The sequence below is a fragment of the Parambassis ranga genome, chromosome 6 (assembly GCF_900634625.1).
Source record: "Parambassis ranga chromosome 6, fParRan2.1, whole genome shotgun sequence".
Classification (NCBI taxonomy): domain Eukaryota; kingdom Metazoa; phylum Chordata; class Actinopteri; family Ambassidae; genus Parambassis; species Parambassis ranga.
This window is the reverse complement of record NC_041027.1, coordinates 10868172-10933169: the sequence shown is the minus strand read 5'-3', so window position 1 is coordinate 10933169 and position 64998 is coordinate 10868172. Positions and strand designations below refer to the sequence as shown.

The 64998-nt window shown below is 42.4% G+C and overlaps 5 protein-coding genes across 5 annotated transcripts; all 5 read left to right on the top strand.

Moving 5' to 3' along the window:
• The first annotated feature begins 22194 nt into the window (after positions 1-22194).
• gdf10b (growth differentiation factor 10b) lies at positions 22195-25761 on the top strand. The gene is made up of 3 exons (XM_028407950.1): positions 22195-22627; positions 23671-24572; positions 24661-25761. The coding sequence occupies exons 1-3, from the start codon at positions 22339-22341 to the stop codon at positions 24850-24852; spliced, it is 1383 nt and encodes a 460-aa protein (XP_028263751.1). The 5' UTR covers positions 22195-22338; the 3' UTR covers positions 24853-25761.
• A 966-nt stretch (positions 25762-26727) lies between these two features.
• gdf2 (growth differentiation factor 2) lies at positions 26728-28528 on the top strand. The gene is made up of 2 exons (XM_028407951.1): positions 26728-27217; positions 27609-28528. Exons 1-2 carry the CDS (start codon positions 26854-26856, stop codon positions 28526-28528), a joined length of 1284 nt encoding a protein of 427 aa, XP_028263752.1. The 5' UTR covers positions 26728-26853.
• Positions 28529-30199: 1671 nt separating this feature from the next.
• Positions 30200-32965, top strand: irbpl (interphotoreceptor retinoid-binding protein like). The gene has a single exon (XM_028408773.1). The coding sequence runs from the start codon at positions 30200-30202 to the stop codon at positions 32963-32965; it is 2766 nt and encodes a 921-aa protein (XP_028264574.1).
• A 1074-nt stretch (positions 32966-34039) lies between these two features.
• rbp3 (retinol binding protein 3) lies at positions 34040-36486 on the top strand. Its single transcript, XM_028408772.1, has 4 exons — positions 34040-35233; positions 35335-35525; positions 35830-35972; positions 36158-36486. The coding sequence occupies exons 1-4, from the start codon at positions 34040-34042 to the stop codon at positions 36484-36486; spliced, it is 1857 nt and encodes a 618-aa protein (XP_028264573.1).
• A 2043-nt stretch (positions 36487-38529) lies between these two features.
• Positions 38530-64661, top strand: antxr1c (ANTXR cell adhesion molecule 1c). The gene is made up of 18 exons (XM_028408035.1): positions 38530-39150; positions 47402-47473; positions 49085-49156; positions 49277-49358; positions 49859-49889; positions 49979-50052; positions 50711-50779; positions 51087-51167; positions 51543-51603; positions 52149-52247; positions 52333-52402; positions 54713-54791; positions 56040-56135; positions 56256-56294; positions 56795-56893; positions 56993-57160; positions 58117-58197; positions 62643-64661. Exons 1-18 carry the CDS (start codon positions 38993-38995, stop codon positions 62904-62906), a joined length of 1695 nt encoding a protein of 564 aa, XP_028263836.1. The 5' UTR covers positions 38530-38992; the 3' UTR covers positions 62907-64661.
• The last annotated feature ends 337 nt before the right edge of the window (positions 64662-64998 follow it).

Genomic DNA, 64998 nt, shown 5'->3' with positions numbered 1-64998 from the left:
AGGGATCTACCGAATGTAATCGAGGCATTTGACGTCCGTGCAAATCACTGGATGAACATACCAAACCTTCCTGAGTGTCCATGCGTGTTTCATGGTGCAGCCTACCTTGGTGGGTATGTCTACTGCGTTGGTGGCTTTGACCAGGTGTTCATAGCCACCAGTAATGTGCACAGGTTTGACCTGATCACACGGACATGGCAAGAGGTGGCACCGATGCACTATCGCCGCGGTTGTGTGAGCGTGACTGTGCTGAACGGGTGCATCTACGCCACGGGAGGCTCTGATGGGAGCACACGTCTCAGCAGTGCTGAGTTCTACCAGCCAGAAACCAACCAGTGGCTTGAAATTGCACCCATGCATGAGCAGAGGAGCAACGCCAGCTGCACAGCACTCAACGGCAAGGTGGGTGGAACACAATGGAACATACCAGAGAACAGAAAGATTTGTTTACAAAACACTACTGCCAGTTTGAGCCAACAAAAATGACAATTCCTTATTGTCCCCCCACCCCCCCTTTTTGTATTCAGATCTACATATGTGGTGGATACGATGGGAGTGAGGAACTGCAAACAGCAGAGTGCTACAACCCAGAGACCAACCAGTGGACCCTGATCTCTCCCATGAGCAGCCAGCGCAGTGATGTAGGAGTCATTGCATTCGACAACCATGTTTATGCAGTAAGTGCATGAAAGAAATGTGTGACCAGCTTTCATCAGCGGTTTAAAGCGGCTAGTTTTTTATGTGACAATTGAATTGATAAGTGATGCATCTTCTTCTCATCTTTGACTCCAAAGGTTGGTGGTTTCGATGGAACAGCCTTCCTGCAGACCGCTGAGGTCTACAACCCCCACACCAACACCTGGCGCAACGTGTCCTCCATGATGACCCCCCGCAGCAGCTTTGGCATCGAAGTAGTTGAGGACCGGCTCTTTGTTGTCGGGGGCTTCAATGGCATTACCACCAACATCTCTATGGAGTACTACGACAGTGAGACGAATGAGTGGTCTCAGGCCTGCGACATGGACGTCGGCCGCTTCGCTCTGAGCTGCTGTGTGCTTTCTGGTCTTCCCAACATGGCCGACTACACCATCCCTCGTGATTCGTGATTTCTGTAAATCTTGTATAAATATGAATGAATGAATAAATGTATAAAGTGATGTAACAATACTGTCACAGTACCTGGCTCTAAATGTATATCATCTGTTTATTCCAGTCTTATGCAATCTGCATGTATGTTTTAGGCTCGCAGTTATGCTGTACACATCTGGATTACTAGACCTGTCCCATCCACCACCTGACTTTGTTCTCGGGTCGGGTGTCATTGTGTGTGTGTGTGTCTGTGTGTGTGTGTCTGTCTGTCTGTTTGTGTCTGTCTGTGTGTCTTTCTGTCTTCTGCATCTGTGTAGCTGTTTTCTTTAGGTGTTCTATATGTGTTAGTACAATGTTATCATGCTCCATTTTAAAGCTTGAAAAAAGCTTCAAAAATCTATTTTAATGTTACAAATGAAATAAAGCACTGTCGAATCACTTTGAAGTAACAGGTCGTGATTGCTCCTGAATCACACATAAGGCATGTGTGTGTGTATAGGCCTGCTAAGATGCACAGGTCGGAAAAAAGTTCATCTTACCTCAGTTAAACGTCAGTGTCAAAATAATACAATAAATCAAATTAGCATATGAGTGTCACTGCTTTGTTAACTCAGTTAATTGTTAACTTCGTGTTTGTGGCCTGATTGACCCTGTTGTGCAATTGGCCTACACTGACAAAATCAAACGCAACAGCTCAGCCATGGATTACTAATAATGTTATGAACGAGGAAGGCTATAGGGATGTATTGGAGCACCTGATAAAGGTGTAGTTGTTGTCATAGTAGTATGTCTCCATGGTGATGTGGAGTGCTTTGATGACAAGAGTTCCATTCGCAAGTGTGTCTTTGAACTTTTGTTATATACTGGGAGGAGACAGGCATCAAACAGAGGAAATATAAAGTCTGCACAGTCAACATGAACATGTTCACAGATCTCCGTGAGGAGGGGATGCTCTGCGATGCCGTCATCAGAGTGGAGGATGATGACTTTCCCATCCACAGAGTCATCTTGGCGAAGTACACTTACTTCAGGTGAACTGATTATCTCAATTTTAAATTAATGTGTTAGTAACCAAGGACATGATGGGTCAACTTTTAGTTGTTTTCAGCTATCTATAGTTTTTAAATTTTTAAGCATAATATTTAAATCTAAATTTAACATTAAAGTCTATGAGAGAGCCCTTCAGAGTCTTCAACATAAAAGTTTTCAGCGCCTGCATACTTTCAGCTACAGAAACTGTTCATATATCAAAATGTTCAGCTTCTTCTGGTCTTTTTAGCTCTTAATTTTCAGAGTTCTGCTATTCATAGTTTTCAAATGGTTAACAGTTTTATACCAAGTGGTTTTTGAGGTCTCCTCTCAGTTTAACATTAGTGTGTATTGCATGGAATCTTCAAAGGAAGAGTGTGGGAGGGAAAAAAATCAAACCAGTTTCTGCATTTCTATCCTGCTGTCATGTCTGCACCTTTTATCTAACAGGGATAATTCAGTTCGAAGGAAAAATTCTTAGCTTTCTGACGGTGTCACTCTTAAAACTGAGAACCAAACCGTTTTGCCTGTAGAGCCAGCTGTTCGGGGAGAGTGCCGTTCTTTTCCTCATTAACAGCCCATATAAACGGTGAAGTGACTGGACCAGAGCAAACCTATTTTCTAACTCGCTGCCATTTCCACATCGTTTACAGGATCAACATGAAATTGCACACATTTGTAGCGCAATCCCTTGTGATGCTCACGGTTTTTAAATTTTTTGTCTGAGCACTTCGGTTTGGACACACCAAGCAGTTGTTCAGAGGGTGCAATCCCCATTAAAATACATTGGATCTGCCCAGAGAGGAGTAACAGGAGACTGACACACCTCTCTCTCCAACATTGTTACCATGGTGACAGGCTGTCACACAAGAAGCATACAAAACAGCCATATTTGTAGTCTTTATCAGAATTTAAGCATTATATCTGTCATATTGATCATCCTTCAGCTGTATAGTATTCAGCTACTTCTTTATCAATCATTACACATGATATCTGCCATATTCATTGCTATGGAGCTGTTTGCTACATGTCCACATCAAAATCATTTAGTCTCCCTAAGCCTGGGCTATTATTCCAAGATAAGACAATTCACGTGCTATTCAAAGCAATTATCCAGCTCCTGTTCAGGTTAATTCAGCTGCTTTTATGACTGATTCAGCTACTGTTCAGATTAATTTAGCTGTATTTATGACTAATTCAGCTTATTAGTATAGCTTAATAATTGCTATTTTTGCTATATTGCTATATAATTGTGTGTGTGTCTGTGTGTCTCTGTGTCTCTGTCTGTGTGTGTGTCTCTGTGTGTCTGTGTGTGTGAATGTAAAACCAGCATGGGTTGCTGCCTGCCTGCATGAGTAGATACTTATAAAATACCACAAATTTACAGGATTGCCTACTTGCATAGCAGACATTTAACCGAAACCATAAAAAATGTTTGTCATCCACGAAGAGGGAGTCACTCATTTGAAGTATGTTAATTACTGTGATTTAGTATACTTTGCTGAGATAATAGAAGTGTTGCTTGTAGAATTTGAATTATATTTTGGGCAACAATAATCTTATTGTTGGCACTTTTTCCGTTTTAGATTCAAGAATTTGTGATATTATGCTAGCAGTTAGCGCAAGCCTGTACCGACAGGTAATACAATATTGTACCACAAGGTGGAGTAAAGACTCAGTGTAGTCCTACAATCTAGTCTGAGAAGGAAAAGTATTTTTTGCACAGCGGTGAATCAAAAATAGCGCCAGACAGGAAGCAGCCAGGAGCACCTTCTCCATTATTAAAGACCGCATTTTGTATATTTTAATACTTTACTACCACAGCCCACTTTCCAAAAAATACTACAGTGTTGGTGTTGGAGTCTAGACTGTAGCCTTATGACTGTATTAGTGGAGCTTTGAGGGGTCCAGTAGTTCTTTGGCGTACTTCGAACTTAAATCCTTGTGAGGCCAATGTTCCTTCTCGTTCACTTGTGCGCTGTGGAAAGGGTTGCAGGTTTCAGGTGCTGTAGCGTTACGTTGGACTGAATTGCTCTGGCTTACACACTACGCTGGTTGCAACTCACCTCTGCAACTGTTTTCTCAACTGGACCTCAGTATAGGAGGCTCAGCACTAAAGCGCTATCCCAGATGTACGTTATGCATCAAGGTTTTTGATTGCTGTCCATAGGAGACGGCGCCCAAATGGCCGTGGATCCGATGGCTTTCCAGTGGCTTTATGACTTGAGATCTTAATAAAGTGTCTGAATGACTTTCCAGTGCATTCATTCAGCCTAATTCTCTTTACTGGAGGAAAGAGAGAGCTCTCTGTGAGGATCTGCCTTGAAGAGCTTTGCAGGTTTTTGCCTTTGAAGGATCCATACAGCAGGGATTTTCCCAGTACAATTCATCACTGTCTGTCTTTTCTGGGTGTGTGTGTGTGTGTGTGTGTAAGTGAGTAAGTGTGTAGGTCTGCAACGGGCCTTTACAGCTATTAGTGGGGATTTTGCCCTGTCTTTGAGGTGGTGATCTGTTTCATTTTAATAGGTGAGAACTTGGATTAGTCTTGAATCTCCTCAGCACGTTGTAGGACTCGCATTCCCATAGGGTGCTGCAGCTCATCACGCAGTTGGACCACCATCACCCTGGTTTTGTGGTGGGTCTGTGCGCTTTTAAAGAACAACCGAGATGAGATCACACAGGGAACACGAGTAGCACTGAGACGGAGAAGTTACACAGGCTGTCATGTAAACTGAAGGACCAGACTTTGATTAGCTGCTGGTGAACATAGTGGAAGATTTGGCTACCAAATTACCACATATTTGACAAAAACAGAGCTACAGAGCTGACACAAAGAGTAAAATGAATGAAAAGGTATCAGCAGATAAACATATTTGTTTATCTGCTGAATAAATAAATGAATAGGTATTCGCTGATATTAACAAACTCACAATATTAACTTTTTCTTCTCTTTATAGTTGTTTAATGTCTCTGTTGTTGTTGTTTTTGTTTATGCCTATGATTGTTTTGATGTCACTGAGGTCACTTGTGCCTCTTTGTAGTTATATCCTATTTGTTTGTGGACTTTTTGTAGCCATTTTCTATCATGTTAATTTTGTGCCTTTCAAACCCTCAACATCGATTTTTTTCTCCTATTTTTTACATTTTCTTCTTTAAAATTAACACAAATATCATATCTCCTCTAATGGAGAAGATTAATGCATTTCTGCATCAAAAAAGCTTAACAAATATTAGCTTTCCACCTGAGCCTACTGGACACAAACTCCTTTGCCTGTGATTGATGTGCACAAAAACTCAAGAAAAGAAAAGAGGTTTGAAAAAATAAATAAATAAACAATGTCTGAGTATATCAGGAAAGTTTGACTGTGGGTGAAAACTTTCCTCTAGACATCGCTGACAGTTTACAACCTCAGGGTGTGTTTCAGGACCTGTCTATTTTAAAATGCACATAGTTCTGTGGAGTATACCTCTCAACTCAAGTATTTTGCCAGGGAACCTCAGACACTTTCATGTGCTTGAATCATATCTATCACATTAACCTTAATTGGCTGTGTGAGCTGAAGAAACAACAAACACAGCCTGAGTGCTGCAGAGACAGCTCAGGCCTGAGGGAGAAGCAAACACTCATCGAGAGACTGACAGGCGGAGCAGCAAGTGGGTGCTTCAGGATTAACTCATAATCTGGTTTTGCAATCTGCAAACCAGTGTGATGTATGGTTATCGTCACACAGGCAGTGACAGTAAGGTGCAACAAAAACTCTCTTTCCGTTGTAGAATGAGATCTTCTTTGTTAAAGTGTTTAGACCCCAATGAAGCTATAATTACGTGCTGATGTTCGATCTTTGAAACAACGTCACAAGTCACCGCAGTGTATATCAAACAGGCAAACACCAATCAGGCCCAGCGAGGGCGGTTCAAGGTTGCAAACAAACAAAAAAGGGCAGAATGAGCACTGTTTTTTCCTCTTTTCACAGAAAATGACAGAACCTTTTGACAACTCAAAGAGCTGCAGGCTATATAAATGCTCACAACCACGGCCACCAGATGAAATGCTTACAAAACACCTATGGCTAGCTAGTAATTAGGTGCCTATATGTCAAAGGATTTCTTTTAGCACCTCGTTAGCTACTTGTTAGCAAAGCACTTACAAATACAATAACATAGCATAGAGACAACTTAGCTGAGTATATTATTGCAGAAATCATGTGCATACACAGTATACATGAAGGATTATGGCAGCTTAATGTGTTTGTATAAGTCTTGGGAACTAGCATAGTTAAGTGTTTGATTCACACCTTCAAACACACACACACACATCATCATTCCTGGCATGAGTTGAAGTACTACGTGTGAGACACCCCTCATTAAGTTTGTGTGTGTATGTGAATTTCGACTGGCCCCTCTCCCTGCTTATTAAACATTCATTGGAGGGCCGCTACTCTGATGTATAAGTTCTCCTAGTCTGTGTGTGTGTGTGTGTGTTTTCTGTGCGGCCAGCGTCCTGCAGCGATCACACAGTGAGAATGTTTCTGTCTGCTAACAAAGAACCTCTGTTCAACACGGTACCATAGTAAACTACAGTTTCTGCATACTGCAGAACATGCACACCTCAGACATTTGTCCTGAAAATGTTACGTTCTGACAGTTCAACAGACTCTGATACACACGATTATGGTGCCATTATTTGGATTTTCCAGGTGTACCACTCATCACCCGATGAGTCCTCATTGATAAACAACAGAATCTGCTTGACAGTGACGCCAATACCGAAGATGTAGGCTATGCCCTGGTCTTAGTCACTATTTTTTTTTTAGATGGATGCACCAACAGACTTGGTTAGGTTTATCAAACGGTCATGGTTTGCGTTAATTGCTCATCTGCAACAAGTTTTGCTGCCATTTTCTTGGCTACCATGGTGACATATTCTACCCCAAACAACTTATTTACATAACTGCAAAGACAAAATTGGTCAGTGGCGGCAGCTTGACCACTGCTGTTGTCTGGACTACATGGCCCCCACTGAGGGTCAAAGAAAGTAGGGTGATGCAGAGTTAATCTACTGCAGTGACCAGGTTTAGAGCCTCAGAACCTTACCTTAAGCAATGGTCCTAAAACATTTGCAGCATTTGGAAGCAGAGAATCCAGAAAGGATGGCAGAAGACCAAAGGAAGCAGACAGCAGAGAAACTGGAGATCTTGGGCAGCCGTCCTGGATGAAAGACAGACAAGTACAACTGTTCATGAGACTGACCAGAAGGCATAAAACAGGACCTCCTCAGATAAACATATGTGATGTCAATCTCAAACAAAGCATCATTATTGAAAATGAGACTAAAAATAAATAAATCAAGCACATGAAAGTTGGATATAAAGAACATGTGATTGGAGAGATACAGTAAAGCCTCATCCAAATAAGCTAAGTGCAAACTGGACCCGGTCCAATTCAGGTTCCCTGTGAAGACCACATCTGCAGCCACCAGCTGTATTTTACATACATGTCTGAAATTTGCACCCACGTATATTTCAATTATACACAATCACAACTGGCCAGAACTCCATCTCACCATCCCGGCCTGCAGAAACCACTAAAGACCTGTGAAGCACTATAAAGAGGTGGGAAACTCTTAAAACTGTTGGTGCACACACATGATGCTTGTTTACCTTTTCTCTGTAATTTATTCATCCATCCAAAAAAAAAAAAAGAACTCTGGAGAAAGGGTCTTTTCTTACATCTTGTCAGCCTCAGCAGTCGTCTTCAAGCCAGCAGTGCTGGAGAGGTTGGATCTTTTAAACCCTTTCTCTGGGGAGCTAATCTTCCATTCCATGCTTTCAGCCAAAAAAACATGTAATTATTCAGCTTTCACAATGCATGCATCCTCGCCTGCCTGCGTGTACCTGGCTGGCTCCCTGTACGGGGTTATTTGCACAGCTACCAATTGCTTGTAAAAATAAAAAAAAATGAAAAAAAAGCAGCTTCTGAAACAGAACTCATTACTTCACATAATCAGCTTCAGATCTGGTTTATCCAGCAACAGCTTTATGAAAACCAGGTCTCATTTTTGCTCTGATTCAGATACTGTGGTACTGAAATATTAACAGTGTGATGTAATAGTGCAGGGACACGCTTATTTAATAACAGACAATAAAATATAGCAGCAGCACACTAGAAATCAGTGACATAACATAATGTCAGATGTTCATAAAAAGCATAAACTACAATAGCAATGATACTATTAAAACAACGAAACCTGGTTTTAATAGAATAAATCTCCACATTTTCCTGTAAAAACAGGTTGGAGGTTCAAACGTTCATAATGTTTTAAAGAACAATGGTGGCAGTCAAGTCAGTTTGAGCTAGAATTGATCACAAAACTTCTGAATTTCTCTCTCTTCTAAAGCCAAACATTTACAAGTTAATATGGTACTCAAGCACAATAACACCAAGCTGGATGCAACTTAAAAACTGATCTCCAATCCTATGACGACCACAGACCTCACCCACACATTGTGTGTCTACACCTACATGTTATCGCCATCAGAATGGGACGGAGATCTTCCAATTTGCCACTATAATTCAAACCTACATTAATCTATACTATCTGCCATCAGCCTGTGCAGTCAGGCCTGCACCCAGCAGACCACACACCAAATATATGGACAACTCATATATGAGTAATATATAATATAGCGCAGTAAATGTCTGTTTACATGTACAGTTAAATGTTTACAGTTTACCGGGTGCAATCAGGCAGTTTAACCTCAGATCTATCGTAATTATTCGACTATAATATAAATAACTTGTGCGTAACTTGTGTTCTTCTAGTTTTCTGCTTTTGTGAATTGAACCCCCTGTGGATTATCTTCCAACATCCATCTAACAGTTCTCCTCCCAGATCGAAAGCCTGAGAATTCATCTGTTCAGCCTAAAAAGTTTGATTTGAGCCCAGTTTTTGTGTGAAAAATGGATTTAAGCATTCTAAGACGATCAACACAAATCAATCTGGTGTGTAAACATTTCAAAAAGAACATGACGCGAGGGTTTGGAAAAGTCTGGAATTGTACTATATAGTCCTGGTTTTCTCTTTAACGTCTCCTGTTCCCCCCACCATGTCATTTTTCTCCCCCCGCTCTCCTTGCACACATACAGTTTTGTTATCAGTTCAAAGCACAAAGAGAGGTCAGAGAAGGAGCGTGTCAGTCAGACAAGTTGTCACCCAAATGATGACAAATTGACCGCCTCTCCGCTCGCCTCCGAATCAAGTCCAGACCTGGCTTTGGTGCGTGCATAGTTCCTGTAAATGGAGATCGATGGCTCTCAGGTGAGACTCACATTTGCTTAGCTTAAAGTCTGTCACTGCCATGTACATGAACCTATCTGTGGTTTGTTTTACTGTCATGTAATGATATAAACGCTGTTGCTTTGTCACCAAGGACATTTGTTTTGGACCAGAAAATGTGTCCGTATTGAACACAATTCTCATTGGCGTCAAGCTTCCTCTGACCTTATATGGTACGAGGTGCAGAAACAGTGTGACCAACAGAGAGCCTTCACCTGTTTCTGATCTCAGCCGGCTCTCCAATGGGCTTGTTTCCAGGGAGACAAACATCATGTAACCCAGCACTGTGAGCCTTGCAATAACATTGTCTTTATCGTCGGCAATGGATGGAATTTTCTCATTTCACGTCTTGAAGCTGAGAGAATATGCAGGAATGCTTTTCCTCTTGAACATAGAGCGGAGCAAGGGGCAAAAAATATTTACTTTCTTTCATTCTATTTTTTACTCACTTCTCTTGTCTCCTTATCTTTTTCTCTATCTTTGGACACTTCGTTCACATACAGGCTGTGTTTGGATAGCAACTCCGCATGGAGCTATAACTGTTTATGTTTCATACTATGTCCATATTCAGCGATATTATCCATGGAGCTCAGCCTATGTCTATGTACAAGCTAGCAAACGACTTTATCTCTGGCACTGATATGAGAACTTGATCTCTTCATTCTGCCACCAAACACAGACAGCTGTCTATAGCTATATTAATAAACATGTTCGTTTTGTCCGTGGTGAAGTTGGATATTTTAAAATGTCTACAGGGATTGATTGACCTTTGGAGCCAGCCTCAAGTGGACATTTGAGGAACTGCAGGTTTGGTACTTGTAAAAACATATCTTGTTTTGGACAGAACCTAAGCCAGTAGCTTAAAATGCAAGTTAATGCAAGTGAAACAGCTTCTAAATAATGCTTGAATAGCTTAAAATGCAGAGTTATTAAAGTCACATTGCCCTGCCACAATAGGAAGTCTGAAGCCAGGCACCTTTCAGATTGCATGTAAAGTGTTAGCATCTTAGCACTTCTGGTTTCTACATCCTGAAGTAAAAGGGGTTTTTGAATAGGTTTTTGGCCAAGAAGCCCAAATATGGTGTGTGGTTGGCACAAACTTAATGAGATTTCATATAAATGTTCCACCAAAACTGAACTTAAAACCGTTTTTTTGGTTCATTTAGATGTATTTGATCTGTGCTGCACTCATACATGATTTCATAAATTTACTTCTTACTTCATTTATTTGGTACTAATCAATGGATCCTTTCCTCTCCAACCAAAACAGCATTAATGCTCCCTCGCTGTTCTGAATGGCTTGTGACAGACGGAGACAAGACAAGAAAAGCATGGAAAAGTTATTTTGCATGTTCCATATTCACCTTCATCACTTTAGTTTTCCTCTTCTTTATTATTGCTGCTGCCGTGAAGCCAGCTGAGATCCATAAAGCTTAATGTTCTGTCACTGTACAAATCCTCTCTTTTACTATACTTTGCACTTGAGAGACACAAGAGTTTAAAATTAGCTGACTCTGTTCTGTGTTCCGGCTTTAAAAAACAAATTATCTAGAGGACAAATTCAGGACAAAAGTTTCTACAAGAAGGGAAGTCCCTGGGTAACACTTTTTGCTCTGATTCATTGCCATCACTGCGTTCATTCTGGTTTGGTCAGAAAGTCATTGGGTTTGGGAGGGGTGCGGGTGTTAGTGGGGGCAGAGGTGAAATGCAAAACTTTAAAGTGAAACCACAAGGTTTGCATAAAAAACAACCCTGCACCTCAGATGGCAAATGTGAACAAAATAACCCCACTCATTTTCCTTTCTTCACCACAAGCTTCCTCCAGGCGGGGGTCCGCCAAGTTAAAAATTAACGTTGATTTAGAAACAACAGAAGCCTTTTGTCTCGCAGGGCTCTGATTTTTTTTCTTTCTTTTCTTTCAACCATCGAGCCACTTGGCTCAGCGTCTTGTTATTTTTCCACGCATAAAACTTTCATGATGAAATAAAGCAGAGGGACGGCAGCGGGGACGGGCTGTTCACTAGGCCTTTGGCTGCTATCACTCATGAACCTGTCCGACTGATGAGATGAGGTTTAGTAGGACGTTTTCTTTTTCTGTCTTTGGTTTAGTTGCACTTTGTGTCCTTCTGTCCCCTCTCTATTATATTCTCTGTCCCCTTTTCCCCTCTTTAATTTAAACTCAATTACCAAACCTTTTCACTGGCATGCAAACCTGAAAATCAATCTTGCTGACGAATCAGAAACACTCCTGTTATCTGCATCATCCTCTCCCTCTTTCACACACACACACACACACACACACACACTCATGTTCCTTCAGATGTCGGGTGCGTCTGGGTCATTTCCACACGGATGTTGGTTTTTGCCCGTCGATATCTGATATTCATATTCTGTCATCTCTGATGTTTTTCTAAGCCCCCTCTACCTGTCCTCAAAAATAAGGCTAAACTGTGTATTTGGAAGTGCAGCGGCAGACAGTCATGATTGCTGGTGTGCTTGACACCACATTTATTTCACATATTTCGAGCCTTTTGACTCACATGTCTCGCATTTTACGAGGAGGGAGCTGAACTCGTGTCCCCGGAGATACAGAAATATGCCTCTTTAAAACCGAGTATTACTGCAGGAACTGATTTAGAGGACACCACAATATTACAATATGACACAATCTGTCAGACTGTAACAAGTTCCTCCTAAATCCTTAATAATGTTATTTCTGCTCCTTTGGGCATGTGGAGAACCGCTCAACTTAAGAGTGATCATTTTATGGTGGTGAGTGACAGCAAATAACCGAACACCTGATGATTCACTCAAATCACTTTCTTTATGAGCACATACAGTGAGTGCACGCTCAAACCAAACTGAGTGCACAGATGATGGACACCTCCTACTTTCAATAGTCGCCATTTAGGCTTCAGTTGAAATGTTAGCACATTAGTATGGTTCACTGGAAAAGGGAGGTTGTATGTAGGTATGTCCCAATCAGGTTTTTTTGCCCTCAAGTCCGATACCGAGTCCTGATCCGATACTTTTAGGGTTCTCTAAAAAAGCCACATAAGGCACCTACCATACAAGCCAAAGAGGCATGCCGCACGGGAGGTATTATGATTGGGAGGTAACGTCCGATTCCGATCAAGTCTGAAATGAGGTAATCGGGCCTAATTTCAGTCACAGAAGCCGTCTTCGCTTAGCTAGCATCTAGTGGCCTTTAGAGGAACTGCACTTTAATGCACAGATTCAGTGTTCAGCACCTTAACATCAAAACAAAACTACATTTCATTCATTTTAACAAGGAACATTTTGCATATAAGCAGGTTGAATTTTAGCCCCTAGAAGTTTTAATCATGTAGTGCCATTTTTCTAGGGAACCATAATTATATGAGTGTTTCAACATTGTTTCTCAATTTTGCACTAAACCACAGTAGTTTTGAATTCCTCTGATGTCATTCCTCATTCCTGGTGAAGTGGTAGTATCAAATGTCTTAATTAGAGGTGTTTGGCAGAAAGCAGAAGGGTGACCTCAGATTTAAACACACACCTGACACTCAGCAAACCTGAGGATGTGCGAAAAAAAAGAGAACGACGGGAGAGGAAATGGACAAAAGGTAAGTTCACATCTTTGATGACTGTAACCGTCACCGTTTTTACAGTACGCATTACTACACTCAGAGTTGTTGTCAAAGGTTCAGGACAAGGTCACGTGGTCATTAACAGTAACATGAGAGAAAGTGTAGCAGCAGAGGAAGGCTGTGATTACAGACATAATTCAGGTGGAACCAGAAATTAGCTCAGCGCAGGTCAGTGCTGGCTTAATGACAAGATGTGTGTGTTCATACTCTTTCACACACAATTGAGTCTGCAACAATAGAAATACAGGATAATTAGTGTCAGGGAAAGTGGAGATGTGTGGCGTTCCACATGACAGAGGCAGAGCAGAGGTCAACACAACAGTATTACAGCAATAAAACTTATATAACTATAAAGAACTCATCTAAATGATAGTAGCTGAAGACATTGCCTTATTAAACCAGACATTAATAACAGGAAGAAAACTTTGCAAACAAGACAGAAAGTTCAAGTAACATAATATTGCCTCTGACTTTTTTTTACAAACCCTTAAAAAGCTGGTTATCTTCCCATTAAATGACCGTAATATAACATCATTTTAGATGATGTCTGCATGGAGGGTTTCAGTTCCATGAGAACGGACGTTTTCAGTTTAAGCAGTCCCAGCAGGACTCTGACCATTAAAAGTATTAAGTTAGTTCTTCCCAGAGGAAAATCTGCAGCCAGTGGTGAAAGTTTGGAGACAGCGTGTACAGAAAGAACTAAAACTACACCAACGTGCAGTGTTGGTTTGGAAGACATGTGCAATTTGCAATAAGCAATTTCTCCTCAAAGGACAGGAGGAGATCTACACTTGCTCTCATGCCTGTTTTACACCCAGCAGCTGCTTAGCTTAGCATAAAAACTGGATATGCTTTGTTGACTCTTTGTCAACTTTGACTCTTGACTTCTGACTTGACTACTGGGGCCAGCTGGTCAGCTGGAGCGGTTCCTCATTTGATATATATTTTGAGCTTTTATTGTACAATTTTTCAAAACAACTGAAACTGAACTAGGTCCTTTAAGAACTTCTATAGTTTTTGGAGATATGTTGTCTCATGTGTAGAACAATATGATTCAACTGTAGAACATGTGAGGCTGCTGCCCCGCTGCTTTGCTTCATTTCCCTGCTATTTGCTGCCTCCTTCTCTCTTTCACTCATCAGCTCTCAGAGACAGGAAGCAATTCACTAACCCCTCTCATCACCACTCCAGTTGTTCCTGTCTGCAGCACTTTGGCAAGCCATTTTGATAAACACCATGACAATTCATATACAGCGGGCTCGCCATACCATATTAGCCTCAATATGATGGAGTGTGCGAATTTGGAGCACAAATCTGAGGGCCCCTGACTGAGTACGGCACAGTATCCTCTTAAACCCCTTCAAAAAGCAAGCATTCCCTCATGGATTCATGAAAAGAGCCCATTTATAGACATGAAAAAAAAGCCTGTTTCAACAGACTTTAAGTACAGCAGCCAAAGAAAACAATGTGCCTGGCCAGAAAAACTGAAGTCTGTAATGCACCGACTTAATTCCATTCTCTTGCATGAAAAGAGAATAAAATGTTCAGAGCTGGCTGGAAACTCGCTGTGTCCGAATTGTGTGCGACTGACAGAGGCACTGACATACAAAGTTTCACTCTGCACGAAAATCAACTGGAAGCTAAATCACACCACAGGCGGCATGAGTGGAAGCCAGAGTGATATGACAAGTGATTTATGGACAGCAGACTTGAAATGCTGAAAACAGAAAGAGGGGCAGAGAGGCATCCAAGCAGACCGGGAAAGAAAAAAAAATGAAAGTATACAAAGATAAAGTAATAAAGTGAGGGGAGGAAGGAAAGATGGAGAGCGTTCGGTGCCAGTCGTCAGTCCATTTGGTCCATTAATGCAGAGAGTAACGGCCTCGCTGACTGAGGGATGATGGGAATATGACCCCTCCCTGTATGGTAGTCCTTGAAGTGATGTATAGGACTGAGGACAGAGTGCAGCACTCCTTCTTACTCAACTCATCACAGGGATAAACAACAGGGGGTCTCTCTGTAAACACAGGGCACGTTCATAACACAGAGCCAAAGCAAACACAAGTAGAAGAACTGTATTGTTTTGCATTTGCTCTGCACCAACTAGGCCAGTGATGTTTAATGACTGAATAATATTTTAGACACATATGTTCAGTTTTTACAGCTAATGTTCCAAATATGGCTAAAAAGATGAAAAGAGGTGGCACCCAACTGTCACTCAAAGCAGCAACCATTCTCAAATATCATAATATTCATCCTCTAGATGTCAATACATTAGCTGCTCTACAGCCAGCAATGACGGCTGAATCCAATCGAATAGCGAGCTCATTTTTCTGGTTTTTGGAGTGTTTAATGGGTGTTATTAAGATGCCCAAAATCCCATCACAACATAGTAAACAAAGTATGCTCTCCGCCATTGGTGTATAATATTAACAAATATAAACTGCATTATATATTTCTAATACATATAAACAAAAAGTCAAAAAATCAGTATAACTGCTGCTTGCATGCTTTATCAGCCTCACCCTTCTTTCTTCTCACATTTGGACAACACAACAGTGTAGTCTGGTGGTGGTTAACAAGGTAAAGCCAAGTATTAGTGTGAAATTGACTGGAGTGCCTGGTGCTGTGAGCTGTGCCTGCTGGCAAAGAAAGATGTGCAATCATGACTTTTTTTTATGTATTTTTTTTTTTAAATACAGCTGGTCCAGGAGCCTGAAATGTGAATAATAGGTGCAATTTGAGATCGTTGTCAATTTTTCAAATAACTGACAAACACGTCGTGGATGATTGTTCTCAGACGAGGGGGGCCTCTGAGGAGGAATTGCCAAAACAACCCGCTTAGAGAAAATTGCAGTCCTGACAACACTCGAGGAGACTGATCATCATTTACTAATGAACACTCTTCTCGTGGGAGACATTCAGTCTCATCCGTCACGTAGTCGCAGATTAATGCTGGGTAGAATGTACAGTTCGGGCCTCCCTGTCTCCCTGACATGTTTTGTTATGATCAGTGAGCGACTCTTCACGGGATGTCTGCTGTTGGGTCGACCACAGCAAACCCGTTTTTCAAAAGTTGGTCTGTCTGCAGGTTTTCAAGCCTTTTTGCGCCTGTCTGTCTTTGGTTTTTGAGTTCAGCACCTACCTAAGATCTGGTTTCTCACTTTCCTTTTGTGCAAAGGGATTTCCCCAACTCCTTATTTCTAACCATAATGAAACTAAATTTCCTCTTTTAAGTCAATCCATCTTCTGGCCTCCAGTAAAGTACAACATCCACTGGATCTGACAGTGAGACACAATGAGAACTTAGCTTTGTTAAAAAGAAAAGAAAAAGAAAAAAAAAAACAACCCGCAAAAAGTATTTTCCTAATTGGGCCGCTTGAGGAAAAGCGTGTCAGGGCTGAAATCCATCACACTGATTGCTGGCCTTGTCTGTGTGGAGCCACATGGGGGTGGTGCTGTGTGGGGTTTGTTGAGGTTCTTGTGGTTTTGGATTCTGCACATGCTAGTTGGATCTCGAGAGGGAAGTCCTCGCAAAAAGCTGAGAGCAGCTCATTACCTCGGTTAGTCATCAGCCCCATTGTCTGCAGCAGGATGATAAATGAGCAGGTCTTCATGTGTAGCTCTGACAGCGCTGCGGCACACGGTCAAACTGACATACACCGAGGGGCACCAGCTCGCAAGCAGGCAGAGAAAGAAGCAACTTCGGAGAACCTGTGATGGCTTTCTGGGTATTTTAACACACCACTCAGTGGATATTCTGAAGGTCTGGCAGCACAACATCCACCTTAAAACTGGTCACTTCAGCTGCTGGTAGTCTATGTTATGCCTATCAGCACCACGCCTAAAATGTGCAGATTATGTATCTTCTGTGCAATGTGATGCAAAGTTTTGGTTAAAAAAATGTGCATCTGTTCTAACAACAGCTGTAGCTTCCTCAGACACCATTTTCACATTTAAAAATTGGTTGTTGATTTTTATCCAATCCACTAGCAACAGCTACTGAACATAAGAAAATATAAGAACATAAGAAATACCTATATCTTTACAACACCTGGTGTTCTACATGTTGCAAAATCTGTCAGTATGAAGACACAACACACAGGGACGGGGAGTTTAGGGATGGCATTTTCTGAAGGATGTAATTTATGGAGGTGAGTTTATTCTGTGGATATTAGAATCACATCTGTGGAGTCCATTCGCTGTGTCCTAATTGAAAAATTGAGGGGGGTGGGGTGCATCCTTCAAGGGACGCATAATATACAGAGACTGCATCATTGCAGCACAACAAAGCTGTCCCCTTTAAAAGGCTGCTTTAACACATTGGGTTATAAGGGATCCATCAGGTGGATCCTTTACATCCTAATATATCACAGGACTCATTGCTCACCAGTAATAGATAGAATACATCTACACTAACTTTTGAATCTTAAGGTGCTAGTTGCTAGATGGCACAAAATCGCACAAAAAAAGGAAAGTGATACAAGATTGCTATAAACATGAAGTTTTACACAGACTAGAACATCTCATTTTACCGTTAGGGGAGTCTTTGAAGTCTCCAACCTCCAACGAAGGATGCCGCTACAGCTACTGTATTCCCATCCGTCCTGTGTGCGATGAACCATAGGTTATGTTGGATTGTCAAGAAGACACCGGTTGCATCCTTCACCACTAGAAAGAAAAGAACACATTTTAAGAAGCCCCAGTTCTTCTAAAGAATGCTGCCCTTTGTTCTCATCTCTATACATTTGTGAAGCATCAGCACATTGTGTGTTTGTTTCTTTCTGATCATGTGCTTCTTTTCACGCTCCTTAGTGCAGCAGTAAAAACACAAATAAAAACTATCTTCTGATCATCACCAGACACACACATGCATGTAACCACAACTCGTCTGTCAACAAGCTGTCCAGGTGCTGCAGGAGTGAATAAATGGCGTTTAATTCTCCTCATATGTCAGTTGTTATTTAAACACCATAAAGTCTGGCAAATTGCAGCGATTTGCAGTCATAAATTCGTCATGCACAAGTTTCCCTTCTGACTCTAGCAGACATTCCTCTTTCAGCTGGCACTGCTAACGCTACTTGCAACACTAACACATGAGACAACCGGATATCTCCTGCAGAGAGCCAGAAGGATGTGTGTGATTCTGCATGTGTGTGTGTGGAACTGTCATTCTTGTTTGAGTGATGATGATGTGGGCTGAAGTGGCATGACTGTGGCTCTCTATGAGGGAGGTATGGCACAGAATGCAGACTTGAGTGTATGTGTATGTGTGTGTGTGTAAGGCTTGGCAGACATAAGATGAAGGGATGTCATGCCCCTCAGACGCTCACACACTCAAACACAAACATCCATATCCAGCATCAGCAGGCATGAATGGTCATTCAACTGCAGCCAACAGTATGAAAACAAGTCAAAAAAGAGGAAAAAAGGGGGGGGAGAGGAAGATGAAGGATGGAGATTTGGGCCAAAAGAAACATGGTGGGCTCGTCTGTCCTCCTCCCCCGTCCTGATGAACACCCCAGGCAAATATTCTGTGAATGAGAGCATATTTTGGGGGGCTACACTTCCAATTTCACCCAACGAAGAAGGAGGAGGAGGTGGCGGAGAGGTGAGTCATCCATGATGTCATATGAATGAAAAATGGTAAATCAGTGTGTAATAGAGGATGTGAAGTTTGGCTTGCCTGTTCGTCTGGTAATTCTATTACTGTACAAATATTACTCAATGTACTACTACACTGTTGTCTGTATGATGAATATAAAGAAAAATTCTCATCTATTATTGCTGTCAAGCAGCTGAGCAATGGATGTCCTTGCAACTACTGGCCAGGTCAGGTTTTGGGGAATACCTACTCATCCTAGCAGCCTCACATTACATCATCTGATGAAGAAAATGTATAATGTGACACATGCAGATGCAGACAAGCAATATTTTCCATGCACAGGGCAGGTTCTGTAGTTTTTAAAGATATTTAAACCACCTTGCTGAGAAAAAACAGGTGTCAGTTAGGATTGACACAACTTCAAAAGTCATTACTACACACACAAAAACACACACTTTGGTATCTCAACTTAATGGAGTAATTAACTGGGAATCTTGAGTTAGCCGTGCCTCATCTGTCAGTTTTTTTCCCTCCCACTGTGCTCACGGTGCATGATCAAAATCAGGATCAGCTGGGTTTTACAATGTCAACAAAACAAGTGAAGGAACTAATCTGAGTGCAGCCGATATGAGGCACTGAGGAGCACAATCTGTATTCAAACTGTTCCTGCAATTCAAAACCACAGCAACAACAACAACAACAAAAAGCCAATACATGTTGGGCTTTCTTTCCAAGTTCTGTGGAAAACCTCCTTATGAAGTATTAGGCCCCAACCTGTTTAATAATTGAGTTTAACACCTAATAATGTTTTTTCTGCGTTCCTGTTCTCGTCTGCTCAGTTTAGCAGTTTTGCTAGTAACCCAGGCTGACGTCTGTGGGACACAGAGCCTGGACTCGGTCCTTTCATCCACAATAATGAGGTGACTTTACGCTCATTGGATGTAACAGTTTGCAATTCAGTAAATTATGAGCCATGTCCTTCTAAATGTCCGGATTTTCTCTGGTTCTCCTATGGCAGGCAGGCTGTTAAGTGAGGGGTCTTACAGAGTTTGCTGCGGGTGTGACAAATACTCACAGGGGTTTAAATTACCTTTGAAGTAGTGGTTAATCACTGTACTGAGGCTCAGTGGCAAGGACTCAGGATGACACTGTGGGTTTTATGGATGGCGCTCAAAACATCAAAAATCAATGGTCATTACAAGTCTAGTGGTGTCAGATACGTTTGTGGCCTAAGGTAGAAAAATTTTGCGCAGGAAACACATGTGCAACGTTAGCTTTGTCAACATTGAATCCTTCGGCAGTAGTCTAACAAGGCGTAGCTTTCAATGATACAAGCACAACCATGAAAGTATAGATGATGCAATCAGAATCGAATTTTTGGTCAACAGATTATAAACTGTGCGTTTCTGAGCTCTAGAGTAATGGAAATTCAAAGTAGTTCCTGAGTCGCTAAAATCAATAGTCGTCAAGACCACAGAACAATCAGTCTCCATTTGCAGCTTTTGAGGGATGCAACCTTTGAAGTGAGGTACAACTGTGCATTTGAACCTTATACCAACCCTACTCACCTGATTCATTACCTTTAGACTACAACCTCTTCCCTTCCTACTTCTACAAAGGGATTCACACACCTCATAGTTTCACTATGCCGTGTATGAGGATTTTGAAATCTTCATATTAAAAAAATGAGAGTATATTCTAAGTTTAGGAAACGAAAACTAAATATTGCGCTCTAAGAAGCTAAACTTAGCTGTTGGTAAGGGACTGGATGCAAACTGTCGTCTCCAATATCAGAGTCATGGCCTCTGTGCCCCCATTTATCTTCCCTGACCTCCTTCTTCAGAGGTTTCGTCGCCACTACAACAACATCAAGCTACTTTGAGGGCCTCAAATCCAGAGGAGCCGATTGGTAAACCAGCTGTGACTACTTTCGTCACAGCTGGTCATTGTTTGTCAGGAAAATTGTTTGATCGGATGAATAATGCTTGTTTTTTTTAGCACAACATCAGAAACAAAAAAAACACAACACTATCAAAAGAGCTACATTCTTACCCCATTAAAACCAATTAGACAACCCAACGCTGAGTGATAACAGCTTTTGATTACTCCCTGGGAGGAGACCGATGCTATCTGCTATCTTTCATTGATGCAGCATGACCTTTAAACACATCAATGTTTTACTGAAGAGGACCCCAGTCCCAGCAGAGTCCTTTATCTCTCATGTAGGACACAGTGGTGTCAAAGAGAGCCTTGTGATCCCCCCCTCAGGACCAGTAGGAGGTATTTTAATGGCTGTCTGACCCTCTGTGAAAGTAGCCTTCTGCCATGTCTCTCACAAGGAAACCATTGTGCTGCATCAAAAACAGAAAGCAAGTCGATTCTTCTTTTACTGCTGCTTAGGTCTGTTTAAATGAAACTGTCAAGCAACCAGCAGTGTTTCACCTTGAGGCAGAGCTCGTGGTCCACTCGTCAGTCAGTTGAGTCAGTCTTGATGAGCAGTCAGCCCAGAAGAGACAGTACAGCCTTCAATTTACACTGCCGTTAAGTATCGACTTGATAATTTGCACTGTTAGTTTTACTCTTTTATTCTTTATTCTATTTTATATTTATCTAGGTAAATGTTATTGTGCATAGTGACAATAAAGATTCTTAATTCTTGATCACTCAGCTTCAATGTGTCTACGACTGCTAAACTCCTAGATGTGCTGATTAATCTAATCTTGCTGTGAGGAACTGGCCAGCAAGCTTTTTACCAGCCTGATGCTGGTGATGAAAATGTTGTGGCACAGGAGCAGAAAGACATCCATGGTCAATGGCTATAAAGTGTGACAAAGGTTTTCATCTACAGATTAGGGTGATACATTTTTATTTAAAGCTTTGTTGAATGAGTCTAAGGGAAACGTTATGATTAACTCATCACTCACTCGCTGCAGATAAACTCCTAGCAGCAACAGCAATTTCTATAAAATAATATTTGTGGATTTTAGAAGATTTTTTTCAATGTTGTGGGCAACAACCAAAAAAAATCCAGTCAAAAATATTTTGGAAAAAAGGAAAGAAACCTTATAACTTTATCCATGGAAGAGAAACAGTACCCTCAGTCCCCTCTCTCTCTCTCTTTATTTTATTGACAGTTATTTGCTTCAGAATAATTTATATGATGTATTTATAACATGAGAAAGTTCTGTGTATTTACTTCCATCTCAGAATTTACAAGATCTGTGTTTCTGCTGCAGATGGCTTTTGGGTTAGGTTAAACACCTCCTTCACAGTAACTCTCAGTAACGGAGCAGAAGGATGTTTCACGTGTTACCCTTACTGTAAATCTATTTGCACGTAGAAGTATAACTGTCTTCAGAAGCTTTATACTTTACTGCTGTTCACCTAATGGGCTGCATGTCTTTCGTTGGCTGTGCGCTCTGACGCGTCACCATGTGTCATAGAGCAGCAGCGCTTCATGCATGCGTCCTCCCCGGGTCTCCTCCCATTGTGGAAACAGCTGTAGACCGTGAACCGTGGAGTGTGGGTCTGACACGGATTACCTGAATACAGGCTTGGAGTCTGGGTGTGCATCCACCAGCTGGAAAAAGAAAGCGAGCATATTTTTGTTTCCAGTTATTCCGACTAAAGTTTATCCACGCTTCTTTTTAATGGAATCACTTTTCAGATCCTCAGCTATGCTCAGCCGGCTTTTTTTCATCCTGTGTATATTGGTGATCCTGGAGTCCAGCTGGGCTCTCCTCGTTTCTGAAAATCTGGATGAACCCGTGCGTCAAGGTTCCGAGGTCGCATCTGCTGCAGAGCAGAGCGGCTTTGCGCAGGAGAGCGCGCACCAGGACATGGTCTCCATCAACATGTTCAAAGTATACGAGAAGTACAGTAAAGAGCCGAGGAGCGAGAGGGAAGGCAACACCGTGAGAAGTTTCAAAGCTGTTCCCAGTGAGTAACCACAACACTGAAATGATATTTACTGGATACAAATAGGACTTTTCTAAACGATTTAAAGCGTAGTTAATTTTAAATGTATATTATATGCATGCTACAAAAAATATGGTGAAAGTATTTAAAACTAAAAACATTATATTTACTTTACATTAATTGGCTATTCCATATATTTCCTTAAATGAAACTTAATATTTAAGTAAGTAAAAATGTTATGTCTCCCTGTGGGGTTTATTTTACATTAAAGCTTTATTGTTCTGTTTCATGCACACATTAAACTTCTACAGACAGGAAAAAATCACACAAATAATGCCTTGAAAAAAAGATGTGATCCTAATTATGTTATCATCCTAAACATCCTAAGGGCAGGTGCTCTGTCAGTCACCCAGCTGCCTTTGGGCTACATGTCTTCACTTCTGTGCTCCGTCACTGTTGTGATTTACTGAACCAAGTCTCAAACACTGTTAGTTCTGCAGTAGCTGTATCAGCCAAGGTGTTAGACAAGAGCCTATTATCACACTCAGACACCGGCTGCACTGCAAAAAAGCCTCAGAGGAGCTTTTTCTGCTATAAGCACTTCCATATGCCTGCGACAGACCTACTGGACCGACCTAATGTTTGTCTTTCAGGCTGTGGTGGAAGTGTGGGAGACAAAGTTGAACATCAAGAATATAGCTATCTAGGATGAGTTTTTTTTTTCTTTTTCGGTCATGCATGAGAAACTTAACGGTGCCACACTTAATATTTCCCATGCTGACGCTTCTGTCGGTCAGATGTGTTGAGCAACATTTTGCAGATGATGTACTGGATGCCGTTATTCATTTCAGTCAAACGTGCCAGAATGAAAGAAGAAGATGAGAAAGTTCAAAGCACAACGTGATCACATCACTTGTCTATATCCATTTCAGAGAAAAGAGAGCTCCCTCAGGGCTTTAGCATCTGTGCCTGAACTTGAAAACACATTGCTGTTTATGAATCCTTGTTTAAAACTTGTTTGACTTTTTTTAATTTATCTTCTGATTCCCTGTCAAATATTCCAGGGGTCTCTCACGGCAAAGATGTGTTCCAGTTCAACCTGTCCTCCATCCAAAACTCTGAGCTTATTCTCTTTGCCTCTTTCCACTTCCTCTACAAGCGGCCCCGCCACCATCAGAGGCCATGGCGTTTCCGAAAGCCTCGCCACTCATCCAGCAGCCCCCAACATCCTGCCTCTTCGATGCTCCTATTCTATGGATCGTCCCCAAACTCTGCTTTTGCAACACCGCTAGGAAATGTAACTCTGGCTCCTTTGAAGAAAGCGTCTTGGCAAACAAGGGATGTAACAGCAGTGGTGAAACATGCCAGGGGTGTCAAAGAGCTTGTAATCACGGTGGAATTTGATATGGGATTTGAGGTGGCTCGTATGCAGCAAAGGAGTCCGAACGGCCTGGATCGCCTCTCACCAGCAAACCTGCCATACATCTTGGTATATGCAGATGATCAAGCCATTGATGAGCCAAACAGTGTGGCCATGTCACTTCAGAGGTATGGGCCTTTTCCTGTAGGGGAGGACATGTCCACCTCAACCTCAGCTTCTAGGATTCGGAGGGAGCTTCATCTCCAGATTAAAACCAATGACATCCCAGAGGTCCAGTTCAACACTTTGAAGAACCATGAGCTGTGGCAGAACACATACTTCCCAGCTAAGGCTAAAGCAGCGGTCAAACCTGGAAGGAAGCAGGGCCAGGTAAGTGGAGAGGTCCTGAGTAAACCACAAGTGCTGAGCTTTGATGAGCGGACAATGAAGAAGGCCAGGAGGAGACAGTGGAGTGAGCCCAGGGTTTGTTCCAGGCGCTACCTCAGGGTGGACTTTGCTGACATTGGCTGGAGCGAGTGGGTCTTGGCCCCAAAGTCATTTGATGCATACTACTGCGCTGGGACCTGTGGATTCCCCATATCAAAAGTGAGCCACTTATTAGGAAGTTTGTTTTTAAAAAGTTAATCATTTTGTTAAATGCTGTTCCTGTAATTGCCTTTCTTTTCTTCCTCAGCTGGCTCGTCCCTCCAATCACGCCACCATACAGAGCATCGTCAGAGCTGTGGGAATCATTCCCGGAGTGCCAGAACCGTGCTGCATCCCAGACAAGATGAGCCCCCTCAGTGTCCTTTTCCTTGACCCAAACAGGGAAATGGTGCTGAAGGTTTACCCCGGCATGTCTGTGGATACATGCGCCTGTCGGTAGGAGTGGAGCCACATGAGCCTACTGGAAACTAAGTGAAGCTGAGAAGATGAACTTGGCTTTTAGAGGAAGGCACATGTGAGATGGAAGAGCCACGTGTAGAGGGCAACTGAGAGTCTGACTGACTTTTTTTCTGACTTGTCTGGTCTCTGCCATGACATTTCCAGCCTTTCTAACCACTTTGTGAGATGTCTTTCTTTACTTGGCCCACTGTCAAGAAACCTGTCTTTGTTACATGTTGTGTCGACTAGTTAAGGGTCCAGTACAGAACTGGACATTAACTTTCGGGTACAATTTTTGCCTGTTAAGAAATGACTTGATTTGTCCTGGTATCACCATGGACTCGGGCTCAACCGGACCTGTCTCAGACTTCTCAAAAATACTGTGTGTCTACAGTATACAAACAGTTGATCAGGTTTTGGCTGCTCTGTGCCTTCATCTCTCATATAGGACTGAGTTTTGCTCAAACCAAGGAGACTTTTGGACACAACACAGCAGCACTCATTCTGCCTTTTCATGTAAATACTGTAGTTACTAATAGAACCTAAGTGCTTCTTATGTGACACCCTGAGTGGTAAAATGTTCTCATGCATGAGAGGTTATATCTTCCTTAAACTGTACTCCAGTAGTTACTTTGTTAATATCTTGTAAATAATGAGTGTGTTAAAGCATCAGAGGCACTGTGTAGCATGTCTCTGTTACCTGCTGCATCACAGGGTAAGAAAAAACAAAGCGTTGCTGCCCCCTGCTGTACAATTTATGAAAGTAGCGGGAAGTTCTACATTCTACTGTACCTCTGGTGGCTCCTCAGTATTTCTTTTAATACATAAGCATTGTTTATCTATGTACAGTTTTCTAATATGTACAGTAATGACTGTAAGTTTCCATAGTAAGACAACAGTAAGACTTTAATGACCCTATGGCTAATTAATTAATTAATTGTAGTGATACAATTTGTGCTTTTAACAGACTATATGTATGCTTGGTATGGACATAAATGGAACTGTATATAAGACATATTTGATATGTAGCTTACATCAACATATTGTATTTTGCCTACGGTACCTCTGCCTTAAAATAAAGAATCTGAAGGAAAACCCTTGGATCCTGCTAAATATTTGAACTGAAAGCAAAAATTTTGGCACACTGCTATTGCAAAACATTTTCTAAGTTTATTTATCAGTCTAGTTTTTATCAATATTTTTTACCATCCAAAGTGTTTATTTTTTGTATGTCAAAACATACTGAGTGCATTCACAAAAGAAATGACGTAATTATTTTCCAATCAGGCAAATTGAGTCAATAACAATTACAATTAATAACTGAAGGCATTTTTATGAAACCCATGACAGCACAAGTGAAAGACAGAAATTCTAAGACAGCTGGGCCAATGTCCCCAGACACACTGGCTTGTGGTTTGGGCTCAAAACCCCCCTGACCAGAACCCAGGATAGTTGTCACATCCATCTAGGACCAAAACATCACTTTGTTCCATTTAACAGTGTTGTTCTTATATCTTATAGATAGCTATGAACCTAAACCAGCTCATTAACATGTTTCCATGCTACAACCATCAGCATGGAATACTGGCAGGGTTAACAGAATAGTGTGAATCTTTTGGGGACTGGTAAGGTTATGGGTTTTTTTTCTGTAACGTTCGCTATAAGACTTCAGTTTTCCCCTCAAGCTGGGAAAATGCAGTTTATGGAAGTGTCTGTTTGACAGTAGGCTCACATTTTCCAGCGCCTCCCTCATTATCGCCGTCAACTGTTTACAGTGTCTTCATTAGCAGCCAGCCCTTTAATGATAACAGAGCTTTAAAGAAAGCATCTACGGAGATGATAAGCATGGCCAAGCTACTATTTTGGTTGACATAAGTCCCCCTGTTTACTCTGGGAGCATGGGAGCGGACATCAAGACTGTGATCCTTGCATCGGGGATCTCCATTTTCAAAACTTGCCATCGCAAAGTCTGTTTTCAAGCCGGGGAGAAAGTGCCAGCTCAATGGTTTATTTTAAAATGAAGAACTCCAGAAGCTTCCTGTTCCGGATATGTTTAAGTCTGGTGGTTTCCACCGGCTCCTGCACCTGTAAACCTCTCAATAACAATGTCCAAAGTGAGGACATGGAGGAATTCTACTCTCAGCTATCAGAAGACCTCCTAGAAGAAGAAGCTGCAAACTTGAGGATGGAGAGCCTCCTGGGAACCATGAAAGAGGGTTTTCTGAGGCAGCTCAACCTGTCCAATGTTCCTCAGGAGCACAGCAAGATCACCCCACCTCAGTTCATGATTGAGCTGTATGACAAGTATGCGTCAAACAGCTCAGCAGTCCCTCAGTCTGATGTCATACGGAGCTTCACAGTCCAAGGTACATCATCATAGCATAACAATAGCAGAGTTTGGTTCTTGTTTTTTGTGGATGTTTCATATTTTTTTAACGGATGTCATCCTTGCCAAAACAAAGACGATTAACCTCTGTCACATGTTTTATTATTTAAACTGGTCCAATTTTATAATTATTGTTTTGAGAAATGAATATTCTAGTAGCAGCGTTTAGTTTAGGTTGGGAACAATGCAGCTAATTATGCTACACTAATAATAGTTAATTGTCCACTGACAGCCTATTTACGACTTCTTTCCCCAGCTAGATAACTGCCTGGGTGGCCTTTGGAACTACTGTTAGTCTCCACAAACATAGATATGGAATTTGCAGCTATGTTGAAGGTTTATCAGCAGTTTAATTCTCATCTCTCCAACAGATATCCCTTTCTCTGTGACAAATGACACCAAGTCAAAGCACAGGCTGCATTTCAACGTCAGCATCCCCAACCATGAAAAGATCAACACTGCTGAGCTACAGCTCTTCTTCTTCTTCCCCGAGCAAGGATTGAAGGTTGGCTCAAATAGTTTTAAGGCCACCGTCAAGGTCTATGAAGCCAGTCACAACGATTTTATATCCCCATCACAACTATTGGTTGGCAAAGAGGTGAGAGGCTCACGGAGCACATGGTCAACATTTGATGTGACCACAACAATTCAGAACTGGATCAAGTCAGGTTGTGGAGCCACAGTTTTTGACGTAGTGGTGGATAAAAAGGACTGTGGGGCTGATCATGGAGAGGAAGGATCTACCTGTTTGAATATGAGTGTTTCTGTAGGGGACAACACCTCAGCAGCTTTAATAGTTTTCTCAAACGACCTCAGCAGCAGGAGGAGGGAGACAAAGAAGGAGCTAAGAGAAATGATCCTTCATGAAGAAGAAACCATCCTACACTCAGGGGCTGGCTGGAATAGAGGAAATCAACTTCCAAATGAGATCCCAGAGGCTCAGCACCCTCGGAGAAAGAAAAGAAGGGTAGAGAGAGAATACTGCAGACGAACATCACTCAAGGTCAACTTTAAAGACATCGGCTGGGACAGATGGATTTTGGCGCCTCCAGAGTATGACGCCTTTGAATGTCGAGGCCTGTGTTACCACCCGCTGACAGACGAATCAACCCCGTCAAAGCACGCCCTCATTCAGACACTGATGAACATCAGGGACCCCAAAAGGGCCAACATGGCATGCTGCGTTCCCATCAAACTGGACCCCATCACAGTCATGTATCAGGAGAATGGACACATTACTATAAGGGAGCTGTATGAGGAGATGAAGGTAGCAGCATGCGGCTGCAGGTAGTCAGAAAGGGCTGGTTTGCCGATGGTGATTATCATGGTTCTAATATCTTCTATGTATTTATTTCTTATTATGTGTATATAAAAAAGCTTGTCCTTGCAGTAAATGTGTATAATAATATTGTAAGTATACTTTGGCTTCATTGATATATACCTACAAGTACTCTGTAAATTACTGCATCGTTCAAGTTGCATCTAATATTGAAAAAATAGTTATAATGGTCTCTATTATACAAAGCAGCAATTTTGGCTCTAATCTTTTTGATAAATATCCATACAATGTGTGTAAGTTTTCACTGTATTTTATGTTTTATGATGTCTACACTTTGTTTCTTTGGCCTTCCAACCCTGAATAAAATTAAAATTCTGTGTCACAACATGAAATTCATTTTTGGTCAAAAGGCATGTGATCATACAGCGGAAAAGCGTAACAGGTGGAAGAAGTAAGAACAGGAGAGATGGCACTGTAAGACACATATCTGCCAAATTTTGAAAGAAGAATTGTGCATGCTTATACTGCAATGCACACTGTCATATTTTAAATAATTGGATACTGTGACACAGCCTTATCAGAGCTGAACCCTCACTGTCAACACAAGTAAATACCAACACTTGCACATCCTGCATGTCTCAAAATAGGAGCAGTGTCAGGATCAGCAATCCAATCCAATTTAGAGAGTAAATTTCAGTCAACTTTTGCGTAATAATATTAAGTAATGTGTTTCTCAAGATTTCATTCCTTGAGTCCTGGGAACTGACACAGGGGAAATTGTATTATGTAGTAAGTTAAGTGTGATGTTCTATTATAAGACACAAAGATTATCTAAACACAGTGTGTTAGAAGGAGTGACGTCTAACAGTGTAGGTTGTCGGGTTCTTTTTCAACATACTAGTCTGCCAACATCTCAGGTACTTGAATTAAAGGACAGGACATTATGTAGGGACAGAGAAAGAAATAAAGTATACTACTAATTCACTGTTCAAGCCGGATTAAAAAAGTTTCCAATCAGCCTCTTGTTTCTGTGTGGGTGTGGATGTTTACCCAGTTCTGATCCTGCATGCGTTTTAAGAAGGCTTTGCCACGTGTTCACAAACTGTGTAATCATGTCAGCAGTGGAGCGACCCAGACATGACCCCTAAAGCTACCGACAGCACCAAAATACACCAGCATAAGCCATAACAAACAGGGATAGTCTGAAGTGAAAGGGAAGAATGGAGTGCTGTGATCCTGATCAGGAATTCGAACAAATAAATCCTCTATCAACTTATAATTTGAGGTGATGTATTATTAACACAATTTTAGAAAAAGATGCAGACAGTAATTCAGTCTTAAATTGGACTTCTCTCTAAATGTAAGTAACTCGGTGACATTGAATCATTTACAAAAGAGGCCTGAAAGTTATTCAAATAAAGGTACCAGAAAAGGTAACAAACTGCCCCTCCCACTCACATTTTCATTCTGTCTGCTATTGTCTGCAGGCTGAAGCACCACAGATAATGCGATTAAAGGTTTTATTGGGAACAAAAGCCTCTTATGTTTGATGTCCAAAAAAAATATGACGTTCCCTCCTACAAAAACCCACATTGCTCAACACAGACAAAAGCACTAACCCAAGGTAGTAATCGGGACGGCAGAGTGCTTCTTCTCCTGTGAGTATTGATGAAGATATCAGTAATGGCGCAGCAAAAAGTACCACAGCTGATGATGCTTCTCTTTTGTACTCTGTCTGTCTACTCATCATACCAGCCAGCTCTGGTATTAGAAATGGCCAAAATTCTGCTGGAAAACTACTGCTTCCCCGAAAACTTGGTTGGGATGCAAGATGCCATCAAACAGGTCATCGACAGTGGAGAAATCCTGCTGATTTCAGACAAGAACAACCTGGCAGGTGTGCTTACAATCGGTGTACAACTAGGACTGAATGATCCGCGGTTGACTGTGTCATACGAGCCCAATTTTGTCCCAGTGGTACCACGGAGGGTGCTGTCACTCCCAAAAGAACAACTGGTCCAGCTAGTAAGAAACTCTGTAAAGCTGGATATCCTGGAAAACAATGTTGGCTATTTGCGACTAGATCGAATCATCGGGGAGGAGTCTGGAGCCAGGCTTGGCTCTCTGCTGCAGGACAACATCTGGGACAGAGTTGCTCACACATCCTCACTAATCTTGGATCTGAGGTACAGCACAGCTGGAGAGCTTTCTGGAGTTCCTTTCATAATCTCCTACTTCTCAGACCCTGAGCCTCTTATTCATATTGACACAATATATGACAGACCCACAAATACCACCAGGGAGCTCTGGACCATGGCATCAATCGTGGGGAAAAGGTATGGAAAGGAGAAGGATGTGATTATATTGACCAGTAAACGCACCATGGGCGCTGCTGAGGCAGTGGCATATACACTTAAAAACCTGAAGAGGGCCATCACAGTTGGAGAAAGGACTGCTGGTGGGTCAGTGAACATTCAGAAGATCAGGATTGTTCAGTCAGAGTTCTATATAACAGTTCCTGTGGCAAGATCTGTCAGTCCAATCACAGGCCAGAGCTGGGAAGTGAGTGGGGTTTCTCCAACAGTAAACGCAATCGCCAAGGAAGCTGTTGCTAAAGCCAAATCTCTTTTGGCTGTGAGGAATGGCATTCCAAAAGTTGTGCAAAGCATCTGCGACATAATCAGGAGGCTGTACGCGTTTACTGACAGAGTACCAGCACTTCTTCAACATCTGCAAACTGCAGACTTATTCTCTGTCGTATCTGAAGAGGACCTTGCAGTCAGACTCAACCAGGTCTTCCAGACTGTAACTGAAGATCAAAGACTGGTCATCAAATACATGCAAGACAGTGCTGCTATTGCACAGGAGGACCCTGAGCCTTACAAAGTTCCAGACGATCCTGGATTATTGAGGTCATACATTGATGGAGTGTTCAAAATAGAAATTCTTTCAGGTAACACTGGTTACCTCCGCTTTGACAAGTTTGTTGAGTCATCTGCAGTGGCTCAGGTAGAAGAGCTGATGGCTGAAAAGATATGGAAACCCCTCAAAGATACTGACAACCTTATTATTGATCTGCGCTATAATACTGGTGGCTCCACTACCTGTCTAGACTTTATGCTGTCATATTTGCAGGACGCTTTCCAGAAAAAACACTTTTTCACGATATACGACCGGATTCAGAACATAACAACAGAACACAACTCTCTGCCCATGATTACAGGGCCAGCATATGGCTCCGAACGCAGCGTTTACGTGTTAACTAGCTACCACACAGCAGGTGTTGGTGAAGAGTTAGCTTACCTGATACAGTCCTTACATCGTGGTACAGTCATTGGGGAAATTACATCTGCTACCCTTATGCACTCTAAGACCGTTCAGGTGGAGGGGACAAATATTGTCATCACTGTTCCTTTTATCAACTTTATAGACAACAATGGGGAATTCTGGCTGGGAGGTGGTGTGGTCCCTGATGCAATTGTGCTCGCTGAGGAAGCTGTGGACCACGTTAATGAGATTGCAGAGTTTCACAGAGGACTGAGATCTCTTATAAAAAGCACAGGGGAGCTGTTAGAAAAACACTATGCTATCCATGAAGTCGCACTGCAGGTTAGTAAAGTGCTGCTGAGTAAATGGTCTGAGGGATTATACCGGTCAGTAGTTGACTTTGAATCTTTGGCATCTCAGTTGACAACAGATCTCAAAGAGACTTCAGGTGATGACCGCCTGCACGTCTTCCATTGTGATGTCGAGCCAGAGTCACTTCATGATGTTCCAAAGATCCCCACAGCTGAAGAAGTGGGATATATAATTGATGCTTTGTTTAAAATTGAGCTTTTGCCTGGCAAGATTGGCTATCTAAGGTTTGACATGATGGCTGACATAGAGTTTCTGAAAGCCATCGGCCCTCAACTCATTAAATTAGTGTGGAGCAAGATAGTAAACACAGAAGCACTAATAATTGATATGAGGTACAACACCGGGGGTTACTCAACAGCCATTCCCCTCCTGTGCACCTATTTCTTTGATGCTGAACCACTGCAACATCTTTACACCGTTTTTGACCGCACAACAAACACCACAACAGAAGTCCTGACACGGCCTCGTGTCAGAGGCCAGAGATATGGATCCTCCAAGGACCTCTTCATTCTCACCAGTCACATGACAGGGTCAGCAGCTGAAGTGTTCACTCACACTATGAAAGACCTAAATCGGGCCACAATTGTTGGGGAGCCAACAATTGGTGGGTCTTTATCAAGTGGGACCTATCAGATCACAGACAGCGTACTGTATGCTTCAATCCCTAACCAGGTTGTTTTTAGTTCTGTCACTGGGAAAATGTGGAGCTTTTCAGGGGTTGAACCTGATGTTATCACCCAGGCAAATGATGCTCTTCCTGTAGCCCAGAGAATGTTAGAGACAAGGCTGAAGAACCAGCAAGGGAAATAAAACGGTAATATAATCACTCTCCCTCCATTACCTCCTCATGTATTTTAAAGCAATATCCCATTGCTTTTCCAAAAGTAGGTCTTTATACAGACCTGTCATCACATAATCACTTTTCTGTTTTTGTTTTAAAAGGTTTAATAACTGCATGGTCTATGTACTGTTTTAGATGCCACCAACAGAGGTGTTGATTACATTCAACAACAAACAATATTACTGCATTGTACAAGTGAACTAGGTAGCAAAAAGAATGATGCATATGTGTATATTTCTAAAATAATATCAATATTTCATGGTTAAATTATGTTCTTTTCACTTTTTTGCAGAAAAATATGGTAACTTTTCTTGTTGCATTACTAAACAACTAATTGTAAACAAATAAATAATCTTCCAATTAATGGAACAACATTTTTGGTATCTTATTTTCTCTCTAATCCTTTTTTCTTTTCCAGGTCTTATGTAAGTGTCTGTGTTTCTTCCCTTTACATACAGACTTACCAGCAGAGGGAGCAAGCTCCACATAAACCTAAACTGGACAACTGAACCAGAATGCTGGTCCTAAAGTGTAAAAAAATAATAAAGAATACAGTGGCCCTGAGTTATTACTTTTTGGCTGTAAACTGTAAGCTGATTTTCATCTTTAACAAAAAAAAAACGACAACAGACCAGACCAACTGCTTTCATTACACCAACGGTGTTTTCAAATAAGAGCCTTACACAGGTAGAATACATATTTTCAGCTCCTTCAATTCCTTTCTAGATATTTGTCAGTTACAAAACTGACCATACTTGACACAGACAGCTTTAAATAGGTGCTCAGAATAGCTTGTGTAAAGATAACTTTGGCAACACCTTCCTGTCACTACTCTGACTTGGCTAGGTTGTTATTGCCTTACAGAAATGCTCTGGATAATAAGATTAGAGGTTTATTGTGGAGTAAATCCTCTTAGGTGTGAGCTAACTGAAACCTCACAGCCAAAACAGTGCCATTTGACAAAGAGCCTCTTTGGACGAAGGAGGTTCTGCTCTGCATCCTCCACTGTCCATCTTCTTGCTTTCATTTCACTAACCTGCAAAATGGCAAAGTCTCTCTTTTTGGTGGCATCTCTGCTAGTCTTGGAAAATGTTTTTGTTATCCAGGCTACATTTCCTCCCACTCTCATTGTTGACATGGCAAAAGTTGTTATGGACAATTACTGCTCACCGGAGAAACTGGTGGGAATGAAGGAGGCAATTGAATCGGCCAGCAGTAACACAGAAATTCTCAACATCCCGGACGAAGAGTCCTTGGCCAACGTTCTCAGCACTGGAGTCCAGACCACAGTCAGTGACCCACGGCTGATGGTCACCTATGAGCCAAACTACGTCCCTGTGGTTGCTCCAAAGATGCCTCCTCTGCCCCCAGAACAGCTCATCGCAGTCATTCAGACCTCCATCAAGCTCGACATCCTGGAGGGCAACATTGGCTACCTGAGGATTGATCATATCCTTGGAGAAGAGGTCGCTGATAAGATTGGTTCTTTGCTTTTGGACCTTGTCTGGAACAAAATCCTCCCCACTTCAGCTCTTATCTTTGACCTGCGCTACACTGGCAGCGGAGACATCTCAGGGATCCCCTATATTGTTTCTTACTTTACTGAAGCCGAGCCTTTGCTCCACATTGACACCGTTTATGACCGCCCCTCAAACACCACCACTAAGCTGTTTTCTATGTCGACACTGCTGGGGGAGAGATACAGCATGACCAAGCCCCTCATCGTCCTCACCAGTAAGAACACAAGGGGCATTGCTGAGGATGTTGCCTACTGCCTCCAGAATCTGAAGAGGGCCACCATTGTAGGTGAGAAGACCGCTGGAGGCTCTGTGAAAATTGATAAATTCAAAGTAGCCGACACCGACTTCTACGTTACTGTGCCAACTGCAAAGTCCATCAACCCTATTACTGGCACTACCTGGGAGGTCACAGGCGTGAGTCCAGATGTGGTGGTCAATGCTGAGGATGCCCTCGCTACTGCCATCAAGATTGTCAACCTCCGTGCGCAAGTTCCAGCCATCATTGAGGGGTCAGCAACCCTGATTGCTGATAACTATGCCTTTGAAAATATTGGGGCAGATGTTGCAGCAAAGCTCAAGGAACTGTTGGAAAATGGTGAGTACAGCATGGTTGTCTCCAAAAGCAGTCTGGAGGCAAAGCTGTCTGCTGACCTGAAAACACTTTCTGGGGATAAGTGCCTGAAGACCACCAGCAACACCCCAGCCCTCCCACCAATGGTAAGACATTTGCACAAAACACATTTGTTGTATGATACATTTATGATATCATATTACCCTTTCAATACCAATGCTGAACTGGATCATGTTCTTCTCTCTAGAACTATTCTCCAGAGATGTACATTGAGTTGATCAAAGTCTCCTTCCACACTGACATTTTTGAAAACAACATCGGCTACCTGCGTTTTGACATGTTTGGAGACTTTGAGGAGGTCAAGCCCATCGCCCAGATTATTGTTGAACACGTCTGGAACAAAATTGTCAACACCGATGCAATGATCATTGACCTCAGGTGGGTAAACTGGTCATAATGGCTGTCAAAACTTCTATTCCAAACTATGTGTGTCCACTTTTGTGAAAATGCCAAAGCTGTTAATCTCAAACAGTCCCTGTCTAAATATACACAAGTGTCAGCTTGTAATCAATGTATGAATATAACATGTGGACCACCAATATGTTGATATCTCTTCAACAACCTCACTTCTACTGATGCAAAATCAGGGTTACATGAGATGACGCTCATCTTCAGTGCACCAATGATGTGTTAATTTCATAATAAATAACAATTATTATTTGTTCTTTAAATTGATTTGCAGGAACAACCTAGGGGGCCCATCAACTGCCATTGCAGGCTTCTGCTCTTACTTCTTTGATGCAGACAAAGAGATTGTGCTGGACAAGCTGTACGACAGGCCATCTGGTACCACCACAGAGTTTCGAACCCTGCCTGAGCTCACTGGTAATTAAAAACATCACACTATTGTCTGTTCACACTAATGTTAGCAGGTACTTGGTGAAGGAAGTAAGACATTTATTGTTAAAATTCTGGTCAAACGTCACCCTTTTAACTATGCACAAATCACCTCTCTATCTCATCTCTCTGAAATGTTTTACCTTGTTCCAAATCCATCTCAAAATCTCCAGGCACAAGGTACGGCTCCAAGAAAAGTCTCATTATCCTGACCAGCGGAGCTACTGCCGGTGCCGCAGAAGAGTTTGTTTACATCATGAAGAAGCTGGGCCGTGCTATGATTGTTGGAGAGACCACCGCCGGGGCCTCCCATCCACCCAAGACCTTCACTGTTGGTGAGACCGACATCTTCCTCAGCATCCCAACTGTTCACTCTGACACTACTGCTGGGCCAGCCTGGGAGGGAGCAGGCATTGCACCTCACATTCCCGTCTCAGCTGATGCTGCTCTCGAGACTGCCAAGGGCATCTTCAACAAGCACATTGCAGGCCAGAAGAAGTAAAGCATGTCCTGGACAAAGCCAGGAAAGGTTCAATCGTCACTTTTGGTTTGGCAGCAGGAGTTTTGTGATTTAAAATCTAGATGCTTGGGAAGTAAACCATGTAGGATAAGATCAAACTGTAATAATGACTAAACCTTTGTAGACTGCAATATAGAGCAAGGATATCACAATACTTAGAATTTCTGTCAAATGTTGAAGGACTGTTGAAGGTTTTGAAAAGAGAGTATGATCACATCTGTGTCAAAAGACATGGAAACAACATCACAGTGCAGAAACAAATGTACACGTACAAATATGTTTCCAAACTTCCCTGCTCTGTTAAGTAATTCTGGTGAGAAGGTGATGTCACCATTGTGTATGTCTACTGTGCTGTACACTTCCTGCCATGTGTACCCTGCTTGGGTTGCATCAATTCTGGTGGTGAGACACATTAAAAAAATAAATACACAACTGCACGTATGTTGGTCCTATGTTTTCTAACATCAGAGGATGAGCAATTTTTTTTTTCTGACTGCACAGATAAATGATTGCAATTAGTCTGATGGTGCTTGGAATAAATGGTTTGAAAGGTGGAAAGGAGTACATGTCAGGTCACAACTTATTAAAGGCTTGGACTTTCAATTATAGACCACAAAGATCAGAAGGGATCAGTTAAGGGGGGATGAGGCAAAGGGTTAACAGGAATAGTCTGTGGTCGGGATCAGTCCTTCTTCACCTGATGAGGTGACACTGCTACTGCTTTGTTTGTCTGGCTAGTTTGTTTACATGTGACAACACAGCAGATTACAGGGTAGAAACCTTTCCAAGCAGTCGAAGAAAAGAAGCAGAGAGTGAAGCCAAAAATATTCTTCTTCTTTGATTTCTTGCAAACACAACAAATAATTCCTGTGAACTTACATCCTGAAATGCATTACTGCTTCAAATGAACATTTTAATTATTTTACTCATACTTTTAAATTTAAAATACCAAAAATACAACATCAACTCTCTGCATACAATGAGTCCTGGTACATGTTGCGATGGGAAAGATCCACCTGATGCATGCATTTCTGCATGATCAGGAATAAGAGGGATTTATCAGCTCGCATTTGTTGGCATGCAGCATAGGTCACCACAAAAACTGAACTGTTTGTATTGTTGTAACTATTTGTATTGAAAAATACAAAAGAAATTGCTCAAGTTCTTCTTCTAATTCTATGAAATTCACTTTTACACCTCAGCGCCGCCCCCTACAGTCAGTAAATATAGACAGCGGATCTTCTTGCTTGCGATTAAAACATTATAAGAGCAAAGTAAGAAGCAACTATATGAGTCTTACCGTAGAATGTCTGTCAACAACAACGATGTAGCTGACTTTCCAGTCTCTGAATCAAAAAAAACTCCCATTGCGTAGTCTGCTGGAGTCCAATCCATATTATTCCATGAACGAAGACAACCAGGGGTTTGTTTTTAGCATTTAGCCTAGCAAACACCGGGCTCTCGACATTAGCCACCGCGGAGTTTACAGCTCTGGTCCTCTCAGATAACGGAACTTATCCGGCAGAACATAGTTTAGGTTGTTGTTGTTAAAACATGAACACCTGTAACGCTGAAACTTCTTCGTCTCTTGTTGGTTTGAGGACAAAATAAACACATTATTAGCTCATTACTCCACCTAGCGATACTAGCTAGTGCTAATGCTAACATTCTTCTTCTTCTTCGTCTTCTTCTTCTTCTCTTATCACGATTATGATGATGACGATTATTATTATTAGTAGTAGTAGTAGCTCATGAATAGATTTAACTGTGTGCTTTTACTTACTACTGTACTTTTTCTCTCTCATTGTGAGATCAAAGTAGCAATAAAGTGTCACAACACCTACACAAATAAACACAATCAACACATGACTAGTGGCTGTAAAGTTCACAATAAACATCGTCATGTATAAATGCGCCAGTGTGCCATCATGTGAGGGAGGCGCAGTGTGGGATCATGACCCATTTTCCTCCTTTTTTTCCTCTTCTCTCCTCCTCAGGATGAAATATGACACCTGGCCCATTTCAGCCAGCTCTGTCCCCCGGGCTCCCAGTTCCTCCAGCGCCAAACAGCGCTCTGCTCGACCCAGCTCCATTCGGCTTTTTCATAACTAACCCAGCTTTGACAGGAACATTTTATTCATTTTCTACAAACGAACCACCCATCCCGTCACTTTATCCCTCATCCAGCTGAGCAGAGTTTGGATTTCTTTTCTTTTTTTTTGTTACAAAGGCCGACAGAACTGCTGCATGTGGATCTATTCGACTCAGACTTTAATTTTAATCTTAAAACATCTCCAGCTGGCATTCAGACCGGGATGCGGGTGGGCTTCTAACTGAGACCCAGAAGCATCGCCTGCATCTTTTCTTTTGTCTCATAACTCTCTCTCTCTCTTTGGGATGTAAAACCTTTCTCAAGAACTCTGGGTGGTTTTATCCTTTTTTTTTTATTCACAGAGGAATTACGTTTATTTTCCACATAAGAGAAATTATGGAGAGATTTTTATTCACCATGCGTCTTGTTCTGGTTTTGTTCGGATTATTTTTGCTGTCTCCTCCATCCACAAGAGCCGAGCCGGAGCTGCAGGACGAGGAGGAGGAGGAGAGTTCCTGTCAGGGCGCGTTTGACCTGTATTTTGTGCTCGACAAGTAAGTGGAAACATTTGGCTCCATATTCCGTGTTAAACCCATGTTGTTGTGTTTCTGTGAAGGAGGCTTTTATTTTGAAAGGGATGCCTTAAAAAGTTCAATTTCGAGAAAACAATAAACTGGTAATAGCCGCAGCATCTGCGCGTGTGCGTGCGTGCGTGATGACGCACTGACTCAGTACAGTTTGCTGAATAAGCAAAAACAGGAGTGATGACTCTGGATGCATGGCTGCAGATCCTTCTCTCCTTCTTTTCTGCTTTTGTCCACATTTTTGTTTACCCCCACCACCACCATCACTTGGTCATCCAGGATTTTTTTTCTAGAAAAAAATCTTTTAAAAAATGTTTCTCTTTAATTCCCATCCATATTTTTTTCTTGCTCACTCTTTCATTTCCCCTCTCTGTACGCCCACGTAGGAAAAATGTTGTGGTTATGTGACATCTTAGTGTTGGACTGCAGCAGCTGCAGAGATGAAAAAGAAATGGAGGAAAACTGGAGAAACTTTTAGAGACTTACATCTTTATTTTAAAGACGTGTAATTACTGTAAACAAGCTGGCAAATTCAATGGAGCATCTACTTAAAGGACCAATCTGCAAAAAAAAAGTCAAGATGTGACATCATGCTTTGTGCGCTTTAATGACTCGTATGTGTGTTTACTGACTCAAAAGTAGAAGCAGAATAAGAAACATTTAATTATATAACTACCAATTTTATGTTGCTAACTGAGACATGCAGGGCTGATGTAAACGTGCCGTTGTTGAGGCACAATGATCAGGTGAGTCCACCTAACTTTAGCATCGGGATGGTAACACAGCAACACAGCACACCTCTAACGATGTTCCCCATCCTGACCACCGGCATCAGGCAGCATGAGGACAGCGACCTGGCATCATGTAGCTTAACCCGCACGTCAGTGTCCTGGTTGCGTTGACTAAAGGCAGAGTGGCTCATGTAGTGGGATTAGAAGGTGATACTAGCTGGTTAGCATGCATATTTCAGTTGATATCTCAACAGCAAGAAAATAAATCCGACCTCCATTTAAAGCAAATTCCTGCATCAGCTCTTATCTTCTCTCTTATGGAACATTGCCAAAATTGGGGAGGGGAAGCAAGAAAATACAGGAAGCGACAACATTTATGGAAAATGTGGTCTTAATTTGGAGCAGAAAAAGTTGCACGCAGCACCTTTAAAGGACTGTGTGTGGGGGGTTTTGTCCCTGCGGTCTTGGGGAGTTTCATGCATATCACCATGGAGTCCTGCTGTACTTTCTGCACCTTACAGAACCTTTGACAGTTTTTCCTGGCATCTGATTCTCAAACATGGGCCTGCTCCCCAGATGTGGTGAGATGCATTGTGGGCTAAACACTGACACATGCTGTAAATAAGGAAACACTTCATTTTTTCCTCCTGGCATCAGATGCTATTGTTAGCTGTCTTGTGTGTCCACACTTGGGGGGGTGATTAACAAGACATCATTTGTGGACTTCAAAAAGGAGTAAGCTCATTAGTGGTCTGTCTCAAGCCGTCCTTCATCCCCATCCCTCTGGCCTGAGCCAGTTTTATGAGACTCTAGACCCTGCTTCACTCATATGGAAGGTGTAAAAGATGAGGAGGATGCAGGTTATACTTACAGGCCTTTATTCTGCAGAGATAAACGCTGGCACTGAACATTCAAAGGTTGAGAAGTAAGTGTTGGTGCAGAAAAGGTTAGTAATAACTGGAAAGGTACTGCTGCCTTGGCTCATAAAGTGGACTCCAAAAGAATTTATTGCAGACATGGGGCAGATGATGTCACGTCGTGGCTCAAACATGTAAGCCTGCGCTTGTTTTAAAACATATGGATGGGTTGAGAGCTGGCTGTGTGAATATTTTGGACATCTGGGACCAAGTTTGGAAAATGTGGGCTTGAGTGAGACACTGCCTGCATAAGACATCTAACAGGAAAGAAGGAGTGAGGTATATAAACACAACATGCATAAACATAGAGGACTGGAAGACAAAGACACAATATACAAAACACAAGATGTAACAAGGGGACACACTGAACATGTCGTGCAAGCAGCTCTGACATCGGGCTGCCCTTTAGGTGCATTTCAAAAAGGACAACAGCCCTCAATTAAAGGTAGGGTAGGAGATTTCATTCTGATGCACTTTTTGTTAAATTAGTGTAACTTCTCTTTACAATCCGATAGCAACCAATTAGTTCGGCAGTTTCGCATTAAAACGAAAAATATGAATCATCTGTGGAAGCTATAAAATGCTAAAAACATCAGCCAATCCTCAGGGTGGACCCTGCGCGGAGTATTGGCTGGTTGTCACTCTCTTCCTGCTCTGCGTGCACCAGAGAGGTCCGTGCATGATGGCCGAAGTCACAGACCGCAACTCGTCTTCAGGTAATGCGCGTCCATGTGATTGGGAGGCGTGGCTTCGGGGTGAGCTCCGAGAGAAAGCGGCGTGTGTTTACTTTCGAAATCTGGCTGACTCTCACTGAGTTTCCAAAATCTCCTACCCTACCTTTAAAACAATAATTGTCAGACATCTTACTTTAGTGTATTAGCATGCTTACAGTAGCAGTAAATAAGGACGACCAGAGGTATGGTTTTACACCTCTAAGTACTCGGTTTGCACCACGGAGGTGGTGGATTATTCAAGAGACCAACACTGATGTCACAAACGATCATTTGCTGCGTAGCTTTAAGCCCTGAATTGCTGCATATGTGCATACTACAGTAAGTATATCTGCTGATTCAGAGTGGGCGGGATGCAGCTTGCTGTTTTATATGGAACATGTTGTAGAGGAATGGTTTTGGGAGTGTTCACGGCAGATAAAGGAATTCAACTGTAAGCTAAATGCTAACGCTGATGAAAGCTTGTTTGCTTCTCTTATCACTCATCATTCTTGACTTTCTGACATCCCTGCACAGTTACTGTGTGGAAATCAGTCCATTTAAAAACCACTGATCTCTGCTTTCTCTGTCTTTATTTTGTTGTTGGTGCAGTCACGAGTTAGTTCTCCGGCTGGGCGTTGGGTCATGCTGCCTGAATTTAAGGCAAGTCAGCGGAAAAGCCAAAGTGCAGCTGCAGTCTGTAAATACTTTTGATATGTCTGAATACGATCTAGCTGTGGAATGACACCATCCTCCTGTGGTGTTTATAATGTCTGGTCAGATGATATCAGGCTGTCAGGAGGAGGATTTTAGATGTATTCCGCTTTAATGTTTGATTCATGACTTTGTATGGTGCATTTTTAGATAGTTAGATAAAGACTGGCGAAGAAACATCTGTATCTTTTCTCTCGGTTTTGGAATGAACGCGCAGCATTAGCTCAGCAATCACGCAGTAAAGACTGACTGCTGCAGTGGCTGTAAAAGTAGGTTAGTGGTTTTAAACAAACAAATCCTTGTGCCCACTCAGTTAAATTGGAGCACCGTCATTGGCTGCAGGCTGGGGTGGTGTGGGTAGGCCCAGCTGGAACGGCAGACGTCTTAGTGGGGATTTTTTTTTTCTCCCCCTTTTTTCGACTCTTTGAACCGTGAGAACACTGAGCTGCAAAGCTTTCAGACCCACGGAGCTGTTTCCCACATGCCGTCACCCAGATGCCCCATGGGATAGAAGCGGAGGAGGGTAGCCGACAAGTCCACTGGATCCAAAATGGCTACTTTTGACACCTCAGTCAGAGTCAGCCTGATTGACAACCAGTGAAACAACCATAATATGCTTCTTTGTGTGTGTGTGTTGTGTTTAGCTACTTTGTTTGTCATTTAGAGGTCAAGATGGAGGTCATTAAAAAACCAAGTGGAACTGATGCAGAGTGTTTTTATTCATCCATCACTATTTATATTAGCTTCAATGCTAAGCTAAGCTATGCTAAAATTAACTCAGCCACCATCCAACCATCTTCTGCTCCGTGGGTCTAACTCAGCCCCCTCCTCCACCTACACTCTGTTTTTCTCTCAGTTACACACATTAACACACACTTTGTGTGACTCATTTATTTTTCTGGCAAATCAAGGTTTTTCACCCAGTCAGCAGAAAAATACATGACAGTGATTAAAGATGTTATTATTCTACAGGTCGTGTCCAGAGTAGGGAAATATTTTCTCCTCCTCTTCATGCGCTCTGTTTAGCATCGCTGAACAGTGATGTTGCATAATACCTCCCTTTGTGGCCAGAACTATTAGGAATGTTGTTGAGATGACACAGTGTCTGGTGTTCATCACAACATCACAATCCAGAATTCAAGGAACATAAAATGCTCTTAAATTACCTTTAACTTTGTTATTATTTTTTTATGTCAGCTGTGGTGTACACTGCCAAAAAGTGGCCCCCAAACCAGAACACAAACAGGAGCATAAAAACACTCAAATACAACAAAAACCCTGACCTTTCAAAATAAAACAGGAAGCAGAACTACAGGTAAACAACAGATGCTAACTCCCTGCAACATGATTTATTAAGTGCAGTATTAGGCACAAGATGTGCTAGTAGCTAGCTGGCCAGCGGGGTCACTGCCTCCAACTGTGACAAACTGCTGTAAACAAGCTCAACTGGATTAAGAGACAGTGTGTGATTGACATGATACTATCATGACAGTTTCTTAAAGGTAGGGTAGGAGATTTTGAAAACTCAGTGAGAGTCAGCCAGATTTTGAAAGTAAACACACGCCCCTTTCTCTCGGAGCTCACCTCGAAGCCACGCCTCCCAATCACATGGACGCACATTACCTGAAGACGAGCTGTGACTCTGTGACTTCGGCCATCATGCACGTACCTGTCTGGTGCGCGCAGAGCAGGAAGAGAGTGACAACCAGCCAATACTCCGCGCAGGGTCCACCCGGAGGATTGGCTGATGTTTTTAGCGTTTTATAGCTTCAGATGATTCATATTCTTCGTTTTTATGCGAAACTGCCGAACTAATGGGTTGCTATCGGATTGTAAAGAGAAGTTACACTAATTTAACAAAAAGTGCATCAGAATGAAATCTCCTACCCTACCTTTAATGAAGATGTTTTTTTGTCAGAGCCATGTTGTGCTGTAAGGATGTTACAGGTCCCACCCCCTGGCTTTGTTCATACATGTCATTTTCCAGCTTATTAATTTAAACTCCTACATCAGAGCTGTACAGAGTGGGAAGATGGTCAACTTTGATTATGTCAGAGCTTCCAGAAGATAAGGAGGGCCATTGTTATCCTGAGTTATCCTGGAAAGAAGAGCTCTTTTTGGCAGTGGAAGCTTTCCAGACTTGGAACATAAAACACACATTACTCAGCAACATTTACGGCTCCTTTGTGTTTTAAATGAGTTCCATGTGCAAACCGAGCTGCATGCTTCGCTTGTCCTTATCTGTCGTCAGTTTGTGCTGTATCATCTTTCATGTAACACTGTATGGACCAGCCTCTCATGCTCATGATGGCTCTCACTGCTCTTGTCTTGGATCCTTTGCTTTGTTTATGTGTTATCGGCTTCAATGTTTTTAGCACAATCTGGCAAAAATGAACCGTCGATAGCACCGAAGCTGTCAATAATATGTTAACCACACAGGGATTTAATCAGCTGTTTATGTCTTGCTTTGGTTGTGGGTCAGAATAAAAACTTGGCCTCAGATTTAAAGTTTTCATCGAATAGTTTTTTTTCTGGAATGAAGTTTACTTTGGAGCTAACAGATTTTTCACATTATCTCACTCCCACAGTTGGATTTTCTGTCATTTCACAGACAAAGCTCCTCATCCTCTTGTTTCTTTTTCTCTATACACACATCCAGACACATGTTTTTCCATCCTGCTCAGGTCAGGTAGAGTGCCGTCACTCAGCTTTGCTATGACATAACTCCATTTTGTTGTTGGGCTTAATCACTTTGTCGACTCTCACTTCTCTAAAACCTTTATCTTAACCCCGAAATCGCTGAGCTCCACGGCTCAACTTAGATCATTAAAATTAGATCAAGGGATTGTGTGGGGGAGAACAGGGCACCACATAAAATTGTTTCATCAAGAATCATAGAAGAAAATGGCCCACTTCCTTTCCCAACACTGTTTGGACAGGTGAGTGAAACTGCAAGCTAGGCCCTCGGTCCCACGACTGCAGCCACCTCAGACAATCCAACTGTTCCAAGCCAAACAAGAGCCATTGTGGTTCAGAAATCAAGATAAGCAGCTAAAAAACCAAAAGGTGGGAGTCCTCAGATTCACCCTCATGTTAAATAAATACTCCAAAAACCCTCCCCACACCTCTGCATGACTATTAGCTGCAGGCTTCACCAGGCTCTCTCCCCTCCGCTGTTGCTATAATGGAACAATCTGCACAAGGAGTTGGCTCCTGGCATCTCTGCAGGACGGGGGCCGTCTGTGTGTGTGTGTCTGTGTGTGTGTGTGCAACGCTTTTGTGACTATTTCTGTTTGCGCTGCACATTTTCTTGAACTTCTCTACCTCAAGATTCTTTTCTTTTTTTGAAGTTTTTGGAGAGGATTTTGTTTAGCTTGTAAAGTCTTGTCCTCTTTCTTTGCTCAGTCAGCCTCAAAGGAATGTAAACCTTGATGTGGTTGAACAGGTCATGTGAGAAAACGCTTAGATTGGCTTTTAAATTGACCAGCGTTCGTAACTGTTCAGAAAAGATGAGCGTCTGTATCATTTCGAGGCTTTAGCTTTACACCTCCAGCCTGGGTGGCCCTTTGGGAGCATTAATCCGACCCTCTACAGCTTCTATTCCTGCACGATTCGTCCTTTTAGCATCTCACCTTCTCCTCCTCTGCAATCAGTGTGTTTGTTTTGCCTGGATTCACCTTTCATAATTAACGAGCTTACATCACAGCAGCTACTGACGCTCATGCTGATTCTCCTTGAAATGGATGGAAAGTTTGTATAAGACATGTGCAGAAGCAGTCTGTGATGGACAAGTACACACAGAATGAAATGAGCTGTGAAAAAGGAGAAATTTGGGGTCTTCACGGATACAAAACATGATTCTAACAAACAAAAGATGTAATACATGGTCTGGTTTTGGCAGTAAAAAGAGCCTTTGATGACTGAGGCATGATGGGAAACTCCCTGGTATCCCTTGGCTGTTTTTTTTTCTCCCTCTAAATCCTGGCCAGACAATTATCCTTCCACTTCCAAGAAACAACACAAAAACATCATGGTGTATAATCTGGCAAATATCATTAGTTGGTCCTTATTTAAATACAGAGGCCTTATTTTTTTTACATCATTTCAAAGTTTAAAATCTTCAGACTTCTGTATCGAGGAGCTAAATGTTTAGATTTATTTTCTCAAAACTTTACTATTACAGCTTAAATGGAAGTTTTTGATCTTCTGCTCAGGAAAACAGCAACGCACCAATTCTGGCAGGTTCCTGTGTTGTCTTAATGCCGTTACATCAGTTAGTCAGCACCTAGAATAACACTGAGTCAGCCTCAGTTAGGCTTCATCCTCATCCTCATCCTCATCCTGAACAGTTTCACCACAGTCATTAGCTCATTTCCCAAGTGTCGTCTCTCTGGCCTGCTTGTTAGCTAACGGCCGACCTGCTGACTGGTCACATCGTGGCTGAAGCCCTCTCCCTTAATAAAAATTGGCAGAAATACACACAGTCTGAATGAAAGCTAAATCTAAAGGGAGTCCAGGTTTATGGAGGGTCCCCCGTGGGGAGAAGCAGGGCCTGTTTCCTCAGCCTCGGGGGACAGAAGGGTGCTAAATTATATACCAGACGCCTGTTATCTCAGCAGTATGCTTAAATGTATGGTGTGTGTGTATTAAAATGCAGATGTAGCATCCTGCCTGTAGGACACACAATGTATGAGTTATTTTAATCACTCCACTGTAGCCATAGCTGCACAATAGCAACAAAAAATACAAAATAATGTTGATACACAGCTTGTCTTTGCATTGTGCAGCTAATGAGTCGACCCCCTGTTGTTCTGGACTGCAGCCAGGCCACATTTATCTAGTTTGATTGCTTCACCATGTGGAGGTTAGAATGTGTCTGACGGATGGATTAAACCGCGGTTTTTCTCTTAAACAAGTCATTAGTAATTATAATAATATACAAATTATGACTCCTATGATTTATCCAAGCATCAATTAAGGCGACCTGTGCTGCTTTTATAAGTGGATCATAAAAAAATGCACTGAGATATTTCCTGTTTTTCCTGCTCTTAATGTGAAGAAGAAAATGTTTTATGGCTGTGTTTTGTTATGACATGTATCCTAGTGTTCTCTGTGATGAATGACTGTGTTATTTTTTTTATTTTCTTAGATCTGGCAGCGTGAAGGATCACTGGGATGAGATTTACTACTTTGTGGAGAATTTAGCTGAAAAATTTAAAAGGTAAGATAAAATCAGGTCAGACAAAAAGAGTGCAATTACATAAGTGGACCGTATATATATACTGTAACATCTGAAAATGTAGAAAACCAGATATCTCCCCAAGCAGTCTTGTTGCATCGTATTACACTTCCTGGAGCCTCCAAAAATATAGATCACTGAAGAGAAACGCACACTTTACACAGCAGTCAGCTCAGTGAAGTAAAATAAAATCTGCCCCTGCAGCTACAACCGGACACATGCTAAGTCACTCAGTATGCAGGCGGAGGGTTCAGTGGCTGGGCTCGTACAGGGCTCTGTTTAGACTTTCAGCTTTTATAATATGTAGTGTATACTATGATGAAATGTGTGTTATCGTGGGATGTTTGGACATGTTAACATCCACCAACAATGGATGTTAACATGTCCATCAATGGAGTCTGGTGGAGCATAGACTGATGTAACTCAGCTTTACTTCCTGATTGGAAAAGGCTGTCTGCCAAAAGCAATGCAACACTAGAACACTAACACTAACAACACCTGCAGCTCTGTGAATGCAGCCAGATCAAAGAACCGTCGCTGCTCCAAGTTTTCAACAAAGACAAGAAAGATTTCAACAGCTCCAATCTGACTCAGCTTATTCTCACTCATAAACATCACGCTTCAGATATCTGAATGTGTGTGTGTGGTTCCTCACACAGATAAACAGAAATAACAAACCTTCCCACATCTGAGTGAAGACTTGACTGATGGAGGATAAAATATCAACATTTGCGTCACAAACATTCATGCATGGTGTCACTTGGTGTCTTTGTGTCTCATCAACCACAGACTGTTGGAGTGAAACCATAAGAGGTCACTTGTCTCCAATCAGTGTAAAACTTCAGAATCTGAATTCCTATTCCTAATTAAAGATAAATTAAGTATGAAATTGAAATATATAATAAATATCTAAATACCTAGGTAGCATTTAAATCCGTGAGTTGTATCTAAAGAAGAAAATTTTTACTATTGTATAAAAACCTTTACATAGTAAAGAGCATGACATGAATGTACCAGTATGAATGTACAGTGTCTGAGTCAGAGTTCAGTAGTTTGATTGAGACAGGCAGGAATGACTTCCTGTGTCTCTCAGTGGTGCATCGTGGGAGTCGGAGTCTGTTGCTGAACGAGCTCCTGTAGCTGGTCAGCACAGTGTGGAGCGAGTGAGAGGGACAGTCCAGTATGGTCTTTATTTTGGACCACAACCTCCTCTGACACACCTCTGTCAGAGAGTCCAGGTCCTCTCCTACAACATGGCCGCCTTCCTGATGATTCTGTTGAGTCTGTTTATGTCCCTTACCCTCAGACTGACAACAGCATACGTGATGGCACTGGCCACCACAGACTCATAGAACATCCTCAGCATCGTCCTGCAGATGTTGAGGATGTTCTATGAGTCTGTAGTGGCCAAAACATGATGGATTATTGACACTGAAACAACATGCTGTTTGTGTTTGTAGCAAAGGATGGAGTGTTTGTTTTAGAGGTTGTGTGTGTGGCAGGAAATCAACCACAAATGTTTGTATTTCAGTCTCAGGCTGCTGATGAAAGCACAGGTGTGATGGTGTTTTATTTCTTTTTTTTTCCTTTTAGTCCCATGCTGAGGATGTCCTTCATCACATTCTCCTCCAGAGCATCCACCATCATGAAACTGACAGAAAACAGGTGAATACAGATGTGTCTTATTGTTAATACCTGACCTACTTAAGCTGAATCAGTCAGTATAGCACTTTGACGAGCCAGATCTTCCTCAGAGCTGACAGTTCCTTGGTTTCCTCTGTGCAGAGTCGACATCAAAAAAGGTCTGAACTCTCTAAAAAGAGAGATCCCTGGTGGAGACACCTTCATGCACCTTGGGTTGCAGAGTGTAAGTCTGTCTTTTAACTGACTGATAACACATCCTCACAAGAAAACTAGTTGATAATACATCCCGCAGATAGGACACATGGTTACGTTCATGTTAAAAGAACATATGAATGATCATACTGCCCACAACGTCATCTGGTCATGGGACCAATCCAGCTACAAAAGTCCACCGCTAGGAAGGTTGTGGAAGGCTGGTGCACAGAAACGTCACTCAGGAGGCACGATCTGACACCATGAGCTGTTTTGTTAAGTTTAAAACAACTGGGTACAGTTAGCTAAAACAGGTCATTTTTTGTCTTAAAACACACATTAAAAACACTCTTCAAGGACAACCAGTCCCTATTTTTGGCTACCACTGTGAAGAGAGGAGGTGTTAATGTTGTGAGAGCTTCAATTGACAGGACGTTTTAAACTAGTGCTGTAGTCAGTCAGTATTGATCTACTGTTAAGAATATGGAATGACTCGAAGTTAATTGAATTAACGTGTGTTTTTATTTGAAGGCTAATGAGCAGATACGCAAGGAGAACTTCGGTAAGCATCGTGTCGCTCATCGCTGTGAAGCTTCTCTTCATGTTCAAGTGGTGTGTTCAGGTTACAGCACGTCTGCATGTGTTTTCCAGGCACGGCCAGCGTGATCATCGCGCTCACAGACGGAGAGCTGCAGGAGCATCAGCTCATTGATGCACAGCAACAGGTAAGACTAGGACTAAGTCACTAAGACAAAAAAAAGCTTGTTGTGGACTTCAGGAAGCACCAGACACTCCCAAACCCTGTCAGCATCAAAGGTACCAATGTGGACATTGTAGACAGCTACAAATACCTGGGTGTCCACATTGACTGCAAACTGGACTGGTCCACAAATGCAGAGGCAACATACAAGAAGGGGCAGAGTCGCCTGTATCTCCTAAAGAGACTCAGGTCCTTTAACGTCTGCCAGACCATGCTGCAGATGTTTTACCACTCTGTGGTCTCCAGCGTCATCTTCTACGCTGTAGTGTGCTGGGGCAACAGGATGAAGACGGCCGACACCAACAGACTCAACAAGCTCAGTCTGTGGTGGAGGTGACGGAGAGGAGGATACTGAGGAAATTCCTCAGTATTCTTAACAACACGTCTCACCCCCTGCATGACACACTGCTGTCCTACAGGAGCACATTCAGAGGAGCAGCACAGAACGCCACAGGAGGTCCTTCCTGCCAGTGGCCATCAGACTGTATAACTCCTCCCCTTTCTGTAGGGAGAGGAGCTAGGCATCACTGTCATTCCCTCCACTGGTCTATATTTGTATCCATGCATCATATATTGTGCTCATAGGAAAGGATGGTCTCTGACAGTTGTCTGTCTCCCAACAGGCAGAGGAGGCCAGGTCTCTGGGAGCTATCGTCTACTGCGTTGGGGTCAAAGACTTTAATGAGACGCAGGTAAGACATGAGATCAATGCACATATCGGTGTTTACTGTGTTCCATAATAGTCATGTTACAGTGTGTATTTAGTGACTGATGTGGATGGTTTTTCTCAGTGTCAGCATGATGACTTCATGTGACAGAGCAGACATTTAACTGATACTTTATCTGTGTGATGATGACTGGTGTGCAGCTCATAACGTGTCTGAAATTGCATCATGAATTTATATATTTGAGATTAAATCTGAGCAGATTTTAATCACTCACTGTTGTTTTGAGTTTTACTCCTTCTTCTCTCTGGTAACTGTCTCTCTGTCTCTATAGCTGGCCACTATTGCAGACACCATTGAGCACGTGTTTCCTGTGCTGGGCGGCTTCCACGCCCTCCGGGGGGTCATTGATTCGGTAAATATACTTTACTCCGTGCTAAAATTAAAATAGCCTTAAAAAAAATCACAAACAGGCAGTTCATATACACACATTCTTCTCTCACTGTTTATCAGTAATGTTTGTTTTTTAAGCAAAGAACTGATTTTACTTCCATGTGTGTAATCCAGTCACTTCATACTGTAAGGCTTTAGCAGCCCTGATTAGTCAGAGCGGCTGACTGTTTGCACTGTACTGTGCAGCAGTAAGAACTGTAGGTCTTTGTATACTGGCTTCAAGGAACACACACATATATTCAGTAGTACAGTTTGACACGTGACACAAGTCCAGCCCCAGAAACTGAAGCCCTTCACCAGCGACATGCATGCATGACTGATCGTTTTTCTCCTTCAGATCATCAAGAAATCCTGCATCGAAATTTTGGCTGCTGAGCCTTCCAGTGTGTGTGCAGGAGGTGAGGCGCCAGAAACACACACACACACACACACACACACACACAGGATCCTTCCTGAGTCGTCGACACAGATGCCAACAGTGTCCATTCAATCCCTGAAGGGTGTTAATTTCATTAGCAGCCCTCGTCTCTGCTTCTCTAAATTATGGCAATCCCAGACTGAAGAATGACCATATATGGGCGTCCAGGTCATTTAATGGAAATCTACTGGGTCCCATTTAACAGATGGACTGTGAGGGGAGAGGCAGCAGTGAGAAGGAATATAAAATGTCCTTTAGTTTAGTGTCCCGCCAAGAGAAGGATCATCATAATTAAAAGCTGCAAATGAACAGATAAAAGTGGATTAAATAGTTTTTGGCAAAAGCTAAAAGACATTAGTTTTTGGCTTGTTATGAAGTAGTGATTTAATATTCCCTTTAGAGAAGGAAATTATTCCACTTTCATCACATCCATGTTCATCTAGAGACCCAGCAGCTGAGCCTTCTGAAACGTTGACACAGCAGTATTGTGTGTGAGCTAAGTGTCAGTGTTTGTTGGCACAACAGAGTCATTTCAAGTGGTGGTGAGAGGCAACGGCTTCCTCCACGCAAGAAACATCAACCAGGTGCTCTGCAGCTTCAAGATCAACGACACCATCACGATCAGTGAGTGGAGCTGCACAGTGTGGAGTCAAACTGGGCCGAGCCTGAGCTGCACATTTATCAAACTGTTTTTGAAATTTCTTTCCAGATGAAAAGCCGGCCGGCGTAGAAAACACGTTCCTGCTGTGTCCGGCTCCTGTTGTCGATGAAGTGGGAAAGTAAGTTTGTGCTTTCATAGATCCTCATTCCAAGAAAATATCACCAAGAGTGGCTATAAGAAGCCTTAGCTCTTTTTTTTACGATCCCTATCCGAGGCCTCTTTTCTAGATCCCAGTATAGCTTAGCAAAATATCACAGGCTCTGTGCACACACACACACACAGAGGGATATTGACCATTTCTAGCCTATAAGGAGCATGTTTTTCTACTAAAATCAAACTGTAGACAATCCTTCAGCAGCTAAAAGCTCATTTTTTCAATCAAGTGTTAGTCAAGAACAAAACAAAACAAAGGTAGATTACTTAATGTGTACATCAACAGCAGTTTGGTGACATATAAGCCATCTATACACTGCAATGATATGTCCATGTTGTGCTAAAAAGGAAAGCAAAACAGACCTGATTAGCATGTGCAGGATCATCTAGACGTGTTAAAATACAGGCTGTCAGAGTTAAGACAACTGAGGTCAGTGCGCTCGACCTTTCACCGCACCACGGTCGCACACGTTTCCAGTGCAACCCCAGCAGCGAGCAGAACTACTCCTCATCAGCAGGCCGTACTCTCCTTTTAGAGCGTGACCACGGTCCAATGTCAACAATCCACAAACCTCTTTGACCCAACTCTTTATGGGAAGAAAAGTACGGCAGGCCACAGAATACAAGGTTGAGTGGATGGCGGTAAAGCCTTTAAACACACGGAGGAGACAAAGAGGAGAGAGAGCAGGGCTGCACACCTCCCTGACCTTAGAGGGGGCACTCGTGTTCCTAAAATCCAGATACACACATTCCTTCATTTGATTCTCCCAAAGCAGCTATAAATCACACTTTCAGTTAATATTTGCACTGGCAGTGGTGGTGATGGGGGGGAGAAGATAATTTGTTTTTAACTGCAGTGGGGAAGGATTTAAAGAACCTGGACTAACAGCTCCGGCTTTAATCGATATGACTGTAAAACTCACGGTACACCGTGTGCCTCTGCTGCCCTTAAACCTCTGGCTCTGTATATTTTTCCTGCTCTCACCTCCTGAACTTTCAGTCCCTTTTTTATGCCGTAAGTCTTGCTCAGTATTTGCTCTTAGTGCCACGGTGGCTCCTCTTTCTTTTTTCTTTTTTTTTTGGTGGGTTGTTTTCCAGCCTCAGCACCTCCTCTGCCTTCCTTCTCTCTCCCTATCTGTCTTTTATTGGTCTCTGCTACACACAAACTCCTTCTCTCATCCGCTGTCAGTCTGTCACTCTCTTTCAGCAGCATGTCCACTTTTGACTGATCAAAGCCTTGTAGCAGCGAGCCTGGTCTTTCAAGTGTGAGGCTGTGTGTGTGTGTGCAGCCTGATTCACAGCAGGGTGGAAACATTTGAAACTCTACCAGACTAAATGACTCATTAGCATTATGTAGCTTTTTGTAGGAACTTTAACAAGGTTGTATGATTGCATTTCTGGGCTTCTAGCATTGTTTTAAATTGTGTGTGTGTGTCTGTTTCATTTCCTTGTTTAAGCTCTCTGCCACTGTGCTCCTTATTTCTCCCCCTGCCACGCTGTTTTCTTCACACTGCTCAGTATTTTAATGTGTTTTCTTTCACTGTCACTCACTTAAAACCAGCCTAAGGTTTAATCACAGACCTCTGTCTTCATTTACCTGCCATTTATATTCACATGAGAATCAAATCTCTGTTAATCCACCGCTGAAAATAGTCCCTAATTACCACACTATTTATAGATTTTTGACTATACATTGAGGTGTTGGTCTCATGTCAGCCTGCTGTTGATCCTGAACTTCACCCACTAACCCAGCTCTCCTCTCTCTCTCTTCACGCAGCCAGACAGGTCAGTGAGTCACAGCACAGACAGGTTTATCGGTCAGATGGCCTGCTTTCCATCTGCCAGGCCTCATTCACATCCAAGCACGCCTTTCATCCACCTTTTTTTAAGAACTTGAACCGCAACAGGCTTCAAAGAGGTCACTCGAGGTCAATGGAAATTCTCGGAATTGTTTTTTAGCCCTCAGAAGTAGGGGGGGGGGGGTGGAGTCAGAGGGAGGGATTCTTCAAGAAAGAATTCAGGTCCAAAAAAGCTTCGAAAGCTTTGTCACAGATGAGGGAGGAAAACATGTTGACTTCAGCTGAGTCTGATCATCAGATCATCAGTGTGCCTCCTTTAACTCATAATCCCCAGTGTTCTGTGGTTGTTTGCTGGTGGTTCCAATTACGACCTCACTTCTAACAAACCACGCCACAGATTTGGTGTGAACCCGGGTTCGAAGGGTTTACATAATCCAAACGTGGACGCTGAGATTGTCCCCGTGTGTGTGTTTCAGGGTGATTTATCTCCAGGTGAGCATGAATGACGGCCTGTCCTTCATCAGCAGCAACGTTCACATCACCACCACAGAGTGTGTAAGTCACATAACTCATCACGCATGCGTTCATATGTGCTGTGTGGAATGTTCTACATCTTTCTTCTTCTTCTTCTTCTTCTCTTTTTCTAGAAATGTTGTTTTGTTCTCTGCAGTCAGCTTCCTTGCCCTTTATCTCTTTCATCTTCCCTTTCTCAGTTTTATTATTTTCCCCTTTTTGGGTGGGTGGGGGGAAAGCCAAACCACAGGGGTTGGTAGCAGCGATCCACCCAAAGGAAAAGAGAAAAAAAAGATCCTCTGAAGAAGGTCAGAGAAGCAGGTTCATGACCATGAAGTTCTATGGTCTGTAGGTCTGTGGATGTGTTTGTGAGTGGCTTAAAAACAAGACATGTTGGAAGATATGAGGCCACAGAGGGGTCCCACTCTTTTGAAGCCCCCCTCAGTTCCTGTGACATCATTTTCATGTAGGTACTGTGAATCAAACCGCTGTGTTGTGGTTCATGATATACAGACCTCGATTAGACAGACCGCTGTAATTAGCTGCATCTCGCCACTAAACCGAACCATATAGACTGAAAGCACCACAGAGAGGCACGATAAGTGGAGATGGGTATGCCTGTCCCAACAAACAGCACGCAAGTGAGGCAGAGACTGTAAATCAAAGTTAGAAATAAATGCCACAAATGCAACAAAAGCCCCTCCTCATAAATGCCACAGTGAGGGGGGGGGGGGTTATTGTTACAGGACTTGCAGATTGGAAGATTTCAGAGAAATGTTGGTGCTGCACAGATGGATCCTCAGCAGGATTTATCTGCTATATATATGTATATATATGGGTAAAGTCTTAACCGCATGTGATCCTCATCTGTGGTCTGTAATGGGAACCATGTCTGACTCGCGGGCGCCTGTCTCACTTCAAGCTGGCGGTGTTCACAGACGGATTCATTCAGTGATTGCACAACCTTCATTAACCACTGTCATCCAGAAAAATACAAACATTACAGCGACAGAACGGAAAACCAGATCTATCACACCACTGCAGCTGTGACCGCTGCCAGCACTGTACTGCATTATATTCTGATCATTAATATGACTGCTGGTAGCACTGCTGCATTATATGTTAATGTGTAAAAGATGTAGCATTTTTCTTCCAATAATAATAATAACAGATAAATGCCTGTTGCACCCCCCTCTACTCCCGAGAGGACAGTACAGTAGGATTTGGTTGTAGTCGACTTACCACCGTCAGCCATCCAATGCGCTTGTGTCATGTGTGTATTCTCTCCAGTTCGACGGCACCATCCTCCTGATCACCCTGCTGGTGTTGTTCCTCCTGCTGGCCTTGCTCTTCATGTGGTGGTTCTGGCCTCTCTGCTGCACTGTGGTAAGACACACAGGAAGTGGACCATCACACGGCCAAATAGCCCTCTGAGAGGTGTGAATGTCATTTTTCTTAATTTTTTTTTATTAATTGCATCATATCTCTGTATTCTTTTGTCGGCAGGTGATCAAAGAGCCACCTCCTCCCCCTCCCCCTGAGCCTGTGAGTCAATTACCAATATTGGTTTGTTATCAGTTGCCATTATAAAACATAATAATAGATCAGAAGTGACGTTGAAGGCAACCTCATGTGAGGACGCGCATCCCGTCATCTCGTTACCATGGTAACCCAAAAGATGATGTTAAGTTTTTTTTTTAAGGGTTTTGTGTAAAAAAGTGGATTTTTAACACAAGCTGATAATGTGGGTGATAATGCACCTACTGAACCTACCGGTGAAGAGAGATGGGACTTTGCTCACCATGATCCACACAACAACTGATAAATATCCATTTAATGGAATAGGAGCGTTCAAAGTGAGCGAACTGTGCACAATATACGCTGGTTTTCCTTAACTCCTAATGAAAGTGACAGGTCTTAGGAAGGAAAAGGGAATGATAATAGTAATAGATACATTTAGACTACAACACATACAGATGTGTTTGTAACAGGGAGTCTGTGTTTTGGTGTTATAAGAGTTATAAAAGAGGATTTTTGCGTTTTAGGAGTCAGATGATGAAGACGGCCTGCCTAAGAAGAAGTGGCCTACAGTGGATGCCTCATATTATGGAGGAAGAGGAATTGGTGGCATCAAGAGGATGGAGGTGACAGGACGACACAACACTAACAAAAACAGAAAATGTATTTAAATGAAATCCACAGATTACACTGTGTCTGCTGTCTCCATCCTGTCTGTGCTTTAGGTGCGCTGGGGAGGGAAGGGCTCAACCGAGGAGGGGGCAAAGCTGGAGAAGCCTAAGAACGCTGTGGTAAAAATGCCGGAGCAGGAGTACGAACCCTTCGAACCCAAACCTAAGAAACCTCAGAACAAGAAGCCGCCTCAGAGCCGGAAGTGGTACACGCCCATCCGGGTAAACACAGACACAGTTTCACACGGACAATGGAGCACTGTGGTGTTAAACATACTTTAACTTTCTGAATAGATGCTTGAATTTTAGGGGCTTTAAAACTGCCTTGTTTACAGCTTTGTTAGCACTTTTGCATTTTTGACTCCTTGCCCAGCCTCCTTTTTTATTTTTTATTTTAAAGGGTAGCAGAACCCACAAAGAGGCCCGAAACACTTCACTGTGCTGACATGAAAACATGAACACGAGTGGAGTGAGTTTTCACAAGGCAGCAGGGAGGAATAAAGCCTCTTCTGGCCCCGCTTATCTACAATTAGTTGCATAACAAAACACTGCAGAGACACTATTAGACACAAGCACAATGCAGCTCTATGTGCAAGCCTCTCATACTGTAGCAGCACTGTTAAACAGTCAAATGTAACACTGTTCATACATAACAGGTAGGACACACACAGCGACTGAACTGGGCTGTGTTTAACCCCTGCTCTGTAATTATCCTGATGTATGATTTTACATCAGATTAGTGCGTCATGTAAGGGAGTAGAAGACCCCTCCTAATCCCTTCAATCCATCAGATTGTGCCTTAAAAAGCTAGAGTCAAGTTAAATGCAGCTCACCTGCAGCCTGGATTATCCTTCTAGCTGGGATCATCTTGTTTTTCCTGTGACTCTGATCTGATCTGATTCTGTTTTTATTACTAAAGTGTTCATTTTGGGAGCCAGATCTATCCAGTAGTCTTTATGACTAATGAGTGACAAACCCAGAGAGGAAGGAACTGATTATCAGAATCAGCTGCTGTGGTGTTTGTTTGGGAATAAAACCTGCAGAGAGCCCTGGCTCTGATTGGGAACCACAGACCAAATGTTGGAGGAATCAGCATTATTAAGAGGGTTTTTAGGGTGGAGGAGTGTGGTGTCCAGCTGTTATTAAACCTCTCCCCCCTCTCCTCTCTTCCTCTTCAGGGTAAACTGGATGCTATCTGGGCTCTGTTTCGCCGCGGGTACGACCAGGTCTCTCTGATGAGACCCCAGCCCGGGGATCATGTAAGTGCCTCAGTAAAGCTCTCCATCCACTCTCCATCCACACCCACTCTCTCCTATTCTCATGTTTATTTTACATGTGTACAGTTAGAGCAGAGGGAGAATTTCTTTGCACACTACATAATGATAAATGCAAATTGATCCCGAAGCTCCTAAATTGTGCAAAAATCCCCTCTTGGTGAGAAAATCTGTCCATAGATCCCAGCTGCCAAACTGTCCTGGTGCGTTTCCAGCCTAAAAAATGCTTCAGTCATCTGTAACCATTACTCATCCTGCTCTCAACCTTCCTCCATCTGTCCGTCCGTCTTGTTCACTCCTGGTGTTCCTGTGCTGGCTAACACCTCCGTTGGCCCATTCCATCCCGCTGAGCTAGCCTCGCTCTCACACCTGCTTCACATTAGACGCCATAAATCGGATAAAAAGCAGAACGGCGGACGGCTGACATCCTTGTAGTGTTCTGATGTGTTCTTGCATGTGAGCTGGTAAAACTTCTCTCTTCTTCACAGATTTGAGTTTGGGTTGAATGTGGAGAGAAGATGGGAGTTCAGTGAGTGCAGGGGATGTTTTTAATCTATTAAACATCCGACTGTGCAAACTTTCATAGGCACCGTCACATAGGTGGATGAACCTCAGTCATGCTAGCTTTGCTTTGACACATACGCTGATCTCAGGCACTTCTTAAAATCCTGCCTTATAAGCTGAGAATTTCCAGTGATGTTTTAACAGGAACTCCACATTTAAAAGTGTTTCTTGGCATCACAAACAGGCACAGAGACAGAATTTGCAGCCAGATAGATGCTTAGCCTTTCCTAAATTAAAAAAAAAACGAGTCAGCATCAGCAAACGGGCAGAAAGTCAGATAAAACCAGATTTCATCAAAAAGCTCTTAGTGATGGCATGAGCTCTGCATGATGCAATCCTTATTTTCTTGAAGAAATCTCGTCTCTTTTTCCACAATGCCGCTTGTCTCTTTAACATCTTATAGACCCAAGGGCGTAGCTTTGGCGTGGACGGAGGTGGCGCGTTAAATTCTGGAAGGAAGGGTTAAATTCTGTTGAAATCTTAGGTCCCTATCAACGTCAAAAGCAAATCTACACCCTTGTATAGACCGGCTCATTTGAGTCAGCTCCACAGTCTCACCCTCAACGGACCTTTTAGAGAAAAATGTCACACTGGCAGAGACTTTCAGATTCCAAGGAAAACTAATGATTGCAACAGCTGTTAAGACCAACCCAGGCTGCCATCCAGTACAGTGCACTCATGCAGTGGCCTAGCAGGTTTTTTGTGGTACCAAAACCCTAATATATGTGACAAAGAATCATTTTTCCTTCATAATTTCAGATAAAACAGCCAGCATTCAGTCTATATCCAAGCTTCTCAGCGTTCATATGGAGCAGAGACTGTGTGTGTGTGTGTGTTCTCTAAATCACAGTTATCAACATTAGCCATAATGTGATTGTGTGTCACCAAACCACATCCACTGCACTGACGTCAGAGCGAACAGTCCCAAGCAGTCCGCTCCACACTAACTCTCTCTCCTCATTCACATAAACACGAACCTCTCCAGGGAGGCAGTTAGTGGACTAAAGGACATGAGGTAATACCTATGGCAGAGACGGCTGCCAGGCCTGTCTCCATGTCTCTCACACACACACACACACACATACATCATGCCAGGGGCCGAGACGATTTTATGACCTCGGTAAGACTGTAGACAGACGAGAAAGAACAAGCGAGTGTGGCTTTCTTTAATCCAGGAAAATGTTCAGAGGTTCAAACCACAGCTGGGTGCTAACAGAACAATGTACATGAAGCGAAGCTGGCGAAAAAAAAAACACACAACCTACATGCAATTCAGCATTTTGTAACTCAATATTATTTTTTCCTCCTCAGCAACTAAAAAAAAACACGGCTTCAAAGGTACTTAGAGGTTTTCACACAACACGGACCACAGCACTGTTTACATGCTTCACTCATGTGTGATGCAACTCTCATCTGTAGCAGCCGGCTAAGTTAAGGCTGCAAACCCAGGGTACATCATGGCTAGTTAACTAGAGATTAGCTGTTTTTACAAGGAACTCATAATTATGTGGAAACAAACATCTTTTAACAGGACATAAAGACTCAGAACTGTTCTGTGGTACTATGAGTTTCAGAGCCTAACTGTGATTCACTGTTACCGTGTCGGTTGTAATGTCTATGAGCTGAGGAAGATCGTTTGTTTCTCAATAAACAAGCTCATGGAGCTAAAAGTGCAGGACTAGCTCAGGGAATATGTATTTTATTCATTAAACGACAGAGGCAAGAAGACCAAAGAATTTAAAGAGGTTGCAGTTTTTTGAGTTGTTGTTTTTAGGAATGCCAGACTGGATGAGTGCGGACAGACCAGAAACCGGTGGTCGCTTCTGGATTCTCATGAATGTTTTTATTGATTTTCTGCCAAATGTTCCTTCTGTGTGACTGCATGAGAAATACTTCTGCACAATCTTATTTTGTCTTATATTCTTCTTGTCAAATTTCTTGACCCGTTGAGAGGCGAGCTGATATTTAACAGCGGTGTTAGTGAGAGGTCTGTGGTAGATGCCGAGCTGTTGAGCTAAATGGAAGCAGACAGGAGCGGTCGGCTGGCAGGAGAGAGAGTAAAAGTTTACAGTGAGCTGTTGTCTCAGTTCAGTTTGGTTTATTATTATTATCTTGTTGTGTCTGTTTGTCTGTCTTTTTTACTCACTGTAATTGAATTATATCGTCCGGTTTAAATCCAGCTTCCTCTTCCTGGGGGCTTGTTAAGATGTCTTCTTTAAACACAGCTCTGTGGGTGACATCATTTTCCACGATGTAAAACCATCATCCTGTGGCTCAGATCACTGATGCTGCTTATTAGCGGATTAACATTACTTCTCTCCACTCTGGCTGCCAACCACCATGCCAGTATGGAGTGGGTAGAGTTTCCATGGTAACAGCGACCTCTGTGAACTCTTAAATTTAACGAGGAGCTCAGAAGTAAAATGTGATTTCAGTCGGAATAAATTAATCTGTTTTACAGTCTGATAAGTCAATTCAATTGTTTTTAATACCTTTTTATTTAACATACATTCACTCACACATACACACTCCATATGGTCTCACCATGATCAGGGAAACTTTGGTAAGCAAGTCACAGTTCTCAGGACAGAACATTAGACTAAATGGGATAATTTGAAGTGGGGCGTAAAGTGGGGATTTAAGTGTAATCTGGAACACCAGCTGGCCACACACAGGCACACATAAACATACAGAGAGCAGTGCCTGTACCATGACCTGAGATCGACTACCTTCTTAACCAGATGTACTGTAGATTAGACACCTGTGTGTGTGTGTGTGCATTGTAGTTTATGCTATTTGAATTATGATATTTTGCCTACATTAACCATGATGCATTGCACCACATAATAATAATAATAATGCATTGGTCTTATATTGCGCTTTTCTGCTCTGTTGGGCAGGCACTCAAAGCGCTTACATTGAGATGCATTATTCATTCACACCACATTCACACAGTGGCAGTGGTAAGCTACAGCTTAGTAGCCACAGCTCCCCTGGGGGAGACTGACGGAGACATGGCTGCCAAGGTGCGCCTATGGCCTCTCCGACCACTGCCGATTCATTCATACACATTCATACACCAGTGAGTGCACTGGAGGCAATGTGGGTAAAGTGCCTTGCCCAAGGACACACAACAATGACTAGGGCAGAGCTGGGATTGAACCGCCAACCTTCCAGTTATTGGACAACCCTGCTCTACCACTGAGTCACTGCTGCTATCTGGGTAACATTAAGACGCTGCAGTGTATCAGCACATAAGCCTGTACCTATTCATTTTTTGACCAAAACATATCAACACATGGCAAAAAAAAATAGCATTACTCACTCGGTAGCCTCCTCCATCTTGGTTTTTTAAATGTATCTTTAAGAGCTTGAAGAAGTTCTGCAGCACAGCGCCGTGAGGAAGACGACTTTCCTGCAACACACACACATGTTCTGTCAGGGTTGGGTCAGTGACAGCAACAAACCAAGGCAGCAAACTTTTAAAATTCAACCAGCTGTTTCAGCATATTCACTGCTTGGTCTCTGCAGCTCAGTTTCAAGATGGTTGCTGCTGGCCTTAAATGCTGTTAGTCCAATGGTGGTTGGTGGCAAGTCATGAAACAAGTCATGGCCACATTGGAACATATGGATGCATTGGCCAGTGTCATCCAGTCATTGGACTGATCCCGCTGCAGAGGTCTGTGTCAGGAGGAATGGTGCAGGTCCAGACAACACGTGTTAGGCAAAGATCCTCTTAAAACACACAAATTCATGATTACAACGGTTCCTGTTGTGAAGCTTGTCAACCTCATGGATGTTATATTTGGCCTCCATGAGTATCTGTTCAGTCCTGATTAAACCTTCATGTCTTTCTTTTCCTTTAGGGTCGATGCATAAACTTCACAAGAGTGAAGGATGAGTCAGCGGCAGCCAAGGCCCCACCACGCACCCCGATCCACACGCCTTCGCCGCCACCACCGGACTACCGTCCCATTACCCGCACCCCCTCCTCGTCTCCCACCTCCTCCAGCCCTCCTGCCAAATCCCCCGCATCAGGCCAGGTGCCACCGGGGCCGCCGCCGTCTCGCACACCCCCAGGGCTTCCCTGTCCACCGCCATCGCGTCCTCCTCCCAGCCTTCGACCCTGAATCCCACAAACACACCGCGCCCTCTCTCCCGCCCTCCCAGCGCACCCGCTTTGATATCACATTGATATTACCGCCCTGTTGACCAGTTCTTTCAGTTTGAAGGCTGTGGTCCTCGCTGCCAAAGATACTCCTGCTATAAGCCAAAGATCAGCTGTCTGTAGAGTGCCAATCATTCTGTGTTGGGGATAGAGTGTCAACTTAAAGTGTATTTTGGAGGTCTTTTTTTACATGTACTTCAACAGGGTCTCTTGATGAGCTTTAAAACTGCAGTTTGACAGAATGGGGTGATTTGAGGAAATATTTTGGTGAGATCAGGGAGGAAAGTTGCTTGTAGGAACAGGAAGAATACTGCAATGGGCAAAATTTCTTCTTCAACTACTGAGTCAGGTCATTGAGAAAAGGCGAAAAGTAGGTTACATGTGAAAATCTGAATGGATTGGCTGATTTCTCCGTTGCTGTGTGGCGATTTAAAGGAAAGGAAGTTTAATTGGTCGTGTTCTTAATGGTGCTGAGAAACATAAAAAAGTCAAATTTGATGAAAAACAATTATATTTTTGAATAATTTTGTTTCTTTTGACCAAAGACATACTGAAACATTCCAGCTCTTAAACAGAGAAAGGTGATTTGAAGGTATGTGTGAGATGTGTTTTAAATTGCTGTGTTGATTCTTTGAGGCTTTGGGTTTTTGTCCTTTTCATGTAGTTAAATTTAGATTACAGCAATATATATATATTTTCCTTTTTGATTTGATTTTTTGTTATCTGCGCACATAGACTGATGGGCAACTACAGTACTTTCTGTTAGCATTTGGACATACGAGCATCCAGGTTCAGGTCTCTCCTCACATACTGTACTTCTTTTGATAAGCATTATGTGTATTTTATGTCTTCAGTTATATCACCACCGGTCACATTGCAACTGCAGGGCAGTTCAAAGAGCATCTAATTTATTTTACTTACTCCCCGACAGAAATAGAGGAGAGTACTTGAATGTTGACAAGGTGTCCAACCGCCAAGACGGACAACAGCTAACCAGTTTAAGGTTGTACCAGCGTTTTTTTCAGCAACTCGGCTACACTAACAAACATTTTTAACTATGTGTTAATTAGCCAGGAGAAAGTGTGCATGTTAGCAGTGGCTACATGCTAAATTAATGTAAACACCTGCCAAAAATTGAACCACAAATGATGACATTTTGACTTCAGGGTGTAGAAAAGAGGCTGAAAATGCTGGTATTACCTCTGTATCCAGTGCCTTCTGGAAGTTTCTTCTGTTTCTTCTTCTGTTTTTTTTTTTTAATGTACGTCATTCAGTTCTGTCCTGTGCTGTTGTGTTATTACACACATTTGTAATTGAAGTGAAAAACTCCAATTAGCTCCCTATGGTGTAGAAAAAAACGATATTTTTTAATATCATATTGCTACATGTGGAAACCATCAGACTAATTATGACTCATGCAACAAATTTAGCTGCATTTACCAGGACTCATCCAGAAACACAAGCACACAGGGTTTTATCTTTACATAATGGAGTCATAATTCATGCAGCATAGATGCACGGGGAGTGCTTGAAAGGGAACTTCTTGGATTCATGTGATTTATACCACAAATAGAATATGTTAATCAATGTTTTTTTAATGTATGAACAGCAGTACTGCAGCAAATATGAAAGACGTATGTGATTTTTTTTCTTATTGGTTGACATGACTTTTTTAAACAGTATCAATAAAGGTTGACTCCTAAGCTTCTTTTCGAAAGCTGCATTGTGTGATTTCTTACTATAATACTATAATCAATAATAAGGTCACCTCATATATGTTTATGCTAATGTTACATATGGGGGGGGGCAGGCTTTATTCAGGAGTCCAAGGGTTGAGTCCACCCGACGCTGCAAGTTGTTTTGTTTTCACCCACAGTTAGACTTTGGCATTCAAGGTAGGGTAGGAGATTTCATTCTGATGCACTTTTTGTTAAATTAGTGTAACTTCTCGTACAATCCGATAGCAACCGATTAGTTCGGCAGTTTCTCATTAAAACAAAGGATATTAATCATCTGTGGAAGCTATAAAATGCTAAAAACATCAGCCAATCCTC

What these genes read in the sequence shown, in the direction of transcription:
- irbpl (XM_028408773.1), top strand. Translation starts at nt 30,200, where the DNA reads ATGGCGCAGCAAAAAGTACCACAGCTGATGATGCTTCTCTTTTGTACT.
- gdf10b (XM_028407950.1), top strand. Translation starts at nt 22,339, where the DNA reads ATGGAATCACTTTTCAGATCCTCAGCTATGCTCAGCCGGCTTTTTTTC. An exon ending in AAGTTTCAAAGCTGTTCCCA is followed by an intron (nt 22,628 to 23,670) that starts GTGAGTAACCAC and finishes CAAATATTCCAG; the next exon opens with GGGTCTCTCACGGCAAAGAT. An exon ending in GTGGATTCCCCATATCAAAA is followed by an intron (nt 24,573 to 24,660) that starts GTGAGCCACTTA and finishes TTTCTTCCTCAG; the next exon opens with CTGGCTCGTCCCTCCAATCA.
- rbp3 (XM_028408772.1), top strand. Translation starts at nt 34,040, where the DNA reads ATGGCAAAGTCTCTCTTTTTGGTGGCATCTCTGCTAGTCTTGGAAAAT. An exon ending in CCCCAGCCCTCCCACCAATG is followed by an intron (nt 35,234 to 35,334) that starts GTAAGACATTTG and finishes TCTTCTCTCTAG; the next exon opens with AACTATTCTCCAGAGATGTA. An exon ending in GCAATGATCATTGACCTCAG is followed by an intron (nt 35,526 to 35,829) that starts GTGGGTAAACTG and finishes ATTGATTTGCAG; the next exon opens with GAACAACCTAGGGGGCCCAT.
- antxr1c (XM_028408035.1), top strand. Translation starts at nt 38,993, where the DNA reads ATGGAGAGATTTTTATTCACCATGCGTCTTGTTCTGGTTTTGTTCGGA. An exon ending in CTGTATTTTGTGCTCGACAA is followed by an intron (nt 39,151 to 47,401) that starts GTAAGTGGAAAC and finishes TTATTTTCTTAG; the next exon opens with ATCTGGCAGCGTGAAGGATC. An exon ending in CAACGACACCATCACGATCA is followed by an intron (nt 52,248 to 52,332) that starts GTGAGTGGAGCT and finishes ATTTCTTTCCAG; the next exon opens with ATGAAAAGCCGGCCGGCGTA.
- gdf2 (XM_028407951.1), top strand. Translation starts at nt 26,854, where the DNA reads ATGGTTTATTTTAAAATGAAGAACTCCAGAAGCTTCCTGTTCCGGATA. An exon ending in ACGGAGCTTCACAGTCCAAG is followed by an intron (nt 27,218 to 27,608) that starts GTACATCATCAT and finishes TCTCTCCAACAG; the next exon opens with ATATCCCTTTCTCTGTGACA.